The sequence below is a fragment of the Lepisosteus platostomus genome, chromosome 5 (assembly GCF_059453375.1).
Source record: "Lepisosteus platostomus isolate fLepPlt1 chromosome 5, fLepPlt1.hap1, whole genome shotgun sequence".
Lineage (NCBI taxonomy): Eukaryota > Metazoa > Chordata > Actinopteri > Semionotiformes > Lepisosteidae > Lepisosteus > Lepisosteus platostomus.
Window position 1 is genome coordinate 19,789,209 of NC_142615.1, and position 67,727 is coordinate 19,856,935.

At 44.4% G+C, this 67,727-nt stretch overlaps 1 protein-coding gene, 1 long non-coding RNA gene and 6 other non-coding genes across 8 annotated transcripts; 3 read left to right on the forward strand and 5 right to left on the reverse strand.

Moving 5' to 3' along the window:
- Positions 1-4,688: 4,688 nt before the first annotated feature.
- On the forward strand, positions 4,689-4,762 carry trnat-agu (transfer RNA threonine (anticodon AGU)). The gene has a single exon. It is a non-coding gene; the product is annotated as a tRNA-Thr (tRNA).
- A 1,012-nt stretch (positions 4,763-5,774) lies between these two features.
- Positions 5,775-5,856, reverse strand: trnal-aag (transfer RNA leucine (anticodon AAG)). The gene has a single exon. It is a non-coding gene; the product is annotated as a tRNA-Leu (tRNA).
- A 2,764-nt stretch (positions 5,857-8,620) lies between these two features.
- trnal-aag (transfer RNA leucine (anticodon AAG)) lies at positions 8,621-8,702 on the reverse strand. The gene has a single exon. It is a non-coding gene; the product is annotated as a tRNA-Leu (tRNA).
- A 2,760-nt stretch (positions 8,703-11,462) lies between these two features.
- On the reverse strand, positions 11,463-11,544 carry trnal-aag (transfer RNA leucine (anticodon AAG)). The gene has a single exon. It is a non-coding gene; the product is annotated as a tRNA-Leu (tRNA).
- A 1,679-nt stretch (positions 11,545-13,223) lies between these two features.
- On the forward strand, positions 13,224-13,297 carry trnat-agu (transfer RNA threonine (anticodon AGU)). The gene has a single exon. It is a non-coding gene; the product is annotated as a tRNA-Thr (tRNA).
- A 962-nt stretch (positions 13,298-14,259) lies between these two features.
- trnal-aag (transfer RNA leucine (anticodon AAG)) lies at positions 14,260-14,341 on the reverse strand. Its single transcript has one exon. It is a non-coding gene; the product is annotated as a tRNA-Leu (tRNA).
- A 30,795-nt stretch (positions 14,342-45,136) lies between these two features.
- LOC148664587 (carbonic anhydrase 4-like) lies at positions 45,137-48,060 on the forward strand. The gene is made up of 5 exons (XM_088631550.1): positions 45,137-46,186; positions 46,380-46,469; positions 46,934-47,006; positions 47,098-47,261; positions 47,729-48,060. Exons 1-5 carry the CDS (start codon positions 46,181-46,183, stop codon positions 47,912-47,914), a joined length of 519 nt encoding a protein of 172 aa, XP_088487676.1. The 5' UTR covers positions 45,137-46,180; the 3' UTR covers positions 47,915-48,060.
- Positions 48,061-57,331: 9,271 nt separating this feature from the next.
- LOC148664588 (uncharacterized) lies at positions 57,332-59,436 on the reverse strand. The gene is made up of 3 exons (XR_015936516.1): positions 59,337-59,436; positions 57,767-57,784; positions 57,332-57,488 (listed from the first exon to the last, which is right to left on the reverse strand). It is a non-coding gene; the product is annotated as an uncharacterized LOC148664588 (long non-coding RNA).
- Positions 59,437-67,727: the final 8,291 nt, after the last annotated feature.

Below are 67,727 nucleotides of genomic sequence, written 5' to 3' on the forward strand. Positions count from 1 at the left end.
CTCTGTAGGGCTGTTTCGCCTGCCTGTTCATGCGAGCTGTCTTGTAGCCTACTGGTCTAGGTGCGTGACTACCAACTGGCAGGTTGTGTGTTCAAATCCAGCTGGTGCTGGACTCCTCATTTTTATTTATTTATTTTTTAATCGCGTAACATAAACATATTACCGTATGCAAACTGTACTGTATACAGTATGTATATGTATATTTAATGTCTTAACTGTGCCCGTTTAAGTATTGAATATTCATATCTAATTTTACCACTGAAGGGAAATCTTAGTAGCTGAGCATAAAAAGAATAGGAGCATACTGCAACGCGTGTGAAGGCCATAAACTATATTAATTTTGGAACATAAACATACAGTATATGGCTGGTCTCGGTATTTTAAAGAAAAAAATACACACCAGTATTCCATTTCTCCCTAAACATTGTAAGCTTCGAAGTCTTTAACTAACGTGATACCGTAGTCAACAAGCATACTTTTAGAATTTTATTAAAAGGTAATATAATATGGAATCGAGTATCTCAAGAAATTAATAACGATATAATTAAATTCATGTTGCAAAAGAACTGCAACGGACATAAAAACTTCCTTGCTTTTAACAGAGCGTTCTATAATTTCTAACTACGAAAATGCCAGGTGAAAGGATTTATAAACATATTTTGTTAAAGCAAGTCAGTTTTTTCCGCAACACATAAAAGACATTTTTCCAAGAAAGTTTAGCCTTTGTCACTAATGAAACCACTAAATAAAGACATAAATATAGAAATCTTAAGATTTGTTTTATTTAATGTTGGTAGCAGGATGAACTGTCAGAGTGTATGTTTTGTTGCAGAGTTGCTGCAAGATGTTAACAGTGAAAAAGGTATTTAGAAATGAGTTATTTCAAGATGAAAAAGAAAACATACACGAAACATGGTTTCATTATGACCAGAATCGGTCTTGAGATATTTTTAACTTGATTTACAGTATTTGAAAGGTATGTCTTAACACCGATACTACAGTGCTTAAGTACTGCTCACGTATATGTTTCTAGGTTTATATTATGCATTTCATACGGTCAAATTACTTTTGAGCAACTAATAAGAAGCGCGAAACGGTATGTGTTTTAGTTTCGTTTTGTGCTGGAACCCGTGGATTGATTAGAGATATCAAGTACATACAAGTCATTTTTTAAATGTTGTATTTCGTCTTGAAAAAATGTTACGTGTACATCATCTATCAACAATTACACAGGTTCTGTTTCCATATTGCGGATTTTGGTTACGTAATATTATTTTCTAGATTTCACGTTGTGAATATATGATTTGGGCAAACAGAGCCGCAAAGAAGTTAATTATTGGTTGTTGTTTTTTTTTTGCAGTTTTATCTAGAACAAGCGATGCTTAAACCTTTGTCTGATTCTTGTGAAACTATCCACACGACAGTTACAGTACCTAGGAGTTGACTTCAGTGATGTCACTGATGGGATGTTTCTAAAAATCCATCCTCTGTAAAACGTCTTCTCTAGTTGTCCTGCATATGTATTCGCTAATGAAGCTGTGTGTTCTGAGCCTGGATCTCTACATTTCTGTATGAACCAGCTTAGAGGGCTAAAGACAGCTTGTGTTTAAATTGAGTGTAAGGCAATTTATGCTTCTAAAGTCATGGTCAGCATTTATTTTTGTACTGTGCTGTAAACTTGTTCTGTGCCAAGTCACATTATTTTATAGCGTTTTTATAGCGTTATCAAATCCAGTGGCGCTGTGTGTTAGTTTCCTGACTCCCATGTCACATGGTCTGTGATTGAAACCTGTAAAACCGGTTTAATTCGTCACAGCCAGCACTCTTCAGGTGTGAGGGTCTTCTGCTCAGAATGAAACGCTAAAATGTTTGTGTATATTCTAATGGTAGTGGGGGCAGGGTGTGTGGGAACAGGTTTGGTTGAAATTGCATTGGAGATCTATGTTCTTCACACCTGAAACATTTTCTCTGAAAGCATTTTCTTCGCAGTTTAACCGATCTTGTTACAGTATGTTACAGTTTACTATTATTAACCATATAAATTTTAAGTGCTTAATGTAAAATCTTGTAAAAATATATTTTCATTGTTCCAATATACATTAAGTCTGACTATCATATAATAAGTTAAATACAAAACTAAAGAAAAAATAGGGTTAAATATAATTCAAAATATTTTGCTAACAATGTTAACTGTTTATGAATAATAAAATGTATTAACTAAGGAGTAGGATGGCACAGTTGTTAGTATGTTTTTTGTTTTGTTTTTTTTTCATAAATACAACAGTAGTACCTGATGTCTCAGTAGCTTTCAAAATTAAATTATGCATGCAAACCTGTGAACTAGAAAGATAACTAAGATATCCATCCATTATATTCCATAATATCCATAAAATATATCGTGCTGAAATATGTGTGACACAGTGGTGGCTTGACACGGTGAGGTGCCCTGGCAGCTGTATGATGCAGTGGTGGTTGGGTATGTAGAGGTGTTGTGCGAGGCATGCTTTTTGCACGCATGAAGTAAATCCCATGATCGCTTTTGAACTTGGACAAAGTACTTCCAAAGGAGCGCTATGCGCAAAGATTTAACAAGCTCAACCCCCGCCGACGATTTGGTGTGAAGAAGCAGAACATTCAAGTTTCACAGACAGAAGCAGCACGCCAGCACAGCCAACATTAAAACGGAGGGCTAACTACGATTTGCATTGACACAAAAGTGATCTGGGCAGACGTCGTTCCCTGCATAACGCAAAAAGTGGCAAAGCGCTTTTGGGTTGAGAGGACGCAAGAAGGTTTTTGTTTTGTGCCTTGATGTCAAGCTGAGAAAGTATCTTTAAACACTTTGCTTAGTTTCTCGAGAGACTGCCAAAAAGCAGTTCCCTCCCTTTCGTCTGAAGCCAGCTGAAAGGGGGTCTCAACAGAAGCACCTGACAGCACTGGGATTTGAACCCACACCCCCGAAGAGACTGGAGCCTTAATCCAGCGCCTTAGACCGCTCAGCCACGCTACCCGCTATGCGCTGTCTCTTTGTCTCATTACTTGGCCGGAGGAAGCCGGGTGGGTTTTGCTCTTGTCGCCCGACTTAGTGGCGTTATGACCGTGGAACCGACTGCACCTGCTTTTTCTGAGATGCTTCCCCTCTCATGGCGAGATCTCGACTTCTTTAACACCTCTGGATAAAGATCTTCTGTGGAGCAGGTTTCAGACCTCTGCGTACAGCACCCTTGATGTCATTTTATTTTTACAGCAGCCGCATCCGGAAAGTTGTGTCTTTTACGTTTTATTTGAACAACAAAACTACATACAATACAAACAAGAGCACATATAACGTATCAAGAAAATCGTCAGGGGCACATGCTATAATACAATTACACTTTATGAAAAACGATTACACAAGGTAAATAAAGATAAGGTCCGCACAGCTTGTTCTTACATTTCGAAAGAGTCCGTAAATACCCCTTGACGTCTATTTTGAACTGTTCAAACGTAGGACTCTTCCCAGACCATTTCACTTTATACCACATTCCTAAACGAGGATGCTTCTCCTGTTTTAGAACTATTTTGGGCGGTATGGCTTATACAGCACACCCACAGTATTCTAATGGTGGACTGCAGATCTGTGCTATAGTTCAGTCGAATTCAAAGGATCCAGCAATCGTACTGGATTTGACTGGGATTCTGAAATGTCTCTTGCAAAAGTATTCGGGTTTGCTTGAACCTTTGATACAAAAAGTGATCTGATCTGAAACTACCCAGCTTACAATCTCTGAGGTAGTTGTCACTAAACTTGGACGTGATGTGGCACACATGTGCCGTGTGCCTTTACTTTTGTAAAAAACTGGTATCGGGAAAAGTTTCTTAATATTTCTTTTGATTAGCATGCAAGAAAATGTGATCATTACCTATGGAATTTCCCGCCAGCGTGGAGCTTGAATTCACAACCTTGAGACTCAGTGTTCAAGAGTCACAGAAGAGGTCAGCCTGGTCTTCAGTTTGCCAATGATAAGCTCCGGCAGTGCTCCTCTGTAAAGCAGATTGTTCGGATCGGTTATGTGGGACGGCACTTCGATACTAAGATCGTTTGCAGCACACGCATGGTTTCCCCCTTCACGCAAAAAACATAGACGAAGGAAGCTCTATTGTCTTGGGCTGCTGACTCCCGGATTTAAAGCGCTCTGGGTGCCAGCTTAGTCTCTAACAAGCACACTATAAAGACAGGAATTACACTTTGCGCACGTCACGCATGGAATGGCGAGGCTACTTGATCCAATATTATCTAGTCTCACCTCATATGGTGCCGATTCCTGGTTTTCATTTAAGAATGAGCACTGCAAACACCGTAAACAGTGCAAAACGTGTGATGAAAGAAGTCTTTTCCCCCCTTTGTCTAAAGCAGAACACAGCGGAGTCATGCCGAGGGTTGTGAGATCAAGATTTCAGTGGAGCACTGTCGTCTACGTCTTTAGCTACATGAGTTGGACATCCTCTTGTACACGGAAAGCAGATTGAGATCCTCTGACATGAAAAGTGCCAGATAAAAGCCATTTCTCATCCTTTCTCTTAGTGGTGGAGCTATCGCATGTAAATGAGGAAACTTGCAAGGCGAGCAGGCTCGGTGCACACCGAATGCAGATGTCTCAGAGCAGTTGAGACGTGTCCATGTGGCTGTCAAAGGACAGCACTTTGCCGGCGCCGTGGCTTAGTTGGCTAAAGCGCCTGTCTAGTAAACAGGAGATCCTGGGTCCGATTCCCAGCGGTGCCTTTCTTCCTGTCTTACTGTACAGAATTTATCCTTACGGGCAAATCCCATGCCTTTTAATTCAGGTGAATGCAAGTGTTCGTTTTCTTTCTGGAACAACTTGTTTTGAAAGAAATCTATACAGCTTGAGAAAGATGAAACACAAATCTTGCTTATCAGTGAAGAAGAGGTGCTCCCAGCAGGCCAGCTAATACCAGCAAGTTTTTTTTCACCCTGACCCAGAGAATGGAGAAAAGCGAGGCGCCTGTGGCTCTGCAGTGTAATCAGTTCGGGAGTGCGGCGGTTAGCTGAAAGAGTGGTAAATGGAGCTCGCCCCAGCCCGTCCTTATTCTTTTAAAGAGGATAAAAAATTAACTTCGCCGCCACTACTACCAGCTTTAAAAGACTGCCATGGGCACGGAAAAAAACACACCACAGATGACTTTTCTGGAACCGAAGCAGAGATTCCTTTACGAACCAACTGATAAAGCTCAGCCAGTGAATACTGTTAACAGAATGTGAAAGCACGATCAACTTTGTAACTGCAACCACAGGAAAAACAGCAAGAAGCAGGCTCCATTCCCCATTTAAATCTGTCGTGCGAGGCATGCTTTTTGGCACGCATGAAGTAAATCCCACGATCGCTTTTGAACTTGGACAAAGTACTTCCAAAGGAGCGCTATGCGCAAAGATTTAACAAGCTCAACCCCCGCCGATGATTTGGTGTGAAGAAGCAGAACATTCAAGTTTCACAGACAGAAGCAGCACGCCAGCACAGCCAACATTAAAACGGAGGGCACACTACGATTTGCATTGACACAAAAGTGATCTAGGCAGACGTCGTTCCCTGCATAACGCAAAAAGTGGCAAAGCGCTTTTGGGTTGAGAGGACGCAAGAAGGTTTTTGTTTTGTGCCTTGATGTCAAGCTGAGAAAGTATCTTTAAACACTTTGCTTAGTTTCTCGAGAGACTGCCAAAAAGCAGTTCCCTCCCTTTCGTCTGAAGCCAGCTGAAAGGGGGTCTCAACAGAAGCACCTGGCAGTGGTGGGATTCGAACCCACGCCCCCGAAGAGACTGGAGCCTTAATCCAGCGCCTTAGACCGCTCGGCCACGCTACCCGCTGTGCGTTGTCTCTTTGTCTCATTACTTGCCCGGAGGAAGCCGGGTGGGTTTTGCTGTTGTCGCCCGACTTAGTGGCGTTATGACCGTGGAACCGACTGCACCTGCTTTTTCTGAGATGCTTCCCCTCTCATGGCGAGATCTCGACTTCTTTAACACCTCTGGATAAAGATCTTCTGTGGAGCAGGTTTCAGACCTCTGCGTACAGCACCCTTGATGTCATTTTATTTTTACAGCAGCCGCATCCGGAAAGTTGTGTCTTTTACGTTTTATTTGAACAACAAAACTACATACAATACAAACAAGAGCACATATAACGTATCAAGAAAATTGTCAGGGGCACATGCTATAATACAATTACACTTTATGAAAAACGATTACACAAGGTAAATAAAGATAAGGTCCGCACAGCTTGTTCTTACATTTCGAAAGAGTCCGTAAATACCCCTTGACGTCTATTTTGAACTGTTCAAACGTAGGACTCTTCCCAGACCATTTCACTTTATACCACATTCCTAAACGAGGTTGCTTCTCCTGTTTTAGAACTATTTTGGGCGGTATGTCTTATACAGCACACCCACAGTATTCTAATGGTGGACTGCAGATCTGTGCTATAGTTCAGTCGAATTCAAAGGATCCAGCAATCGTACTGGATTTGACTGGGATTCTGAAATGTCTCTTGCAAAAGTATTCGGGATTGCTTGAACCTTTGATACAAAAAGTGATCTGATCTGAAACTACCCAGCTTACAATCTCTGAGGTAGTTGTCACTAAACTCGGACGTGATGTGGCATACATGTGCCGTGTGCCTTTACTTTTGTAAAAAACTGGTATCGGGAAAAGTTTCTTAATATTTCTTTTGATTAGCATGCAAGAAAATGTGATCATTACCTATGGAATTTCCCGCCAGCGTGGACCTTGAATTCACAACCTTGAGACTCAGTGTTCAAGAGTCACAGAAGAGGTCAGCCTGGTCTTCAGTTTGCCAACGATAAGCTCCGGCAGTGCTCCTCTGTAAAGCAGATTGTTCGGATCGGTTATGTGGGACGGCACTTCGATACTAAGATCGTTTGCAGCACACGCATGGTTTCCCCCTTCACGCAAAAAACATAGACGAAGGAAGCTCTATTGTCTTGGGCTGCTGACTCCCGGATTTAAAGCGCTCTGGGTGCCAGCTAAGTCTCTAACAAGCACACTATAAAGACAGGAATTACACTTTGCGCACGTCACGCATGGAATGGCGAGGCTACTTGATCCAATATTATCTAGTCTCACCTCATATGGTGCCGATTCCTGGTTTTCATTTAAGAAAGAGCACTGCAAACACCGTAAACAGTGCAAAACGTGTGATGAAAGAAGTCTTTTCCCCCCTTTGTCTAAAGCAGAACACAGCAGAGTCATGCCGAGGGTTGTGAGATCAAGATTTCAGTGGAGCACTGTCGTCTACGTCTTTAGCTACATGAGTTGGACATCCTCTTGTACACGGAAAGCAGATTGAGATCCTCTGACATGAAAAGTGCCAGATAAAAGCCATTTCTCATCCTTTCTCTTAGTGGTGGAGCTATCGCATGTAAATGAGGAAACTTGCAAGGCGAGCAGGCTCGGTGCACACCGAATGCAGATGTCTCAGAGCAGTTGAGACATGTCCATGTGGCTGTCAAAGGACAGCACTTTGCCGGTGCCGTGGCTTAGTTGGCTAAAGCGCTTGTCTAGTAAACAGGAGATCCTGGGTCCGATTCCCAGCGGTGCCTTTCTTCCTGTCTTACTGTACAGAATTTATCCTTACGGGCAAATCCCATGCCTTTTAATTCAGGTGAATGCAAGTGTTCGTTTCCTTTCTGGAACAACTTGTTTTGAAAGAAATCTATACAGCTTGAGAAAGATGAAACACAAATCTTGCTTATCAGTGAAGAAGAGGTGCTCCCAGCAGGCCAGCTAATACCAGCAAGTTTTTTTTCACCCTGACCCAGAGAATGGAGAAAAGCGAGGCGCCTGTGGCTCTGCAGTGTAATCAGTTCGGGAGTTCGGCGGTTAGCTGAAAGAGTGGTAAATGGAGCTCGCCCCAGCCCGTCCTTATTCTTTTAAAGAGGATAAAAAATTAACTTCGCCGCCACTACTACCAGCTTTAAAAGACTGCCATGGGCACGGAAAAAAACACACCACAGATGACTTTTCTGGAAACGAAGCAGAGATTCCTTTACGAACCAACTGATAAAGCTCAGCCAGTGAATACTGTTAACAGAATGTGAAAGCACGATCAACTTTGTAACTGCAACCACAGGAAAAACAGCAAGAAGCAGGCTCCATTCCCCATTTAAATCTGTCGTGCGAGGCATGCTTTTTGGCACGCATGAAGTAAATCCCACTATCGCTTTTGAACTTGGACAAAGTACTTCCAAAGGAGCGCTGTGCGCAAAGATTTAACAAGCTCAACCCCCGCCGATGATTTGGTGTGAAGAAGCAGAACATTCAAGTTTCACAGACAGAAGCAGCACGCCAGCACAGCCAACATTAAAACGGAGGGCACACTACGATTTGCATTGACTCAAAAGTGATCTGGTCAGACGTCGTTCCCTGCATAACGCAAAAAGTGGCAAAGCGCTTTTGGGTTGAGAGGACGCAAGAAGGTTTTTGTTTTTTGCCTTGATGTCAAGCTGAGAAAGTATCTTTAAACACTTTGCTTAGTTTCTCGAGAGACTGCCAAAAAGCAGTTCCCTCCCTTTCGTCTGAAGCCAGCTGAAAGGGGGTCTCAACAGAAGCACCTGGCAGTGGTGGGATTCGAACCCACGCCCCCGAAGAGACTGGAGCCTTAATCCAGCGCCTTAGACCGCTCGGCCACGCTACCCGCTGTGTGTTGTTTCTTTGTCTCATTACTTGCCCGGAGGAAGCCGGGTGGGTTTTGCTCTTGTCGCCCGACTTAGTGGCGTTATGACCGTGGAACCGACTGCACCTGCTTTTTCTGAGATGCTTCCCCTCTCATGGCGAGATCTCGACTTCTTTAACACCTCTGGATAAAGATCTTCTGTGGAGCAGGTTTCAGACCTCTGTGTACAGCACCCTTGATGTCATTTTATTTTTACAGCAGCCGCAACCGGAAAGTTGTGTCTTTTACGTTTTATTTGAACAACAAAACTACATACAATACAAACAAGAGCACATATAACGTATCAAGAAAATCGTCAGGGGCACATGCTATAATACAATTACACTTTATGAAAAACGATTACACAAGGTAAATAAAGATAAGAACAGCTTGTTCTTACATTTCGAAAGAGTCCGTAAATACCACTTGACGTCTATTTTGAACTGTTCAAACGTAGGACTCTTCCCAGACCATTTCACTTTATACCACAATTCTAAACGAGGATGCTTCTCCTGTTTTAGAACTATTTTGGGCGGTATGGCTTATACAGCACACCCACAGTATTCTAATGGTGGACTGCAGATCTGTGCTATAGTTCAGTCGAATTCAAAGGATCCAGCAATCGTACTGGATTTGACTGGGATTCTGAAATGTCTCTTGCAAAAGTATTTGGGTTTGCTTGAACCTTTGATACAAAAAGTGATCTGATCTGAAACTACCCAGCTTACAATCTCTGAGGTAGTTGTCACTAAACTCGGACGTGATGTGGCACACATGTGCCGTGTGCCTTTACTTTTGTAAAAAACTGGTATCGGGAAAAGTTTCTTAATATTTCTTTTGATTAGCATGCAAGAAAATGTGATCATTACCTATGGAATTTCCCGCCAGCGTGGAGCTTGAATTCACAACCTTGAGACTCAGTGTTCAAGAGTCACAGAAGAGGTCAGCCTGGTCTTCAGTTTGCCAACGATAAGCTCCGGCAGTGCTCCTCTGTAAAGCAGATTGTTCGGATCGGTTATGTGGGACGGCACTTCGATACTAAGATCGTTTGCAGCACACGCATGGTTTCCCCCTTCACGCAAAAAACATAGACGAAGGAAGCTCTATTGTCTTGGGCTGCTGACTCCCGGATTTAAAGCGCTCTGGGTGCCAGCTTAGTCTCTAACAAGCACACTATAAAGACAGGAATAACACTTTGCGCACGTCACGCATGGAATGGCGAGGCTACTTGATCCAATATTATCTAGTCTCACCTCATATGGTGCCGATTCCTGGTTTTCATTTAAGAAAGAGCACTGCAAACACCGTAAACAGTGCAAAACGTGTGATGAAAGAAGTCTTTTCCCCCCTTTGTCTAAAGCAGAACACAGCGGAGTCATGCCGAGGGTTGTGAGATCAAGATTTCAGTGGAGCACTGTCGTCTACGTCTTTAGCTACATGAGTTGGACATCCTCTTGTACACGGAAAGCAGATTGAGATCCTCTGACATGAAAAGTGCCAGATAAAAGCCATTTCTCATCCTTTCTCTTAGTGGTGGAGCTATCGCATGTAAATGAGGAAACTTGCAAGGCGAGCAGGCTCGGTGCACACCGAATGCAGATGTCTCAGAGCAGTTGAGACGTGTCTATGTGGCTGTCAAAGAACAGCACTTTGCCGGCGCCGTGGCTTAGTTGGCTAAAAGCGCCTGTCTAGTAAACAGAAGAGCCTGGGTCCGATTCCCAGCGGTGCCTTTCTTCCTGTCTTACTGTACAGAATTTATCCTTACGGGCAAATCCCATGCCTTTTAATTCAGGTGAATGCAAGTGTTCGTTTCCTTTCTGGAACAACTTGTTTTGAAAGAAATCTATACAGCTTGAGAAAGATGAAACACAAATCTTGCTTATCAGTGAAGAAGAGGTGCTCCCAGCAGGCCAGCTAATACCAGCAAGTTTTTTTTCACCCTGACCCAGAGAATGGAGAAAAGCAAGGCGCCTGTGGCTCTGCAGTGTAATCAGTTCGGGAGTTCGGCGGTTAGCTGAAAGAGTGGTAAATGGAGCTCGCCCCAGCCCGTCCTTATTCTTTTAAAGAGGATAAAAAATTAACTTCGCCGCCACTACTACCAGCTTTAAAAGACTGCCATGGGCACGGAAAAAAACACACCACAGATGACTTTTCTGGAACCGAAGCAGAGATTCCTTTACGAACCAACTGATAAAGCTCAGCCAGTGAATACTGTTAACAGAATGTGAAAGCACGATCAACTTTGTAACTGCAACCACAGGAAAAACAGCAAGAAGCAGGCTCCATTCCCCATTTAAATCTGTCGTGCGAGGCATGCTTTTTGGCACGCATGAAGTAAATCCCACGATCGCTTTTGAACTTGGACAAAGTACTTCCAAAGGAGCGCTATGCGCAAAGATTTAACAAGCTCATCCCCCGCCGATGATTTGGTGTGAAGAAGCAGAACATTCAAGTTTCACAGACAAAAGCAGCACGCCAGCACAGCCAACATTAAAACGGAGGGCACACTACGATTCGCATTGACACAAAAGTGATCTGGGCAGACGTCGTTCCCTGCATAACGCAAAAAGTGGCAAAGCGCTTTTGGGTTGAGAGGACGCAAGAAGGTTTTTGTTTTGTGCCTTGATGTCAAGCTGAGAAAGTATCTTTAAACACTTTGCTTAGTTTCTCGAGAGACTGCCAAAAAGCAGTTCCCTCCCTTTCGTCTAAAGCCAGCTGAAAGGGGGTCTCGACAGAAGCACCTGGCAGCGGTGGGATTCGAACCCACGCCCCCGAAGAGACTGGAGCCTTAATCCAGCGCCTTAGACCGCTCGGCCACGCTACCCGCTGTGTGTTGTTTCTTTGTCTCATTACTTGCCCGGAGGAAGCCGGGTGGGTTTTGCTCTTGTCGCCCGACTTAGTGGCGTTATGACCGTGGAACCGACTGCACCTGCTTTTTCTGAGATGCTTCCCCTCTCATGGCGAGATCTCGACTTCTTTAACACCTCTGGATAAAGATCTTCTGTGGAGCAGGTTTCAGACCTCTGCGTACAGCACCCTTGATGTCATTTTATTTTTACAGCAGCCGCATCCGGAAAGTTGTGTCTTTTACGTTTTATTTGAACAACAAAACTACATACAATACAAACAAGAGCACATATAACGTATCAAGAAAATCGTCAGTTGCACATGCTATAATACAATTACACTTTATGAAAAACGATTACACAAAGGTAAATAAAGATAAGGTCCGCACAGCTTGTTCTTACATTTCGAAAGAGTCCGTAAATACCCCTTGACGTCTATTTTGAACTGTTCAAACGTAGGACTCTTCCCAGACCATTTCACTTTATACCACATTCCTAAACGAGGTTGCTTCTCCTGTTTTAGAACTATTTTGGGCGGTATGTCTTATACAGCACACCCACAGTATTCTAATGGTGGACTGCAGATCTGTGCTATAGTTCAGTCGAATTCAAAGGATCCAGCAATCGTACTGGATTTGACTGGGATTCTGAAATGTCTCTTGCAAAAGTATTCGGGATTGCTTGAACCTTTGATACAAAAAGTGATCTGATCTGAAACTACCCAGCTTACAATCTCTGAGGTAGTTGTCACTAAACTCGGACGTGATGTGGCATACATGTGCCGTGTGCCTTTACTTTTGTAAAAAACTGGTATCGGGAAAAGTTTCTTAATATTTCTTTTGATTAGCATGCAAGAAAATGTGATCATTACCTATGGAATTTCCCGCCAGCGTGGACCTTGAATTCACAACCTTGAGACTCAGTGTTCAAGAGTCACAGAAGAGGTCAGCCTGGTCTTCAGTTTGCCAACGATAAGCTCCGGCAGTGCTCCTCTGTAAAGCAGATTGTTCGGATCGGTTATGTGGGACGGCACTTCGATACTAAGATCGTTTGCAGCACACGCATGGTTTCCCCCTTCACGCAAAAAACATAGACGAAGGAAGCTCTATTGTCTTGGGCTGCTGACTCCCGGATTTAAAGCGCTCTGGGTGCCAGCTAAGTCTCTAACAAGCACACTATAAAGACAGGAATTACACTTTGCGCACGTCACGCATGGAATGGCGAGGCTACTTGATCCAATATTATCTAGTCTCACCTCATATGGTGCCGATTCCTGGTTTTCATTTAAGAAAGAGCACTGCAAACACCGTAAACAGTGCAAAACGTGTGATGAAAGAAGTCTTTTCCCCCCTTTGTCTAAAGCAGAACACAGAGGAGTCATGCCGAGGGTTGTGAGATCAAGATTTCAGTGGAGCACTGTCGTCTACGTCTTTAGCTACATGAGTTGGACATCCTCTTGTACACGGAAAGCAGATTGAGATCCTCTGACATGAAAAGTGCCAGATAAAAGCCATTTCTCATCCTTTCTCTTAGTGGTGGAGCTATCGCATGTAAATGAGGAAACTTGCAAGGGGAGCAGGCTCGGTGCACACCGAATGCAGATGTCTCAGAGCAGTTGAGACGTGTCCATGTGGCTGTCAAAGGACAGCACGTTGCCGGCGCCGTGGCTTAGTTGGCTAAAGCGCCTGTCTAGTAAACAGGAGATCCTGGGTCCGATTCCCAGCGGTGCCTTTCTTCCTGTCTTACTGTACAGAATTTATCCTTACGGGCAAATCCCATGCCTTTTAATTCAGGTGAATGCAAGTGTTCGTTTCCTTTCTGGAACAACTTGTTTTGAAAGAAATCTATACAGCTTGAGAAAGATGAAAAACAAATCTTGCTTATCAGTGAAGAAGAGGTGCTCCCAGCAGGCCAGCTAATACCAGCAAGTTTTTTTTCACCCTGACCCAGAGAATGGAGAAAAGCGAGGCGCCTGTGGCTCTGCAGTGTAATCAGTTCGGGAGTTCGGCGGTTAGCTGAAAGAGTGGTAAATGGAGCTCGCCCCAGCCCGTCCTTATTCTTTTAAAGAGGATAAAAAATTAACTTCGCCGCCACTACTACCAGCTTTAAAAGACTGCCATGGGCACGGAAAAAAACACACCACAGATGACTTTTCTGGAACCGAAGCAGAGATTCCTTTACGAACCAACTGATAAAGCTCAGCCAGTGAATACTGTTAACAGAATGTGAAAGCACGATCAACTTTGTAACTGCAACCACAGGAAAAACAGCAAGAAGCAGGCTCCATTCCCCATTTAAATCTGTCGTGCGAGGCATGCTTTTTGGCACGCATGAAGTAAATCCCACGATCGCTTTTGAACTTGGACAAAGTACTTCCAAAGGAGCGCTATGCGCAAAGATTTAACAAGCTCAACCCCCGCAGCACGCCAGCACAGCCAACATTAAAACGGAGGGCACACTACGATTTGCATTGACACAAAAGTGATCTGGGCAGACGTCGTTCCCTGCATAACGCAAAAAGTGACAAAGCGCTTTTGGGTTGAGAGGACGCAAGAAGGTTTTTGTTTTGTGCCTTGATGTCAAGCTGAGAAAGTATCTTTAAACACTTTGCTTAGTTTCTCGAGAGACTGCCAAAAAGCAGTTCCCTCCCTTTCGTCTGAAGCCAGCTGAAAGGGGGTCTCGACAGAAGCACCTGGCAGCGGTGGGATTCGAACCCACGCCCCCAAAGAGACTGGAGCCTTAATCCAGCGCCTTAGACCGCTCGGCCACGCTACCCGCTGTGTGTTGTTTCTTTGTCTCATTACTTGCCCGGAGGAAGCCGGGTGGGTTTTGCTCTTGTCGCCCGACTTAGTGGCGTTATGACCGTGGAACCGACTGCACCTGCTTTTTCTGAGATGCTTCCCCTCTCATGGCGAGATCTCGACTTCTTTAACACCTCTGGATAAAGATCTTCTGTGGAGCAGGTTTCAGACCTCTGCGTACAGCACCCTTGATGTCATTTTATTTTTACAGCAGCCGCATCCGGAAAGTTGTGTCTTTTACGTTTTATTTGAACAACAAAACTACATACAATACAAACAAGAGCACATGTAACGTATCAAGAAAATCGTCAGTTGCACATGCTATAATACAATTACACTTTATAAAAAACGATTACACAAAGGTATTCGGGTTTGCTTGAACCTTTGATAAAAAAAGTGATCTGATCTGAAACTACCCAGCTTACAATCTCTGAGGTAGTTGTCACTAAACTCGGACGTGATGTGCCACACATGTACCGTGTGCCTTTACTTTTGTAAAAAACTGGTATCGGGAAAATTAAAGTCGAAACCCAAAACAGTAACATATTTAAGAGTAAATGCCTCCTAATAGCTAGCAAACGCTCCTAGTTAGTAAAGTTGTTTGTGTCCCTGCCTGTCATGCGGGAAACCGGGGTTTGATTACCGACGGGGAGACAGCTAGTTTTTTTATGATCAGATTCCAGTCTTTAATGCTGTGTGTGAGAGTTTATGTAACTTTCATTTTCTCACATTTTCTGACGACTATTCCGAAGGAGCGCCCTGTCAACTCCTAATACTTTTCAAAAATCTGCCTGCATGTTTGATTAGTTTTGTTTTACTTAGAAAAAGTTCAATATCGATCATAACTAAAGAAAATTATGATCAGAAACAAAAACAAAATGTTGAAGATGCAACTCGATCTTGAATCAGAGATGGGTGACATGGGCTTCTGTTCTGATATTGTTGTACGAGAAACAGGAGGAATCTCTTCTCTCCTATGGAGCATGAGCTGAATCAGGAATGAGACATGTCATATATCAACGCATGACCTACATCGTAAAACTAAAACTAAAATAAAAACTAACATTAAGTTATCAGAGACATCCATTTATATACAAACAAGAGACAGACAAAGCAATAATTCTACATGAACTTGTCCTGCACTGATCAGACTAATTGAAATGGTCTGATTCAGAGCCTGTGCAGCTTGTGCTAATACAACAACGCCAGTATTGAACCCTCAGCACCATACTGACTACTGAGCACAAGTTCAGCTGCTCTCCAGCTTTGTTACGCATGTTTTTTTATTGCAAATTGAGCTGATCTCCAGACAGTACAGTGTTAGTCAGCAGCCTCTACTAGTAATACATCGCCCCTGTCCAAAATCTCTAGGTAAAAAAAAACACATTTTATACATTTGTCTGTTTAAAGATATAATCTCTTTAAAAAAGACAAAGGGTTTGTGTGTCAATTGTTTCGAATTAATTTTTAACGCAAAGAAAAGTAGTTTTCTTCCAAGAAATCACACATTTGTCGCAACCTCCATACTATACTTCTCTCTTGTAGTATTAAAGCATTTTGATTTAAACTGAACAATATATTAAATGTTTCATCTATACACTTACGATTAACATAGGCAGCCTTGAACGGATTGCGGAAATCAAATATACAGATGGATTCAGAGTGTGCTTTCCAACTTTTGTGTAACATTTTCCTTTGATAGGGCGGAGTTGTTTTTAAAATCTGGATTAAATAAAAAGGAGTGACGTCAGTGTAAAACAGCTTTCCTTCATGGGGAACAACAGTTGTGTTCCATATTTCTAATTATTTTGGTTTCAAGATAGCAATTTAGTATGAAACATAAAAGCCAGCTGGATAAATCTGTTACACGTCATTTACAATGGTCTTTCAACTAATAGCCCGTGCAGGGATCAAACCCCAACTGTTGTTGTGAGTTGCATAAGGCTCTGCAACATGCAGATGAGAAACTAACCTCCGCTTCTTCATTATATACACAGTGAGCTATATTTGCGAGCCTACTGCCCCCTGCGGGCTCTGTATTTGATTGCGGTACAAGACCGGCCGTGGAGGTAAAGTGAGACGGGTGTGTACATTAAAAGGCTCATAGCGTCCCTGGGAAGGCTCAAACCACCACCCTTTTTGTTAACAACCGAGCCACAAAGACTCATGTACAGCTTAACACTCCTCGGTCTCAGTGAAAGTGATACACTGGAGTGAAAGTGAAAGTGATAAATTTCTGGAGAATCATTTGTCAGTTTCCCTACGGGACTAATAAAGTATTATCTATCTCTCTTAAAGGAAAATCGCCAACAGTGGCCAATATCTATTGGAGTTTTTTTCATTCTATACTGCAATTTCTGAAGGGTACAGGCTTGGGGAATTGGACCTTATGGTGAAGGCTGCGGGCTCAGCAGCAGCAGAACCTGATCAGTATCGGTTGACTCCGATATACTTTGACAACTTAACTTCTGGATTTAGAGACATTTACCTTAGTGTCGGTATACTAAGATGTTTTGGTATCGAGGAAGGAGGGACAAAGCAAATTGGCAGAATGTGTGCTACTTTGTTGACTACAAGTCCTCACATGCCAGAGGGTCAATATTAAAAAAAAACGTAACAGTATAATCTCTTGTACTTCAAAATTTAATAGTGTCTGTTACATTGTGTCTCACACCTCAGTCTCAGAATTGTGAGACGAGTTTGTAATCAGGAGGGAGGGCAATAGCAATTCAGCAGAAATTGCATTCACCTTTTCCCAATGCATTCTCACATGCCATTTTCTCACATGCCATGCTCAGAGGGTCATATTTTTAAAATGGTATCATAAAATGTCCTGAAGTTCAGGATTTTGACAGTCTGTTATATTGTGTCTCACACCTTGATGTCAGAAATATGAGACGATTTTAAAATCAGGAGGGAGGGCCCTGGAAATATAGCAAACATTGCATTAACCATTTGACAATGTATTCTCTCATGCCATGTTCAGAGGGCTGTATTTAAAAAACGGTACAGTACAATGTCCTGAAGTTCAGGATTTTGATAGTCTTTTCCATTGTCTCTCACACATCTGTGTCAGAATTTTTAGACATTTTTATAACCAGGAGGTAGGTTCGATCACCCTCTGCTCATCCTCAGTTAACCATATAGTCTCATATACCATGTTCTAAATGTCCCATTTAAAACTGCTATATTAAAATTTCTTGTAAAATGCAAGAGTTTGAGTCTTTTTATGATCAGAAGGCAAGGTCGTGGAAAATATGCAGAAAGTGCCAGTGAATTTACGTTTTGCCTTTGTCTTATTTACTCGTGGTATAACATGCCAGTTTGTTTTATTGTGAGTTGTGTTTCTGAAATGTGTTTCATACAAAAATGCAATTTGGACAGTCTCTACTTACATATTCCCCTTTACTGAGGAAATATACAGTAATACATCCGGATAAGTATTTTTAAAAATGACTGTAGAGAGCCATCTACAGGCGAAAGACGACATAACATCACAGCAGCAGCATTTAATATGGAACGAAAAACGCAAAGCAGCAACTGGCGAATAAGAAGCCAACTTCAGCCTCGTTAATGCAATAGCATTAGGTGAGGTGGAAAAATATTTCTTGCTCTGAATCTTAACATTTTTATAGGAGGTGTTCTAGGACTTCTTGCCTCAGAAAAAAAAAAACTGCCAGATATTTCTACTCCATCAATAGCAGCAGTGTTATCAGTACTGAGCCCTAAATGTAGGTCCTATCATCATATAAAAAGTCGAAAGTATCGACTGCATTCAACTGATAAAATGTATCTTCTATGAGAGTTATATCTTATCCAAAATACATCGGAAACAAATTTGCACGTTTTTTGGGGGGGATCCTGAAGACTGAGACTCAAAACTTTTTTTTTCCTTCTTTCCAGGAGGAAGGATTATTCAGATGCAAACATTGTCCCAAAATCAATGTACTCTCCATTGATATTCAAATCCTCAAAATCTTCATCTGAACGTCGATATTGAAATATGATATCGTAAAAATTGTGGTTTTCTTTTTAAAGCAAATTTTATGCTTTAAATTAAATTTTATTTATTATGAAAGTGCCGGAAATTTTTCAGTACTTTAGAGGGTTCTGCCATTTTAGATGTTGTACTGTGCCTGTCTGATTTATCAAACGTGTCATTTAAATCTCCCGTCATTTCTATATCAGTCTGAAGGCCTTGCAGTAAAGATTGCAATTCATCCAAAAATGCCAAGTTTCCCACTGGTGATACATACAAGGAAATGAATGTATATTTTCCCCCCAAATCAACAAATTTAAAATCAAATACCTCCCTCATCTGCAGGTGGAGAGAATAATGTCAGAATAAATACAGGTTTAAAAGTCAGGACCATTGATAGTCCTATTTTAAAATGACACTAAAATGCTCACAATATATTAAAAAGCTCTGTAAAATGCAAAAATAATAAAAAATATTAAAACAAGGTAAAAAGAAATAATACACAGTTATAAAGCTTAGGAATTATCAATGTGAAGTTACAATGGGTTGATTGTGTTTCATGTGATTTAAAAAATAAAATGTTTGCAAAAAATCCACTTACAATATGCTAAAAATGGCAAGAATACTTAACCTTTTACTACCAGTGACATATTTAGCCAATGTCTGCCTGGAATTTCCTCCCCCTTAAACATTTGTTATATCTCTGCAGCAGAACATAGCAGGAGCCTGGTTCAGGTCTTAAATTGAAGCTAACCCCCATAGCTTTGAGTTTGAATAGTCAAATGTCTTGTATTTCTTAATGTGTCCACTCAGCAGACAAACATATGAAAAAAAAAAAAAAGCTGGCGAACATTTTTTTTTTGGTCTTCAGATGTCAGATTTTTCAACTATATGCATGTCAAGGGCCTGGGAATGATTTGAAAACCTTGTTCTAGGTGGCTACTAGCTTGGATAAAATTTGGGACAAATTGATCAATTAGAAAAAATTTTACATCATGTTTTGTGAAGACTGGACCTGGAATGAAATTTCACGCCTATAATAAAAAATCATAAAAATATTGAAAATAATAAGAATAAAAACCATTGCAATTGCTATAAAAACCTTAAGACACTGCTAGAGAGCCTTTATCTGCTGTTATGCAATGAAAAAAAACCTCAGAGTTGCCTTCTGGTGTGAAAAAAAGGAGCACTGATAAGAAACTGATAAAAAACTGATTGATTATCCCTTCTGAGTCAATGATTGACAGCTAAAAATGCAGCCTGAAGCTTCTAGAGGAAGTCTCACCCCCTAAGGGCTCTGAATGGCTGAAAATACAAAGAATGACAGCGATTTTTACCAATCAAATCGCCTTATTTCTGGCGCTCGTTCTTCAAACATTTACTACGTAATCAGTAACGTTTACTAGTCTCTAGCTCTTGAGATAAACTAGTCTGGGTTATTTTGGATATATATCATGCTCCAGAATAAGGTAAAAACATGGGATATATATATATTTGCTGGTTTTTGCTTTTGCGGTTTTGTTGGTAAAAATGTATGATATTGACATGCTGTGCTTGCCGGGTTGCCATGTGTTTTGGGATTCTGCTAGTTCATTAATTTATTGGTTTATTGCATAATAGTGTCATGTCTGTGGAAACAAACTTTATGGTTTTGTTGTGGTGATATTGGAGAATACGTGCATGTGAGAAAATTTGTGGAGCAGTTTCAAACAAACGTTTATCTCGCGTTTATCTTAAAAATAAAAAGTGTCATCTGGGGAGACAGGAGTGGTCCTCGGTGACCGCGATCCGGACTACATTAACAGGTGTGTAATTTAAAAAAAATAAAACAAGTTAAAAATAAATAAAAATAAATAAATAAAATAAATATAAGACTAAATGGGTTTAACATTCAGCAATGTAATTGGTCAGATGCTTACGATAAGTGATGCTGGTGTTTCGTGTGATTTAGCTAATTCAAAAAAAATTTCATTTTAAAAATGGCAAGAGTTCGTATGAAAAAAAAGTTCGTAAGTATCTTTGTTACAACAGCCGCGCCAGAACTATTCAGATACTGTACATCAGAAAAGTACCTGAACTTGACTGGTTTATATTCAGTTATGTGCATTGGGAACGAAAGGGAGACTTAGATGGATTTTATTAGGGTTTTAGGAATCAGAAAATGTATTTTTACACGTTTATGCCTACGAACAGAAATAACTTCCTGCTTTCAGCGCTTTTTTGGTTTCTGCTTGTAATCTCGAACAGAGAAACCCAGTACTGACTCACAGAAACCCCGGAGTTTCTGTGTTTCTGGGATTTAAGAGGGATGTACAGTATGCAGCGGTGTTACGAGTCTGGAAGGAGGAGACGTGCATTCCGCACGGGGAGCGTAGAGCAATGAGCCGCACCTGCTGCGCGCTGAGTCCTGTCCTGTATAACCGCTGAGCACGGACACACAGAGTCTCCAGCCAGTGTTGGAGATTTATGATTTCAATGTTTTTTTTCTTTTGAGCAGAAGCTGGGTTTCTTCCTCTAGTTAAAGTTATTGGAGTTGTGGTTACTATCAAGCAGTCTGTTGTATACTGTACGTGAAATAAAGATAAGAGTGCTTTCTTGATACTTCAGAAGAGTATACATAATTCACGAGCTGTATTAAAAAAATGAACTGGAAGAAAAGCAATAGGGCTGGAGTTTATAGACTGTGATGCAAATACGAGAGTAGGAGAGGAGGGGACTAGTTCAGGAGCACAACCGGCCCTCTCCTGCCCATTCTCCCACCAGGGTCTGTTGTAACCCAGTGTGAAATTCAGCTCCTTGCAGTTCAGCTTTTGATCACTCAGCTGCTTTGCCCTGGGAATATAGGGCAAATAAAGGAGATAGCAACCAGACTAGAGGGAGAGTTTTTATTCCTAAGGGATGACTTGTTTTACAACAGCAGACAACTTAAAGAAACAAAAACCTCTGTTCTGCTGCTCCAGGTTGGTTCCACTGGGAACAAGTTTGGCCAGGAGCTCATGAACAGTAATTAGGGGTTGTTTCCACAAGGGGGGCTGGAGTAAGTTAGATGTCAAGGGCAATAAAACTCATTAGTGTTACGATCCCTGCCTCCCGGCAATGGAGGAGGCAGAAATAGGCGTAGCCCCTATCCATCAGTTCACCTATCAGTTTTCCCATTCACCACCACACCCCCGTCTCATCCTACTTAAACACCTGTCCTTCCCTACCTCGTTGCTCAGTATTGGTTTTCCCTTTCGAGCTTCCTGGTTGCGCTACTTCTACTCTGTGTTCGTCTTGGCTTTCGGTTTGCGGTTTTTCCCTTTGGACTTCGGCTTTTCGGATCTCGGCTTGGATTGGTTACTTTCGCTCTGTTTGGATTACTGGCTACCCCTGGATTCTCGGATTGCTCTACGGACTATGACTTCGGATCTCGCTTCGGCTTCGGTACTCGTTCCCTTTCGGATTTCTGGCTTCCCCTGGACTCTCGGCTCGTTCCTACGATTACGGTTTGCTTTCGGATTACGACTTGGTTTTGTTCGCTCCTGCAAGTGGGTTCACTCACTGGTTCGGTCCCTATTACCGAACCCATAACAATTAGACCTAATTGACCAGTTAAAGTGTGTTGTTCTGCTTTCTGCACAGAAACCAGTGCTCTCTTCTCAATGTGTGGGTGAGTCTGTCAGTGATATAACAGCTAGGCAGGACTGCCATTGTGGTCTATTTCATCACCTGTGACCCCATCTTCCAAAGACAACAGTCCAATCTAGCATAGAGTGTCCCGGACTGCTCCGTCAGTGACAGTGAGAGGTTTATCTTGTCTCTTGTTCCGCCAGAATGTAACAAATAGTGACCCCTTAATGGAGGAAACTTTAGCTTTTGTAGGTAATTATACCACTTGACAATGTTACAGGTGTTGGGGGGGGGGGGGGAACCCCTAGTGATCCCACAGTCTCACATAGACAATGGCCAGTCTACACATACCTCCAGTCAACACAGCCCTAACCCCTGTTATGTCACCCAGGTCTACACTGTAAGACAATGATTATTTAGGAAAATTGTAAGAAATGCATTCCAAAGCAGTCAATGGAAGTATGGAATTAAAATAGTCAAGTCTTGATAAATAGAGTATATTATCTATTTATTATACCTTTACATTGTGACAAAAACAAATTTCAAGTCCATTATGAGCACACACAGCATATTAAAGATGGGTCTCTGCACTGTAAAGGAATCTGTTCACTTATAAAAACTTTAGCTAATAAACCTGAAATGTCATTTCTTTTACTGCTTGTTCTTTAAGGTACTAACTCATTGACATTATGTACATTAAAATAAGACTATTCACAAAGAAAAAGCATTTATCACAAATGTATCATGCCAAATAAACTCTAGTAATCAAGAGCAATTAAGAAAAGGAAACAAAACCATCTTTTGAGGATGCCAGATAGAAATGTAAACACACACTCAAACGTGGGGCCAATCTTACCAGAAATCAATTAACCCACCAATAATCTTGGACTGATGTCTGAAAACCAGAGCAAACAGTACAATATTGAGGTACTAAAGCTATTAGTAGAACAGATCTAGCTTCTCAATATAATACTTATGTCTGAACTTCATTGAATAGTGACACTTCAATCTTTCATATTCAATATTTTTCACAAAATCAACAGCTGAGAACAGACCGCCATGTACCTTTATCCAGTGGTTTTCAGAGCAGAGACATCCGTGTGGGCAAGAGTTCTTTCCCTGAGGTCCACTGCACGTCAGCTAGCCACGTTCTGGCTGGGTCGTGTGTACTCCTGGGAACGTCGCCTGTAATGAATATTGGAGACTTTGTACAAATTAATAATGTGAGCATATTAATATGATTTGTGTTGAGGCCAAACATAGACAATCACTGTTAAAACTTGAATTCAACCTCCAGTGTCTGATTTTGAAATGCTGATCATCACCCGTCTTCTGGCTTCTAGATGCACGTGTTAATGGATATTTCTTGTCTTCTTTTTTTTCCCCCCATATGCTCTTCTCTGTATCATTAAGTACTTCTGGGTCATTTCATGTACCTCGTGGCATCTTGGCTGGTGGTGAATGGCAGGCAGCTGCTCTAAAAATAACATGCCTATTAATATGATGTTGAAGACAAAACCAAAACAATACAACTTTGTTTTGCACTTTAAAATTTATCACAAGCTTGTCATATTTACAGTCATCAACTGATTTAGGCTGCTGTTCCTGTGAAAAATGTCCTTTGTTTAAGAAAGATTCAATTTAAAATCTTTAGGTTTTAAATATAAACCACTGGCAATATGGTAATCACTTTTACAACTTTTAAGAAGTTGCAAGATAGCTCTACAACTATGTTGTCCTTAACCTATTCAGAAACTACCACTAATATTGTAAGAAATTGTTCTCTAGACTCTAGATCTTGTGGGCTCTGTTCTCTCTTACCAAGAGACTACCCATCTAACGCTGCAGGAAACTCCAGTGCCTGGTCTCGGAATGCTGTGCTATTCAGATTCTGTCAATAAATTTCAAGAATGGTTCACCTTTTTGTTTACACTGTGGCATTTCTTTGCAGTAACAATTGAGTGGGATAGTTATCTGCCTTCTATACTCTCCTGAAAATCATGTATCTTTTTAGCAGTCCCATATCCCTTCCTTATATCCTTGCTGATGAGAATGAGAAATGCTATTTTCAAGACATTAACACGAATATAATTTTTACATTAATTCCAAGGTACAAGAAAATGAATATCTTCAAAATATGCACTTTAATATACTTACTTAGTTTCTTTTTTGGGAATGGTCAGTGAACCAACCACTCCAGAGCTTGTCCTTCACCTTGAAATGATTTCCTGGAAATTCTGTAATCACAGAGGAGCTCTTCTCCCCTCAACAATGTCCCTTTTTGTCACAGACAGAATTATGACAGGCTGTTCGTTGATTATAAATGACTTTCTTACAGCCCTTACATTGTCTTTTCTCTTTGATGGATTTATCCATCTTCCGATTTGCCTCCTTATCCAGGAGGCAGGCTCAGTGTTTTTCACGAGCATCAATGCAGTTTTTGTGCAGGTTCATCTGAAAAGAAAAGACATCTCATCTCTCCCTGTGAGCTTCAGCAGTTGTCTTTGTGATGACCTTGCCATTGTTATCACACACCACCTCTCCCTTCTGGAAACACCTGGAAGTCACAAACTTCTTCCCCTTCACAGGATCATCAGTGATGCTCAGGCCTTCCCAGATTTGATACTTTATCAACTTTTTAATTTGCATGTCATTTGGTGGCAGTCCTGTGTTGGGCTTCCAATTCTCTAGCACTTCGACACTGTTGATACATTGGCTGACCAGTCCATCTTCTTCGTCTCCTTTCACAGCTGCTGACCTGGGCATTACAGCGTAGTTTAGTGAAGTAAAGATGAAACGGCTGATAAAACACAAATAAAATGCAATTAAGGTACATTCCAGATTTTCTTAAATACTGTACATGATTGGAGCTATGCAGGTGGAGGTCTTTTGTTCGGTATTAACATGGATTTTAATTGGCTTCTATGAAAATTGGCCATGGTGTGAGTGAGTCCTGTGATGGACTGGTGTCACATTATGGGTGATACAGTACTTTGCATCCACTGCTTGACAGGATGGTTCCAGTTCTACCACAACCCTGAATTGAGTGGATGGGTATATCAATATAGCCATCAACTTGCATGTTCCCCTTCTTCACTAAATGTAAAGGAAGCCAGCTGCTGTTTTAGGTTTTGTGCTCTTTAACAGGAATTATGACCATTTTTGTGCCCACTTGTTGAGACAACACTTTCTTTGCACCCATTTCTCGAACTGTAATAGCGAGAAAATAAAAATGAATACACCAAACTGTAAAAATCCCATATATGTAATTTATTACTTTTGTTGTATGAAAGTATCCTTACTCTCATGTTCTTTACCACCCCTGGGTGCTGCAGGTGCTTCAGGTGGAGAAAGGCCTGCAGGTAATACAGTACAAGAAGCTGCTCAGACAAGGTGATGTCTTGCCCAGTCTGTGCAACACATCTCTCTTTGCAACCATCAACACCTTCCAGCAATCCTTCATACTTAGTTCTGGACTCTGCAACTGTCTATATCTGTGGGAGAAATTCGTACTCATCAACCTTTTTTTGTATTCAAATTAAAAGTACAACTGAAAGAAGTTTTAAAATGAAAATGACCTAATTTTAGTAATCTCTTGGCAACATTCTTACTGTTCTTCTTCTGAATATCCTTTGGGATACTTTGGAAGTTGATGATGAGGTTAGCCAGGCTGGGATCCTCTACTTTCACACTGATATCATTTAGGATGTAGCCCGGAAAATGGTTTATGTTCTTAATATAATTAGCAATGATTTGGTGAGACAGTCCAGTGGTCTTCATTTGGTTACAATAATTGTTGTTTTGGATAGGCCCTTTACAAAGTTTAAGGAAGATGCAGATGGATCCATAAAAACAGGAATCTGGAAACATTTTCTACCTGATAAATGTAGAGTCACTATGTTTATGGCTGAGATTTCACATGGGTGAATTTTAAGCTAAGGAGTAAAAACATGTGCTATGGAAATATCACTGCTCAATTTTAAATGCCTTTAAAAAATAAATACCTCCTGAGAGCAATCTGCCACTCCAAGATCCTTGGTAAGGTCCTGTATAAACCCAGCCAGGTGAGGAGCATCCAGGGAGTGCGTTCTGTCCAGTCCAGCCTTTGTCACCGTCTTCCTGAAAGCCTGCTGATGGCTTTTAAGAACTTCTAAGACAAACTAGAATACAAGTATAAAACAAAAGATACATTTGGAAAAAATAGAAAGTTCTCCAGAACTCACATCTTCCCCTTCCTCTTCCACTTCAGTCTCTGGCATCTCTTCCTCCTGGACAGCAGCCTCTTGCTCAGGGCATCTGGACCACTGGTATATCATTTTAACATACCCTTACATAAAGGTAAAGGTTAGAAATGAAACAGAAGAACCCTTATAAATTCTAAATATCTTACCTTGCTGATGTGTCTTCAAGATTCCACATATAACAGTCCATGGACTCCGCCAGTCTCACATTCTCACCACACATGAGCCCTATGCTCTTGCAATCCCCGACCTGCCCATTCCTCAGGTGATTCAACAAGTCCTTCCTGGCCTGGAGAAGGACCTTGCTGATCTCCTCTGCTGAGGCTCATTTCATACACACCCTCTTTTGGTGAAGAGGAAACTGGTCAAATGTCTTCAGGCAGGTCTTGCACACCAGAGGAATCCTCATGGGTCTCTTTTGAAAATAAATAACTTTTGTGTAAAGGAACAAGTCAAGACTGTTTCAGTTTCTTAACCGAGCCTTAATTTTCTCTCCAATAGCTTCACCATATTGTTTATTGTATTTTTATCAGAATTATACCTTGCTCTAAAATAATGACTTTATAAAACAACTTAACTCTTACTTGGTCTTGTTCGCAGTCTTTCCAGTAGAAGTCATTGTAGAATTTAAAAACTGCTGTGATAATTTGATCTGCCCGAGTGTCCTTCCCTAACCCAGTATTGATAGTTTGTGTACTGTAGGGTCCAAAGGTGGTGTTCTGCAATTTCCTCCCATAATGTTTCTTTGATCAGTTGGAAGCAAGTGTGAAAGCTTCCTCCCAGCTCAAGATCCTCTAGTTGTATGACAGATTTTCGTCGTAGTGCTCTTCGAGGATCTGCAGTGTGGTGTGAAGCCAATTTTTGGCATTGCTTACCAGCTTCAGATATGTGAGTTTGGGTGGCTTGGCAGGTTTTATGAGTTCCTCGGTCTTCCGTCGTAGGCTGGCGGGTGCTCGGTTCTCCCGTCCAATAAAACTGCTGTGTTTTGTAAATGGTGGACTGTTTGGATCATTTTGTAGATGATCCTGGTTCCTTGTTGGAAGGTATCCTGTCTGACATGTTTGTTGTGTAGGCAGTGTGGAGGGTGACCATACGGTTGAGTGCATTGTCAACTCTGGATTGATCCATACTTACCATTTAAATGCCTAAAGCTTCGTTGACACCGTTAGGTTTCCACTGTTAGGCAGCTTTAACTCTGTAGAATCTGTGGCTCCATAGGAAGACAATCTTGCCTTTCTGTGTGTCGCTATGTTTCTGCCTGGGTCTTCTTCAGGCATTGTTCTGGAACACTGTGTCCATGCTGGCCTGTTTTTATCCTGTTTTGTAAGGGGCAGTGTGTTGTAGTTCCTCCTAGGGGGCTAGTTTGTATCCTATGGTCTGTGTTCCTTCTGTACGTTTCTGTATGAGTAGGTGCAGTTTCAGTTGGTGAATGGGTTTCTGCTTTCCCTGGTGGGGATTATGCATGGACCATTAACATCTCAATAGGCAATCAGGGTCTTTTGTTTTCCTCCCTAATAGGACTGTGCAAGCTGTGTGAGTTTCCATAGCTGATTGGTTTCAGTTATTCTTCTGTTTGTTGCGTGTTAGTATGGTGAAGAGTTCCAGTCCCTGTAGGATCTGGCTAGTTAGGAGAGGGGAACGAAGCTCCTTCTCCCAGACTTTATCCGAGAGGGGACCATCTGGGACAAGGAGAGGACTCTCCTTCCAACGACTAAAACCCTCCCGGTTTTTCTGATGTACAGGTCTTGTGTAAAGATAGTATTAAGTCTTTTGATCCACTCCCTTTCCTTTTTCTTTCTTTTTGTCTCTGTCCAGTTGGGGTTGCTTTCCAGTCCCGTGGTTCCTGATGTACCTGTGTTGTGTCAGCTGGGTTCGGATGGAGTTACCCGTTCCCCCCACATAGGTCACCCCGCACTTTTTGCACTGGATGCTGTAGATGGCGTTATTGATGTTTTCTGAGAGTGCCCTTTGCAACTGGAAGATTTCTTTAGTTTCTTTGTTTTGGATAGTTGTTTTCTGTTATGAAATGTTTGGCTCTTGGTGTATATGATCTGTTGTGTACAGGTTTTAGCTTGCTTTGGTCTAATTAATGCTAAAGGTTTTTGTTTTTTTCTGTGTGCAGATATGATTTTGTGCTCCCTCAGTATGTTTGTGTTTTCTAATATCATGGTTTTTGGTTGGTTTTTATGCTGAGTTGAAAATATGATGTGTTGAGGGGTATTTTTCTGTCATCTGGAGTTTTTCTATTTAGAAATGTTTGTGCCACATTTTTGAGGAAACTTTGTGTGTATCTTCTCTGGCATAAAGCTTGGAAGAGTGTTTATTTGGCTTCCTCAAAGTCTTGTTGTTGTGTACAGATTTTGTGGAAGTGTAGGAGTTGTGATTTTACCAGTCCTTTGAAAGTATGTTTTGGGTGGAAGCTATCCTTGTGCAGTAAGCCGTGTGAATGTGTCTTTGAAAAATACCTTGATGTCCAGTTTGTCTGTGTTGTTGAAGGAAGAAACTTTGTATGTGGTGGTGTCTAGGAAGTCTATCAGGCTACCATGCTTGGTGTATTTGAGTTTAATGGACCTGTGGTGTGTGTTGAGGGTGTTAATGATTTCTTGTAAGGCTTGAAATGTGCTGCCTATATGTTTATTTTTTATATCTTTGCCCTGTGATGGACTGGTGTCCTTTCCAGGGTGTAGCCTGCCATGTGTCTATTTCTTGCCACATTTTAAAGTGGAGTTATAATCTTACTATTTTTACAGTTTTAAATTGACATTTACAAATGTATATTAAAGCAGCTACCCACCTGAACTAAACTATGTCAGCATGTGTAGTCTGCAAAGGAACAAGTAATAGGTTTATTCCATACTGAAAAGAGAAGAGAGAAAACTCAACGTTTCGTCTGTGAAGCCTTCAGGTGTGAGAAAGACAGGGCAGGTTACAAAGATTAAATAGCACAGAAGAACAAAAGCTGGGAGAGGGGAGGAGGCAGGAGCGGCAGAGAGGCCACTCAGGAAGTGCAAAGTGGAGAGAGGTGAAGAAAGGTATGAAGTCAAGACCTGCAAGAGAATAGAGAAGATTACATTAAAATAAGTCAGTCATTGAGAGATCCTGGCCATTTGAGGTGAAAAGAAAAACTATGGGCTTGGAGAAATCTTTAACCTTCCCAGCCCTAATATGTTCTCTGAAGCGTTCTCCTAGACTCCTTTCGGTTTCCCAAACGTAGATAGCTGGGCATTTTTTGCAAGCGATACAGTAAATGAGATACAGGATGTTGTCAGGGTTATCCGGAATTGTCCTGTGATGCCCTGAATGTCGTTAGATATGTATTTGCAAGTGATGCAGCGAGTGCTGTTGCAGGGGAAGGTGCCAAGTGCGAGGGAGCTGTGAACAAGAAGCTTATGTGGTGGTCAGCGATAAGAGATGATTGGGCGGTCGGGAAAAAAGAGTACCGATGGAGGGATCGTCCTGTAAAATGGAGTCATTGTTAATGATGGTCCTGGGGATAGAAATTGGGTTAGGGTGGTAGGAAAGCACCGAGGGAATGCGGTTGTGAGACCAGGAGTTCCGGATTGAGTTGATGAGCCGAGGGCTGTTTTTGGCCTGGGAGTAGAATAAAGTGACACCTTTCGTCAAACTTTTTGACAGGTACCACGCCCCCTTTTTCAGGCAATGGGAGGCCGCCATGGGCAGATGTCCTGCCCCCTTTTTGGCTAATGGTGCATCATTACGAGTGGATGTCCCGCCCCCTCCAGAGCCAATGGTGTGTCATTATGAGTGTTGTTGTCCCGCCTTCCACTCCCTGGGCCTCAGGGTCCAAATACCCACCATCGCATCCCCCTCAATTTATAAATAAGTGTATGAAAGCACGTATTAGCGACGAGGGTTGGAAGGTGATCAAGTCTGCCGTAGGTTTCAGCGCACTCTATTATAACCCTAAGGAATCGGGGCGTTACGGCGGTGTGTGGGGAGTCTGGTGAGGGCCGCGAGTTCCCGGGGTGTAAGCGGCACCAGCCGCAGCTAGGTGTCAGACTGGTTGACCCTGATAGCATGTCTCAAAAAACATCAAGCGCGCGCACACACACACACACACACACACACACACACACACACACACACACACACACACACACACACACACACACACTGAGTAAAGTGGGCCGCGAGATCCCGGGGTGTGGGCTGTTGCAGCCAGGGTCCGGTGACAGTGTGGTTGACCCTGACAGCAAGTCTCAAAATACAGCAAGGGCGTGTAAACACACACACACACACACACACACAAAGTCTCACGGAAAGAACTCGCAGGACAAATAACATGTGAAATGTGAACCACTTTACTTCATCAGTAGGTTTTCAAATACAGAAACATCAAAGGAAACATCCCAGTATACACTTTTGAACTTTTCACACACGTTACAGACTACTGCTTGCAATCACCAATTAAATGTTGGTGCAGAAAATCAGTTGTAGCTATCACCCCAACATTGTTCAGAAACTCAGCAGCATCTGAAAAAGCATTCATAAGGCCCTTTCCCTCGCCATTTCTATAGCCATGAACACCAAACTGGGCAACTCTGTCTAACAGATCAAATAAATTTGCCTGAGTGATCAGAGGGACGGTGTAACCACAGGTTCTATATAAAATACGTTGTATTTTGGAATACACACCGCTGAATCCGCCAGGCTTCAGATTCTAATCTGAAAACATCAGAATCACAGTAATTTCACTCATGTTCTTTACATACACATCTATCTCTTTAACAAATTCAAGGACATGAGCATTCTGTTTATTGATTTTATTTTCAAGCTTTGCAGAAAGAAGGGTGTAAAGAACTCTTTGTAAGAATTCTAACGTATATATTCGGAATTCTTCTTTCTTCGGACGATGGCTCACCCGTCTCTAAAACACAGCCATGGTTTTACATAGATCTTTTTTTCTCTTGTGTAAAAATAAGTATAATGTTTCTTTTGCAATGCACCAAAAGTCACGTCTAGTATTTTTCCATCTACCTTTTCAAGTAAGGAGCGTACACACTCATATGGCGATCGGTTGTCAATTATGTTTCTCAGCAAGTGTTTTATACTCCGCTCAGTATGATTTGTAATGGTATAGGCACCCAGGCCCCTGGCGATGTACAGAACAGCCGATAAAATTTGGGCTAAACTGAGAGACTTATAAATTTCTAACGCAGCAAACGACACATCTTCGTACCCATCCGCGCACCCGTCAACCAGGCATGTGTGACCCCGTTGACCTGGATGATTAATCAAACAGGCCTCGCATTCATCAATCAGAACCCCCTTTAAACAATGGCTGAAGATGCAACATTCAACCGACTTTACAATCTGATCCATAGCATCAGGCTCATTAGAGCCATCATTAGCTAAACTAAGTTGAACATCATCATTATTAACATTTTGGCGAATACATATGCACAGACACGAAACATTCAAGCTCGATGGTAGTTAGAAGATTGATGCGTCGACCTCTTCGTTATTCTATTAAAGGAAAAAAGAAAAGGAAGGCTTAACAAAATAAATAGGCATGCTTTTTACCTAAACTATTTACCATTTTAATGCCTCTTTTGTGTTAGAGTTTTTCGTTTCCTCCAAACTCGCCGCGGTTTAATATTGACTATTTGTAGCGACTCTTTATCATCAGTCGTTGACGGTTCACCAACACCAGATTCCCCGTACGTGCTCACATGACAGCCACTGTCACACACCACTGAGTGCGGGGTCAGCTTTTGCTAAAAAGAAGACGAAGTGTTGAAAATGATATACGCTAAGCGCAGATTGAAACAACAATTCCATTATCAGAAAAAATATTTTAGCAACTTACCTCTTCAGTTTGCATAGCAGAGGAATCCGATGATTCACTACTCAAAGAAGCCATCTTCGCAGCAGTCAATATCGGGGCCTGACAGCTAAGGTGTCACACTTCAAAACCGGCAAGTCGGCTCATTTAAGCATAAACTCCAAATCCGTAACCATGCCTACATAGCTCAAGACAGTTTTCAAATGGTTGTGATGTTTTAGAATGCCCCACCATATCCCCCTGCCCCAAAATCACACGTGTTTTATCGAGAGCGAAAAGTAATCACGTTGAATTAAAATACGTAAGCTTATTTTTAATGAGAAAGTCAAGAACAGCTCCTCGGACAGCGCGAAACAGGCCATCCAGCAGATCCGTCAAGCACGTCCTCAAATCCTTCAATCCATCACAACTGAAAAAAAAGAGGTGCAGCAGCCCCTCCGTCCACTTCCTGCACACAGGGGAGAGGGAGTCCTCCTCAGCATGGAAGCGCTGCAGTACCATCTTGGTGAAAACGCAGTTGTGACGGATGAAGTCCAGCTGCTTGCATCTCTAGGGCAGGAAAGGCAGCCTCAGACATGCCCAGATCCATGTCGGCTCGAGGTGGCGGAAGATCTTACCACAGAACTCCTCAGAGATTGGCACACTGAACCATTTCGCCACCATCAGCCTGTAGAACATGCTGGTGGTGCACTCCAGGAGGTCCACCCCACGGTCCCCCCACTTCACCCTCAGCTCCAGCCAGGCTGGGCCTGCTGCCCCGTCTTGTGGACGGAGCTTCTCCAGCCAACTGTCCGGGAGACCGAGTTTGAGCTCCTCGTAATCCTGATGGATCTTACTGACAGGCAGCTTGTTGTCGACCTCTCGGACAGCGTCGACAATAGCCTGGGTGGGCAGAAAACTGTCCTTTACTTCATAAAGAAGATCCTTGACCTTGGATATGCCAGCCTCGTAGAGCCGCCTGTTCCATCGAGACCCCAGCAGGGGGTTGAGGAACAGAGGCTGCTCCAGAAGCTGGGCCCGGGTCTCCGGCGTGTAGGAGACATGCTGGGACATGAACTCCCCCCACGCCAGCAGGACCTCCCTGTAAAAGGGGGGCAGATGTTTTACCAGCCCCGGAGTCAGCCTCATCAGGAGGGTCTCCTGCCCCAAGCCCCCACAAGTCATCGAGGTACCGTACCATTAAAAATCTTCCAAATGCCGACATTATCCAGGTCAAGGAATTTCTTCACTACTTTCAGCTTTTCAGCTTCAGGCCTACATCACACAGCTTCAGCCCACCCCTGGAGATTTCCCCAATGAGGGTGTCATGAGCAACCCGTGGAGGCTTCCCCTCCCACACGAATCCCACCACAAGTTGCCTAATCTCGTTCTCTACCCATTCAGGAAGAGGCATCACAGACACTGGGTACCACAAGAGGCACAGGCACAGTGTGTTAACGAGCAGGACCCTTCCCTTTAGGGTCAGGGACCTGTGTCTCCACTGATTTAGCCTGGCCCTCATCTTAATGAGCTTCTCCTTCCACAGGAGAAGCCCAGTGGCCTGCTCATCAGCGCTAATGTAGACGCCAAGGACCTTCAGGTGACCCGTCTCCACCCTGAAAGGGTTGCCGAGGAGCGGTGCAAGGTCTGCCCTCCCCAATGGCATGACCTCAGACTTCTCCAAGTTTACCTTGCCGCCCGAGGCAGCGCAGGAGGCCTGCACCACCTCCAAAATGGCCGAGATCTCCGCCACCTCTGCCAACGTCAGTGTGGTGTCGTCAGCATATTGGTATATCAACGAGGTGGCGGTGCCCCCAGGCAAGGTGACACCGCACACCCCCTCCTTACTGGGGATCGCCAGACCCAGGGGCTCAGCCACTAAGGAGTAGAGCAGAGCTGACAGAGGGCAGCCCTGCTGCACTGACCTGGTCACTGGAAAGAAGCTTGTGAGGGAACCGTTCACCTTGACACAGCTCATGATCCCCTTGTACACGAGCCTCACCCAGGAGATGAAGGCCTCGCCGAAGCCGAAGCTCTTCAAGACCTCAAACAGGAAGGAATGCTCCACACTGTCGAAGGCCATCTCCTGGTCCAGTTTCAGGACGTATCCGCCCTTCGGCTGCTCCCGCATAAGGTCCACGACATCTCTGATGGAGCACACCGTGTCCGCGATGTCTCTCCCCTTGACGCAGTAGGTCTGCGAAGGCGACAGGATCCTGGGCAGAACCTTCCTGAGCCTGAGGGAGAGAACACGAGTTAGGATCTTATAGTCCGAGTTCAACAGGCTGATCGGGTGAAAGTTTTTCAAAAGGGAGGGATCCCCCTGCTTTTTGTAGACGAGAGATCACCCCCCTTCTCATAGATGGGGTCAGAGCGCCGGTCCTGGCAATCTCCTGGAACACCTCCAGAAGGAGGGGCCCCAGGGACTGCTGAAAGTGTCTGTAGAGCTCGGAGGAGAGCCCGTGCCACCCTGGGCTCTTGTTAGGAGACGAGCCCCGAAGTGCCTCAAGCACTTCCTCCAAGTTCAGCGCACTGTCACAGAGCTCACGATCGCTCTGTGACAGGCAGGTACTCACCCTGGCCAGCATAGCCTGGGTCTGCTGCTCATCCACTCATTCGGACCGGAACAAGGCGCTATAAAAAGAAAACACCTCATTCCTAACAGCCTCAGGGGCAGAGAGCCGCACACCGTCCTCTCCCACCAGCTCCTTGATGAAGGAGCTGCGCTGCCTCTCCTCCTCCAGGACGAAGAAGAACCTCGAGCTCTTCTCGCCCTCGGCCAGATACTGGGCTCTGCTGCGCACCCTGGCTCCTCTCCACTTCTCCTCCTCCAGGGCTTGCAGCTCACCCCTCAGCTCCAGCAAGAGCTCGCAGCCCCCGCCGTGATCTGCCAGGAGCCCGAGCTCTGAGGTGATCCGAGCCCGAAGCTCTCTCTCCCGCCTGGCCTTCTCCCGCCCCCGGGACAGGCCATACGAGATACTGAACTCTTTGATGGCGTACTTGAGATTATCCCACCAGACCAGCTTTTCTGACCTTATTAAAGCAGCAGAGGCCGGGGCCCCGGTCCTCCTGTGCCCCTGCTAGAGAGAAGTGAAGCACAGCATGGTCGCTCAGGGTCGTGAACACATAGTGCATCCGGCTCAGGCACGGGAAGAGACTCATGTGCCCCTGCAACAGGTCGATCCGGCTCTGTCTCAAGACACCTTCGACGACCTGCCGCCGAGAAAAGTCCTTCCGTGCACCATAAGCCTGACGCCACGCATCCACGAACCAGTGAGCTTCCGCACTGCGCTCCAGGAAGCTGCGAGCAGCGCTGCTCTTAAAGGTCATCCCAACCGCGACATCGAGCGCACTCAGTGCACAGTTAATATCTCCGAAGACCAGCCCTGGCTGCTGAAAGCAGCTCGCCTCCAGCTGCTTGAAGAAGGCGAGCCGCTCAGCTTCCCCATTGTGGGCGTAGATGTTGCTCAGAAGCACGGACTGTCCAGGAAACCCAAGACAGACCTGCAGGAGCCGGCCGTCCGTGTCGCGGTGCAGGAGCCTTACGCTCTCGTACACTCCCCTCCTCACCAGCACAGCCACCCCCCTCCTGCACAGGCTGGAGGCGTTGCTGTAAAACAGCTCCCAGTCCCACTGTGCTCGCACCTTCCGGACACACTCCTCGTCCCAGAAGGTCTCCTGGAGCCAGACAACATCCGTCCGCCCCAGCAGAGCTAACACTGCCCCCAGCTTTGCTCAGTCCCTCAGCCCGTTGGCGTTTAAAGAGGCGAAAGTTGCCATCACGCATATGGCCATAAGAGTGAAATTAATTCTCCGGCCCGCGCGACAGTTCCCCCGCCCTTTCTGCCACATTCTCATTGCCAACACTTGCCGCTTCCTCCCCACCTCCTGTCTCCGCCACCGCAGAGACATCAGGGATGACAACTCTTGAACTGGGATTGAGGTTGGGCTGAGGCCTGACGTGGTGCCACTGGATCCCAGCCTTCGAGGGCCCAGGCGGTTGTACCCCGGCTTGCCCACTCCCCTCCCCCTCCTCCCTGTCCTCCCTCTCCACCCCATCCATCTCCACCACCTCCCCTTCCCCCTCCATCTTCATGCCCTGTAATACCCCTCCTCCGTCCCTGCCCCATCCATCTCCAGACACCCATCCTCCATTCCTACTTCCACCACTTCCCCTACCTCTCCTCCCACGACCATATCCAACTCCCCTTCCTCAGTCTCTGCCAACGGTGCCTGACTGAGTATTGAAGAGGCTCCCTCACCTGGCAGGCCGGTGTCTTGTGGCCGCTGCAGGGCAACCGGGCGCTTCCCCTCAGGCTCCTCTGGGTCCTCGGGCATCTTTTCATCTGGGCCTATGTCCACCTTGCCAGGGTCTTTTCGCCGTTGCCGCTGCCGCTTGGTCACACGCCTCGCAGCAGCGCCTTTGCTGACCCCAGCAGGCTTCTCATCCCCTGGCCCAGAAGAGGGCCCTGCTGGCTCACCGGTAAGCTGGGGAACCGCTGACGGTGATGGTGGAGGTGGTGGTGGTGGTGCCGTCGCCTCCTCCCTCTGCCTCTCTCCCTGCACAGGCTGGGGTGTCATAAGCCCACTGGTACGCTGAGGGGCCGCCTCTGGTGGTGGTGGTGCCCGTAGGATCTCAGCTGCACCACGCTGCACCACCGCCTGTTGTGGAGCAACCTCCCTCCGCTTTTCTTGCGGCACAGAGTGGGACGCAGCAGGATTGTTAGGGCAACGGAGCGCCCCTGCTGGTGGAGATGCTGGCTGGTCCCCGGCTCCTTTCTGCTGAGTACTAGATAAGATATATAAGATCATTTATTGGCCATGAGCCACACATACAGGGAGAGAAGCTGGGGGTCAGAGCGCAGGGTCAGCCATTTACACGGCGCCCCTGGAGCAGTTGGGGTTAAGGGCCTTGCTCAGGGGCCCAACGGAGTAGGATTCCTCTGCCGGCTGTGCGATTCCAACCGGGAACCTTCCAGACATAGGCGCAGATCCTGAGCCACAGAGCCAGCGCTCTGCCTGATGCCCAGTGGGGCCAGATGGGCTAAATGGCTCCCTGGTGTCTGCAAGCTGTCTGATTGTCTTACTCTCGTGATTGAGGCCAGTCTGGTGTCTCCCTCACTGACCAGCTGGCCCAGTTTCTTATTCAGTTATAAAGTGTTTCCTGTGGGGCTGTAGCAGAGTGGAAGTACAGGAGTATTGCAGTATTGGAGAGCAGGAGTATGGGAGTATTGAAGTATAGAGTGTGGGAGAACAGAAGCATGAGATTATATGAACATGGGATTATAGGAGTATGGGAATACTGTAGTCTAGGATTCAAAGAGAATAGGAATGTTAGAGTACAGGAGCAAAGATGTCTGGGACAATGATGAGGTTAATTAGAGTAAAAAATAAGCCCACAGGAGCTCAGCAGGTGTGAGCCTGGTCAGTACCTGGATGGGAGACCTCCTGGGAAAAACTTAGGTTGCTGCTGGAAGAGGTGTTAGTGGGACGAGCAGGGGGCGCTCACCCTGAGGTCTATGTGGGTCCTAATGCCCCAGTACAGTGACGGGGACACTATACTGTAAACAGGCGCCGTCCTTCGGATGAGACATAAAAGGATGAGAGGTCCTGACTCTCTGTGGTCATTAAAAATCCCAGGCTGTTTCTTGAAAAGAGTAGGGGTGTTACCCCGCCATCCTGGCCAAATTTCCCATTGGCTCTTACCAGTCATGGCCTCCTAACAATCCCCCTCTATGAATGGGCTTCATTACTCTGCTCTCCTCCCCACTGATAGCTGATGTGTTGAGAGTGTACTGGCGCACTATGGTTGCTGTCGTATCATCCAGGTGGGGCTGCACACTGGTGGTGGAGGAGAGTCCCCATTACCTGTAAAGCACTTTGAGTGTCCAGAAAAACCCTATATAAATGCAAGCAATTATTAATTATTATTAATTCTAAAGAATTATAGGAGTATAGAAGTAATGGAGTAATTGGAGGACAGGAATATGGGAGTATAGGTGTAGGGGAGTGTGGAAGTACACAATTATAGGAGTTTGGGAATATAGGAGTACTGGAGAATGAGAGTATGAGAGTTTGGGATTAAAGCAGTATGGGAGTCTGATAGTATGGGAATTCAGGAGTATGAGAGTATAGGCACACTCCCATGTGCCTATACTCTCATATTCCTTTCATATTGTAGGAATATGAGAGTATTGGAGTCTGAGAGTATCAGAGTATGGCATTTCCAGAGTATAGGAGTATACTCAACAGCTTTCTTCTCGGCCTCCCCATGATCACAGCCTGGGTCACTTCACACTGTGAAGGTATCGAATTTAAAATTGATACATTTCTCTTTAATTAGAAAAATCCCAACAGAGGCTGGAAGCGAAAGCACAGTAAATATCTTTGGAGCAGCGATCAGACATGGTCGACGTGCGCTGGAGAAGCACAGACCTTTGTACAGTTTCTGCTGCTTATTGCTATTGTTAACATTTACAAGTTCATCGCTGATTCAATGATGATCAAATCAATCCTCTAACCGAACATCTAGTTGAAGGTGGAGTGCGGGGTTTGTGAACAACTCGTACAACTCAGGCGTGATCAAGAAGAATTCCCCTCTCCAGCCCTCTGGTGTGGCCTCACTGCCCGCTGGGGGAGTGAGTTCGTTAGTGACTGGGCTCGTTTCCGTCCTTAAACCTGAAACCACACGTCTGGTCATCTTGCACAAGCCGCTCTGCAGCAGCCCCTTCTCTTCATAAATCAGAAATGGGAAGACTGGGGGTGGTGGTGGTGCTGAATGTCTTCCTCACAGAGCTGGGGTTGTGGACTCAGGTTCTGGGGTGCTGTGTGTGTGGAGGTCTTCTTGTGTTTGCTTGAGTTATCTCCTGGAGTTCCACTTTCCTCCAGCAGCCCAGAGATATCCCGGGAGACTAAGTGACTTAGCAAAGCTGAGCAAACTAGCCCCCTGTTCTCGTGTCTATGTCTGTGTGCTGCCCCGTGATGGACTGGACTCTCCTCGAGGCTGGACCCTGCCCTGAGCCCACTGCCTGATGGGAAAGGCTCTGCCCTCCCGCAACCCTGAAGCAGATGCCGAGGTTAGAGAGTAGATGGATGGATAATTCCCATTATTTCTGGAATCCTGACACTAAAGACACTCTCCCCAAATTTGCTGATGTACTTGTAGAGTAGGGAGATTGATTTCCATTATCTTTTGGGCAGCCAATTCATACAAGAAGGGAGATCATTAGTATTGTCAGTATGAAAGGTATCATCAGTGTTAGTATCAGTAGTATCAGTTTCAGCATTATTTTCTCTATTAGTGTTAATATCAGTATTAGTATCATCATTAGTACTAATTTCAGTATCATTATTAATATCAGTATTTGTGTCAAGATTAGCATTAGTATTGTCATCCATCTATGTTTCTATAGTGTTACCAGCTGTAGATTCTTGCATCTATAATGAAATCCTATACCAACACCTTTACCCTTAATGAGCATCAATATTATTTATTGGTGTTTCAGTATTATCATTGGGATTGTTAGTATCAACAGCAGTAGCGATATTTAAAAGAAGTGCATCCTGACTCATGATTTCACAAATTTAAGATTTTGTTATTCTTGGAAGTTGCAAGAGGTTTGCACAAGCTGTGCTGAAGAAACCAAGCCGTTATTAACCCCGAATCATGTGGTGTTTCGCAAGGGTGCGAGCCTGCTAACGGCCCGCGGTTGAGAAAGAAGATCTCAGCCCTGATTCAGCAGGATTCCTCTCCACCTGCTTCTCGCTGTGTTTCCTACAGCTGTTGATTCACAGAGACTGAATTCCTGGACGGGCAGCTAGAGCTGAAGACTACAAGCCAGGACTACAAATACCAGGAAGCTGTGTGACACCAGAGGGCCAACTGACAGTTTCACGGGGTGCCTTTGTTTGGAGATTGGAATTTGGGATACATTGAAGGAAGTAAGTTGAAAGGGAAGGGACTTTTGGGGGCTTAAAAAGAATTCTGTAGGTGAGGTTTTGTAGTTCAAGGGTCAGAGAATAATATGTTCTTTAAGAAAGTAATGAGGTTCAAGTTAATTGTTTGAACATGGAATAAAACCGCAGTTACTTACTTTACATCTAGTGTGTAAGAACTTTACTGTAGTGACAAGAGGTCATTAAAACCAGAAACTCTCTTGAACGTCTGCATTGCTTGGATACTCTTCCACTTTGAGGACTTTTGGGAGTTCCAGCAGTGAACCAGAAATGACTAAAGTTTCAGAAAACTTCTGGGAGCTGCAGTGTCTTTAAACCAGAAAGGATTAAAGACAGTTTGAGTCTCAGATGGTCGTTCATGAAACAACAGGAACACAGAGGAGCATCTTCCCTGTTAATCTCTGCATTCACACCTTCTCCAGGGGCTTTCATACTCCCAGTAAAGCCTCAGTCTGTCTCATGTGTCAGCACAGACACCGTTCTGAGGGGTGAGAGAATTTCAAACCTGACATGACTTGACCTAGGTTTACTTCTGATCTGGGCTGATTAATTGTCTTTTCAGAATTCCTGAAAGAGGAGGTTCACCTAATCAGAAATAGCCACTGTGCCACATGTGGAAGCGTTCTATAGTTCTGAAGCACATGCCATGGTCACTCATACCCTTTCATGATAATACCACAGGGGGAGCCCTCTGGGCACAGTTTGAACTGCTCTTCCCCAATGTTTCCTCTGCTGTCCTCTGGCTTGTGTCTTACTGTTTATTATGAAGAATTCAGCTGTGTTGATCAGTGTGGGACACTCCCTTCAGACTAAAGAGACTCAGTTCCTCCAGCCTGTCAGTGTGGGACCATCCCTTCACACTAAAGATGCTCAGTTCCTTCAGCCTGTTAGTGTGGGACACTCCCTTTAGACTAAAGAGACTCTGTTCCTTCAGCCTGTCAGTGTGGGACACTCCCTTCAGACTGAAGAGACTCAGTTCCTCCAGCCTCTCAGTGTGGGACACTTCCTTCAGACTAAGAAAACTCAGTTCCTTCAGCCTGTCAGTGTGGGACACTCCCTTCAGACTAAAGAGACTCAGTTCCTACAGCCTGTCAGTGTGGGACACTCCCTTCAGACTTAAGAGACTCAGTTCCTTCAGCTTGTCAGTATGGTATACATCTCTGGAATTATTCCAGTGCAGCAGCATCTTTTGTTTTGTAACATGCTGACCACAACAGTACACTATACTCTAAAACAGGACTTTGTCCTTGTTCTACAGCTGGGGAGGATTGTCAACTCAAGGCTCACAATTTTATTCATCCTTCCGTTGTCGCACCACTTCTTCCAGCTCAGGGTCGTGAGGGAGCAGGAGTCTATTCCAGCAAGCAATGGGCCCAGGGCAAGGTACGCCCTTGACAGGACGCCAGTCCATCACAAGGCACACACACACGCTGACACCAGGGCCAATATTCCCAGAGGCCAATATCCTACCAGTGTGTCTTTGAACTGTGGGAGGAAACCCATATGAACATGGGGAGACCATGCAAACTCCACACACACAGCACCCCAGGAGCTAAACCCCAGGACCTCAGTGCTACAAGGCGCACATGCTCACCCCTGCTCAGTGCCTGAGGTCTAGCTGCTCTTTCGTCTGTTCAATTCCAGCTTTGTCCTGCTGTCTCCCCCCCAGGGTGATTGGAAATCAGATTCGGGGAATCTGCAGAGCAATCAGGTGCACCTGAGTTATCTGGAAATTCTGGGAGCGCTTATCAGGGTCGAATCACACAAGCGCCAGTGCAGCAGCTCATCAAGATGAGAACAACACACAGCTGCAGAGATGGAATCAGAAAAGACAGGAGACCGATCCCTGATAAACCTTGGGACAGGAGGATCTTCTGGTGGGAGTGTGGAACAAGCTGCCCAGCCATGCTACTGAAGCTGGGCGGCACTTTCAGATCAGTTATGTAAAATCAAGCGGGCGAGAGGGGCTGAACAGCTCTGTGTGTGATTGGCTGTCTGCAGGGTTTAAGAGCAGCACAGCCCACAGATGGGCTCACACCGAGAGCTGAGTGAGTGGGCACATCGACACCACAGTGACTCCCAGAGTAAGTGTGTCTCCTTTGATCTGCTGTCTCATCTACCACACTCTCACTGGGCTTTACTGCACTCTACTGTGCTTTTACCACAATCTCACTGGGCTGTACTGCACTGTACTGTGTTTCTACCCTGATTTCACTGGGCTTTACTGCACTGTACTGTGTTTTTACAACAATCTCACTGGGCTTTTCTGCACTGTACTGTATTTTTACCACAATCTCACAGGGCTTTACTGCACTGTAGTGTATTTTTTCCTTGATCTCACTGGGCTTTACTACACTGTACTGTGTTTTTACCTCGATCTCACTGGGATGTACTCCACTGTTCTGTGTTTTACCACAAACATACTGGGGTGTATTGCACTGGACTTTGTTTTTACCACAATCTCACTGAACTTTACCTGTAATGGACTGTTTTACCACAATCTCACTGGACTTTACCTGTAATCAACTCTTTTACAATCTCACTGGGTTTTACTGCACTGTACTGTGCTTTCACCACACAATAACAAAGTATATCTTACTACAGTACTTGACAGAAAGTCTCAGTGCTGTGTGTGGCTGTGTAGGTTGCTGTATTGCCCTGATTGGACTGGGGTTCGTCTGTGTTCAGTGACCAGCTGTGTGTTAAAGACGCAGGTGTGCTCAGGGATACAGACTCATCTCTGTCTGGTTTTCTCTAACAGATGGATGTGTTTCTCCTCCTGCTGTGTCTGGGGCTGCTGTCCTCAGTGAGAGCCAGTGAGTATTATTCTCACTCCTCCTGCTCCTTAGATCCTGAGCTGGAAATGAAGCTCTGCTGTGGTTCAGAGTGATATACATTTCTATTGACTATTCAATCAGCAATCTAATTAGACACAATCTCAGAGCAGTTTCAGTTTAATTTATTTGCCACAGGCGCAAGCGCAATGAGATGCTTATTTGCATGTAGGCTCCAATACAAAGACATTGAGGAAACATCACCTTCAACACACAACAACAGCAGCAGCAACAACGAAGCTGAATAACACACAGATAAAAGGCAGCAGAAGCAGTGTGCAGTTGTAGAGTCACTGTAGAATTAGACAAGCTGACATCCTGAGGGAAGAAGCTGTCTCTGAGTCTGGAGATCTGTGTCTTTGTGCTCCTATAATGCTTACCAGAGGGTAATGGACTGGGCCAAACTGATCAACCTTGTGACACATTCCAGTCAGACATCGAGCTGCTGCCAAACCACACTGTGATCCCACAGGTGATACCACACTCTCAACAGAGCACCTGCAGACTGGAGTAAGAATACCTGAAGACAGAGAGATCACAGAGAATCTCTCAGTAATACACAACAGGACAGGAGACACGGTGAGAGAGAGGAGATCACTGAGAATCCCTCAGTGATAAACACACACAACAGGACAGGAGACACAATAAGAGAGGAGATCACAGAGAATCTCTCAGTGATAAACACACACAACAGGACAGGAGACACAGTGAGAGAGAGGAGATCACAGAGAATCCCTCAGTAATAAACACATATAGTACAACAGGACAGGAGACACAGTGAGAGAGAGGAGATCACAGAGAATCCCTCAGTGATAAACACACACAACAGGACAGGAGACACAGCGAGAGAGAAGAGATCACAGAGAATATCTCAGTGATAAACACACACAACAGGACAGGAGACACAGTGAGAGAGGCGATCACTGCAAACCTCAGTAACAGGATGGGAGGTGTAATTCTGAGTGTCGTAAGAAAGCAGGAAACCAGTTGTCCTGAGAATTTGCCTCTTGTAACACTCTGTCTTTCAGAGTCTCATCAGTGTGACTGGTGCTACCATCGCGGGCAGTGTGGTAAGACACCGGAGTGAATCATCTAATCAATAAAATCCTGATCAGTGATTGATTAAGGAATGCTCTGATTAATGACCCTGAATGATGATTGGTTAAGGAATGGCCTGACTGAGGTCCAGTCTCTTGTCTACACAACCGATCAGTGTACACAGGCACTGTGTCTCTGTTACAGGCCCTTCTGCCTGGGTATCCAGGCCTTTTGGTCACTGCAATGGGCAACGTCAGTCTCCTGTGGACATCAGGACCTCCGGAGTGACCACTGACCCCAATCTGACTGAGCTGACCTTCACTGGGTACAGAGAGAAGAACATCATGAGAGAGCTGACCAACAACGGACACACAGGTAACACTGACACATACATTGACTGACTGAGACAGCGAGAGACTGATCAAGACAGTGAGAGACTGACCGAGACACTGACTGACTGAGACAGACGTGGACTGACTGAGACAGTGACTGACTGAGACACTGACTGACTGAGACAGGGACTGACTGACTGAGACAGTGACTGACAGAGACAGTGAGAGACTGACCAAGACAGAGACCGACTGAGACAGTGAGAGACTGACCGAGACAGAGACTGACCGAAACAGTGACTGACTGAGACAGTGAGAGACTGACCGAGACAGAGACTGACCGAAACAGTAACTGACCGAGACAGAGACTGACTGACTGAGACAGTGACTGACCGAGACAGTGAGAGACTGACCAAGACAGAGACTGACCGAGACAGAGACTGACTGAGACAGTGACTGAGCGAGACAGTGACTGAGCGAGACCTTGACTGACCGAGACACTGACCGAGAGACTGACCGAGACAGTGTGTGACTGGGACAGAGACTGACTGAGACAGAGACTGACTGACTGAGACAGTGACTGACTGAGACAGTGTGTGACTGGGACAGAGACTGACTGAGACAGAGACTGACCGAGAAAGTAAGAGACTGACCGAGACAGAGACTGACTGAGACAGAGACTGACTGAGACAGAGACTGGCTGAGACAGCGAGAGACTGACCGAGACAGAGACTGACTGAGACAGTGTGTGACTGAGACAGAGACTGGCTGAGACAGAGACTGACTGAGACAGTGTGTGACTGAGACAGAGACTGACTGAGACAGAGACTGACCGAGACAGTAAGATACTGACCGAGACAGAGACTGACTGAGACAGTGTGTGACTGAGACAGAGACTGGCTGAGACAGAGACTGACTGACCGAGACAGAGACTGACTTAGACAGAGACTGACTACGACAGTGAATGCCTGAGACAGTGACTGACTGAAACAGAGACTGACTGACTGAGACAGTGACTGACCGAGACAGTTAGAGACTGACCGAAACAATGTGTGACTGGGACAAAGACTGACTGAGACAGAGACTGGCTGAGACAGTAAGAGACTGACCGAGACAGAGACTGACTGAGACAGTGACTGACTGAGACAGAGACTGACTGAGACACTGACTGACTGAGACAGTGTGTGACTAGGACAGTGACATAAGCAGTGAGTGACTGGGAGAGTGATGGGAGCAATGTGTGACTGGGACAGTGACAGGAGCAGTGTGTGACTGGGACAGTGACGGGAGCAGTGTGTGACTGGGACAGTGACGGGAGCAGTGTGTGACTGGGACAGTGACGAGAGCAGTGTGACAGGGACAGTGATGGGAGCAGTGTATGACTGGGACATTGACAGGAGTAGTGAGTGACTGGGACAGTGACGGGAGCAGTGAGTGACTGGGACAGTTAGAGGATCAGTGTGTGATTAGGACAATGACAGGAGCAGGGTGTGACTGGAACAGTGACAGGAGCAGTGTGTGACTGGGACAGTGATGGGAGCAGTGTGTTACTGGGACAGTGACAGGAGCAGTGTGTGACTGGGATAGTGACGGGATCAGTGAGTGATTGGGACAGTGACAGAAGCAGTGAGTGACTGTTTCAGTGACGGGAGCAGTGTGTGACTGGGACAGTTAGAGGAGCAGTGTGTTACTGGGACAGTGACGGGATCAGTGAGTGATTGGGACAGTGGCAGGAGCAGTAAGTGACTGGGACAGTGGCAGGAGCAGGGTGTGACTGGGTGACGGGAGCAATGTGTGACTGGGACAGTGACTGGGACAGTGATGGGAGCAGTGTGTGACTGGCACAGTGACGGGAGCAGTGATGGGAGACACCCTGGCTCTCTCTGGCTGTGTGTCTCAGTGCAGGTGACCCTAGGCCAGGGGCGGGGGTCAGTGGCGGGGGGCTCTCTGGCTGGTACTCCGCTGTCCAGTTCCACTTCCACTGGGGAAACTCCGCAGACTTCCCCGGCTCCGAGCACCTGCTGGACGGACAGCGCTTCCCCATGGAGGTGAGGGGACAGTGCAGGGCTGTGTGACTGTGTCCAGGGCTGTGTGACTGTGTCCAGGGTTGTGCGACTGTGTCCAGGGCTGTGTTACTGTTTCCAGGCTTGTGTCACTGTTTCCAGGGCTGTGTGACAGTGTTTTCAATGCTGTGTCACAGTGTTGTGTAACTGCTGTGTTGTGTTACTGTTGTGTTATCAGCTGCACATCGTCCATGTGAAGAAGGGGAAGAGTTTGCCTGCAGCTCTGGCTGATCCTGAGGGCATTGCTGTCTTGGGCTTCTTCATAGAGGTCAGTACTGAGAGAGAGAGAGAGACAGGACACTGAGAGAGAGACAGGACACAGAGAGAGAGAGACAGGACACACACACACAGAGACAGGACACACAGAGAGAGAGACAGGACACAGAAAGAAGGAGAACACATTGACAGAGAGACACAGAAAGACAGAACAAAGTGAGAGAGGACAGAGAGAGGACAGGCATGATAACAGAGAAGTGATATGTGATAGTGAACGTCTGAAATGACATGGGGTTCATCTGTGGAGCCAGCAAAGCTGTCTGGTTGAGCCCCAGTGTCCAGCAGAGGGCAGTGTTCCTGCAGGAAGATGAGTGTGCAGGCTCTCAGCTCCTGCGGTTCCCTGGGGTCACTGTGTGTGTCCAGTGGCGCTGTCCAGTCCAGAGACCAGCTGATCTCAGACATGTGGAGATGAAGACCACAGACTGGGACACAGACAGCCTCTCTTTGGGTTGCTAGGCGACAGAGGCAGGTGGCACTCCTGAGGGCTGGAAGACACTGACGTCACTCCTGAAGGAGGTCGCTGGGACAGGTGAGGTGACAGGAGAGGAGTGTCCAGCCAGTGAGGGTCCATCAGCGAGCGCTCTCGGTTAAGGATGCGTCTCTCTCTCGTTCCCCAATAGGCTACACTAAGACTCTGGCTCTGTCCCTCTCCCTGGACGAGCTGCTGAGGGGGGTGGACCGCTCCAAGTTCTTTCGCTACAGGGGGTCCTTGACCACCCCTGACTGTAATGAGGCTGTGGTATGGACCGTGTTCCAGGAGCCTGTGAGGGTCAGCAGAGATCTGGTGAGAGACAGGCGGACGTGTGTGTGCGTCTTAAACATGTTTGTATTGAGCTGTTAGTGTCCAGTCAGTGTGTCTGTATTAACCCCTCTCTCTCAGTGCAGTGTTAATGTACTGGAGTGTCCAGTCAGTGTGTCTGTATTAACCCCTCTCTCTCTCGGTGCAGTGTTAATGTACCAGAGTGTCCAGTCAGTGTGTCTGTGTTAACCCCTCTCTCTCTCAGTGCAGTGTTAATGGACTGTAGTGTCCAGTCAGTGTGTCTGTATGAACCCCCCTCTCTCTCTCAGTGCAGTGTTCATGTACTGGAGTGTCCAGTCAGTGTGTCTGTATGAACCCCTCTCTCTCAGTGCAGTTTTAATGTACTGGAGTGTCCAGTCAGTGTGTCTGTATTAATCCCTCTCTCTCAGTGCAGTGCTAATGTACTGGAGTGTCCAGTCAGTGTGTCTGTATTAACCCCTCTCTCTCTCCAGATTGACCAGTTCACTACAGTCCTGCACTTGGCTGATGTTTATCGCCCTGTCTTGCCTCTGAATGGCCGCAGTATCTTCTCCTCCCCTGCTGTCGGGCTGGCCCTGGGTGCGAGCTCCAGGGATGGCAGCAGCCCTGACCAGCTCCTCACTGGAGCTGAAGAGGAGCTGAACGTTCTGTCTGGCTAAGGGAACAGGGGGCCCTTGTTGAGAAAGTCATTGTTTTCACTCTACATCTGCATTTGAGACATCTTTCCTCTCTCTCTTCCTGAGTCAGGACCACTCATTGCTCTCTCCTTTGGGTGCAGCTGCATGGCTCCTACTCATAAACATAACATCCCGCAGTAAGTTACAGGGGCTGTGAAGACAAGGATTGTATGATGTCAATTCTGGAAAATGTGATGTAATATTGGAAGCACATGAAATCATATCAGGACTTTGTGATGTCATGGTGGCACTGCTCTGTCTGTATCACATCCTGCTCATTCTGTGTTTTAATAATTATTACTGCTTGAGAATCTGTTTGAAATATTTAATAAATGCTGGGCAGTCCTGCCTGAGGAGAGACGCCAGCACCTTCTCTCTGCATCGAACCCAAGCTCACACTCACCCTCCCCTGTCCTGCGACAGGACTTCAACACATTAGCACGCGAGTCACTGCCTCAAGCTGAAGTTACAGTTCAGCTACCTGCTTGTGCAGAGACCCGACAATCCCCGTTTAGAGGCTGCCAGGACCCCCAGATCTCTCCCCAGCACTGGCCCTGTCTCATTCTCACCTACTGATGACAACCTCACCTGTCACGCAGATGAAATTTCCACCTCCTCGGTGTCACTTTCCAGCTATTACCGGGTTCATCCTGGTGCCTCTGACAGGGAGTCTTCCTCGTGACTTCATCCACAGCCTTTAGATTCAGGGCTTTCATCTGGAGCACAAGAGCGGAAACTAGCTGGAAGTGCATCTAAAACTGAGAACAGGAGCACATCCTTACACAGAGGGTGGTGGGAGTGTGTAGCAAGCAGCCCGGCCATGTTCTTGAAGCTGATATACAGACTTCTTTTCAGAAAGAACTGGATGTGGGTCGACATTTCTTCATACTTCTTCATTGCTTTTTACAAGTCCACGTTTCTGTCAATGAAGACCTAGCAAGCCGCTGCCACCAAACAGATGTAAAACCCTGGGCTGGGTTTAGGGTTTTGGGCTTTCATATGAAGAAAAACAGAGCTTTCACTGGCCGATTATCACACTTGATTGGGAACTGAAATAAAGAAAAAAGAAAATAGTAACAGACACAGCGCGTCCACACCGTACTTCCCCCTGAGACAGAGATAAAAAAAACTGCTCTCACACTAACAAAACCATCATAGGAAAAATAAACCCAATAAGAAATAAAATACACAATACAGAATATGCTGATGTGACCCTGTCTAAGGATTAGACTGGCTGTAGCTGCTCACAGACACAGTGCTGGCTACAAACTACAACTCCCAAAAACACCCTGAGCCACTTCCTGTCTGCATCACAGTCCCTATTCCTCCTGGCTGTGGTGACATCAGTGGGTCCCTTCCCGTTCTGGCAGCTTCACAACCTCCGGTGTGCGCAGGAGAGACTCATACAGGATTTCATTTTTAAAAGTTTATTTTCTTAAAATTAGAAAAAAAACATGGGAGGGTTTCCAGAGATATTTACAAGTCAGGAGTACAGCAGGCTGGTAGCAAGTTATCTCGCCCTCTCTGGTACATGTTATTTTTCCCTGTTTAATTTTTTTTATTTAGTATAAACACGACACAACATCATCATTTCTAAAATTACTATTATATTTATGACATCATCTCAGAGGACAGAGAGCTGGAAGAGAGTCAGCCTGTGTTCATAAGTCAGTGATGGGGTTAATCTCCACACTGACAGCAGGCAGCAGCTCAAGGTCCTTAACTGAATCAACAGTCCAGAAGTCAGGATAGATCTTCTCCCCCTGAGTTAAGACCATGTCAGTGAAAGTGTAGAGATGAGCTCTGGACTCCACTGTGTAAAAGGAGACCTTCCTCTCCTCAATATCCACACACACCCCCAGCTTCCTGGGCCACAGACGGCTGGGGAGATCAGTCTCAGGGTCAGTGAGAGCACAGAAACCAGGGTAAGACTCCAGACACCAGTAACCCTGCTGGGGAGAGAAGCTGAAATCTCCTTTCCTCTCTGCAGACTCTCTGGTCACTCCTGTTCTCCACCACTCATTCACCTCCACCTCCCAGTAGTGTCTCCCTGAGGTGAAGGCCTCCCTGCTCACGACACATTTAATGTAATCAAATCTGTGAGGATTGTCAGAGAGACAGGCTGAGCCCACAGTGAGCTGTATCAGGGTCCAGAGTCACAGCAGCTGGGGAATAAAACAGCAAACATCACAACAGGCTTCTGCCGATTACAGTCCAATTCAACTCCATTAGACTGTGAAATGTCTTTGTCCCCAAACACACTGAGAGAGAAACACAAGTCAATTACTAATGACTTCTCTTCCCTTCCAGAGAAACAACATCTTCTGTCATTGTTTCACTGAGTATTACACATGGAAGTGATCCCCAATGTCCTCTAAATACAAACATTAAACATAGTTTTCACAGCGATGAAACTTTATTTTTTTAAACGACATTATTAATGAACACAGGACCAACCAGACTGCAAGAGAAACTACAGCTCGACCACTCGCTTTCATACACTTCAAAACCCACCACAACGACCTGTATACTGTAAGAAACTGGACAGCCTGTCTGTTAAACCGGTTTATTTCAAATCTCAGTTCAGCAGGTCGTTCATCTTCTCTAAGACCATTTTCCTGATGATGCAAAATAAAAAAGTGCAGAATTCAAAGACTGCATAATGCCCGTTTGTTACAGAAAAAAAATATAAGAAAGCTTTCACACTTTGAAAATGTGAGGAAATATCTGACTTAATACTCTCCTGATACTAAATACTTAACTATGAACTCTCAATACTTAATAAATACTACCCTTCTTTCGTCTGCAGGTCAATCTGTAACGAACAGTTCTTTCCGGACCCTATGCGGACGACATAGTCTGACGGAGTGGGGAAACGTCATGCAGGAATACGGGGCAGAAGACAGGGGGGCGTGTCCACAGTGCGCTGGTGCACGGGGGAGGTGTGGCCGAGGCGAACAATCCGAGAGAGTAGTCCTTAGGGAATATCCAAAACACACGAGTTAGTCCAAAACCAGAAGATCCATCAGAACTCGGAATTAAAACCACGAAGGCCGGGTCGGAACCGGCGGACGGGGAACGGGAACGGGAACGGAGGTTAAAACCTTAACGGGACCAGGCGCTTCCAGGTCCCGGACTGGCACGATATGGAAATCAGATGCAGAGCCCGGATGAGCGTCAGCGCCTGGCTTTTAAGGTGGGCTGGGAATGGGAAACAGGTGCACAGAATAAAGTCTTGAGTGAAAGGGCTGGAGCACCCTTAAGGAGGGGGAACTAATATCGTGACACAATCTAGTGAAGATCAAAGAGATTCTTTTCAGTTCTTATTGTTTTATTCCTGGAGAATATAAAGGCTGTAAAAAAAGCCTATCCAGTACAAATAGTAGAAATATATTGGACATAGCCTGGAAAAATAGGTATCTACATGTGCTACATTTTGAAAAATCACTTTCGAAGATTTTTTTTTTTTGGGGGGGTGGATATTTCTTCCTAGTGTGTGTACTGAGTAATATATATATATAAATCTGATGTTTTAGACTTGATGTCCAGGTGGTTCCTTGAATTCAGACCACGAACTAGGCCTGTACTCTCTATCCCGTCCAAGATATTGCAAGATGTTCAGGACACAAACACTCCAGGTGGAAATGACCTTTGAGGGGCTGGAGGTTAAAGAGGTTCAGCTCTGAAAACTGGAATATTAACACAGACAGAGGAAAGAGGGAAACAGAAGAAGAAAAGGTGATTTTATAATGTTTCTTCCTGCTGACCCATCAGCCTGGTTGACATGTGAAGAGAAGCAGCCATTTCCCAGACAAGAGAGAGGCCTACGGGCTCCAGAGGAGCCCCTGTACCAGAGTCCCACTGCTGCCTCTCACAGTTTACATACTGACCATCTCACACTAAAGAGACCTTCTGGACTCAAGAACACAATAACCCCAGACACTAGGGCTTAAAACAGCATCTCTACCATCAAGAAGAGACAGACCTACCTGCAGCACTGCACAGCCACTGCCATTCAGAAACACAGCGATAAAGAGACACTGTTAATCACAGACACACACTGGAACACAGAGATACAGATACTGTTAATCACAGACACACACTGGAACACAGAGATACGGACACTGTTAATCACAGTCACACACTGGAACACAGAGATACAGACACTGTTAATCACAGTCACACACTGGATCACAGAGACACAGACACTGTTAATCACAGACACACACTGGAACACAGAGATACAGACACTGTTAATCACAGTCACACACTGGATCACAGAGACACAGACACTGTTAATCACAGACACACACTGGGCTCCATATTGAAACAAAGATGTCACTACAGTTTTCATTATAAATCTCATAGTACAAAAAGTAAGGGGTCAGGGGTAATGAAATTCACTGGAGACCAGTAATGCTTTCTTGAACTGGTTTCTTTCAAGAGACTAAACGTTAAAATTACAAGACAACTTCAGACATACAGCATCAGTATTAAAAAAAATCTGGAGCTCAGCTTCATTCACACTGAAACCGGTGTGAAACCTCCTCTTTATTGCTTATGTTCTAAGAATTGAAAAAATACATTAGTAATATAGAAATATTTAAGAATGGACTTCTGTGATGTGTTATTTTTCTAATTTATTGTTAGTGTTGCCCAGGCTTTTCTGATCCAACAGAATTGCCCTTTTGGGAGCTCTCTGCCCCCCAGTTTAAATACCGCTCTGTCCTCCACACACACTCTTCCCAAGCACACTGACAGGGAGAGAACTTGAGCCCAGCAGGAGCTGTGATTTTACACACAGTGGACTTACGCAGGTCAGGGATGGGGCTGCCTTCACCTGTACAGAAGAAAGGAGATGGTCAGTACTGAGCTGTAGTGTCTGTGTCCAGCACAGACAATACTGAGGTTATACCCCAGACAGGTGAACGTGGCAAAGGTAATGTAAAGATATAGTTTATAGTGTGACAGTGCGTGGGTTATCAGGCTGTGCTGCTCGCTGGCTTTATGTCTAATATCTCTGAAGGAGATCAAGCACCAGCGTGAAAACTGCTCACAACCAGCTGCCCACTGAGACCCAGCAGTGTCGGCCTGTCCAGTACCTGGAGGGGAGACTCTTGGGAGAGCTGAGGCTGCTGCTGGAAGAGGTGTTAGTGGGGCCAGTAGGGGGCGCTCACCCTGAATGCTCCAGTACAGTGACGGGGACACATATCCTTATTATGTAGGATCACGAGGTCAGCAGTGAAATAGTGTTCTTACCGTCAGTTGTGTAAATATTGTAATAATGGATTTTGTCATCTCCACTATGTTTATTAAAATGCTCCACTGTGTAGGATTCATGATTTGTACCCATGACATGTAGTCTGCTACAGGCTGTGAACTTTTCATAGTAAAAAGGTTTTGATTTAGGTTGTGTGATTTTATAGCTCAGTCAGTCCAGCACAGACATGACTCTACTGGCTGAATGACAACATGATCACTGTGAAAGGAGATGAGGTTTTCCAAAGGAATATGATGTGAACCTGCAGGGAATCTCACTTTACACTGATTCTCATTCTCCTTAAGCTTTTATCAGTGCATTTCTCACCAGGAATCAATACTCTTTAATATTGGTGCTCAATAGCAGTACTGTGTCTGAATCTTCAACAGGAAACAGACCTACCTGCAGCACTGTACAGCCACTGCCATTTTGAAACAGAGATGCGGACACTGTTAATCCCAGTCACCCACTGGACCACAGAGATACAGACACTGTGAATCACAGTCACACACTGGTAAGAAAATGTCAGTACAGTCAGTGCTGTCAGTCAGCAGAGTTTCACACATTGTACATACAGCATCTGCAGAAAGAGAGTAAGTCTTTATTGTATTAAAGACCTTTATTGCTTCTTACCTGTTATTATACCAGAGTTTATACTACAGTCTGCAGTCAGTTCATTTCAGGATCCCCAGTCTCCACTGCAGTGTGGATCAGAGTGTCAGTGAGTGTGAGCAGCAGTGGCTGTAAGACTGGAGTCTCACTCAATAAGACTGAGCAGCATAATGCAATAAGACACACAGACACATCACAGGACACCCTGGAGTCTGGTGCTTGAGCCACTGAGAGAGATAAGAAATAAATACAGTCTGCAGTCTCCAGTACTGAGGGATATTTCATATTTAAATAACCATCCATTAATACTGAATTCTGTTCACTGTTCAGTCAGATGAGTGAAAGTGTGGGCTGCTCTCACACAGACTAAGGGTCCGGTACCAAGAGTGACCAGTATCACTGACTGAGATACAGAGATGTCCTTCTCACTGGTCACACTGCCTGATCTCTGGACATCAGCTGGACAGTGAGAGATGACCAGTCACACACCATGGTGAGCACATCTCCACACCAGGCCTGATCCAGGAAGACTGACAGAGACAGTATCAGTCTGACACAGACAGGGGCCCAGCTGGCTGAACACAAGCAGTCAGAGCAGTTGTATTGTTCCAGCACTACAGACACTGTGTGTGACAGCAAGACACAGGCAGGACCCCCACAGTGTCAAGATACAGACTGTTCACTCAGGACAGGGGGCTGATGGGCTGTTGTCAGTCTTTGTCTTTTCAGACAAGAGTGAAGAAAATGTGTCTTTGACACATTAGAAGAGAGCAAAGAGTACTGATATTCATACAAGCAGCATTTCTTACTTTATAGTTTGTGCTGCCAGTTAGTTTCTTTCACCCATGCAAATGGTCTAAAACTAAAGTTTTCATTAAAATATTAACTTTGAAAATGTGCATTGGGACCAAACAGAGTCAAAACTGAGTAAGATCTCCTTATTTACATTGTGGTACAGGAATGTCTCTATTTCTCTGTAGCTTCTATTGCTTTTTTAAATCTTCACAACTGATCAAACACCTGTGTGTATTTGTTACGACCCCAAGTGTCTAGGGGAAAAGGGGTGTAACATTTACGATAATTCTTTTGAAAGCAGGGGGGGGTTTGGTGAGGGACTAGGAAGCGTGATAAGGGTAAGAAACTAGAGTGGTGCCAAAGAAAAAAACAAAAAACAAAATAGAGCTGGCTAGGACAGTGAGGGAAAGCTAATCTGACTACAAAAGAAAACCCGAAACACACGGTCTTCGGCGTCTTCAACACCCTAGCTAACCTGCACTGACTACCCAAAACCATACAAGACAAACGGCACTCACCCGTACTAAACTAGTGTATTAATACAAAATCAACTAAGTGTGTAAGTGTACCCAACAACCTAAACTAACCTTATATACAAAAGTTCACACAAAAACACAAGTGAACCAGGAATACTAATAAGGGAAAACAAGAGTAATCAACAGAAGCAGGGTACAAAAGAACACAAAAGTTGAACATGTACCACTGGGGCAAGGTAATGACAAAACAAGGATGAACACACAAACAAACGAAAGTACAAAGAAACTAACAACAAACCAACAAAACAACAAAGCCAAAGCTATATGAAAATACACACACATACAAAGCAAAACAAACCAACAAACGAAGCCGAAGCAATAACCAGAAGCGAAGCGAAGCGAAGCGAAGCGAAGCGATAACCAAAACCAAACGGGACGGAAGTCAAACGAAAGGCCTCTTTTCCTGAAAGTCTCCATGTTATATAGTGAATAAAATGTGTTCTGATTGGCTGAGAGTTAATTAATGATGACGTCATACTGAAAATGTGGTGTGATGGTGGGCCAATGGGGAAGGGAGAACAATCAGCCCTGCTGCAGCCCAGCTGACCACAGTGTTTACAGACATCTTTAACTCCTCCCTGTCACAGTCCATGGTCCCCACCTGCTTTAAAAAAACCACTATTGTTCCAACCCCCAAAAAGACAAAAGTGACATGCCTGAATGATTACCGCCCAGTAGCATTAACATCTGTGGTGATGAAATGCCTGGTGAAGCTGGTGTTGTCACACATCAACTCCTCCATCACAGAGTCCCTGGACCCCCTGCAGTTCGCCTACCAGAACAACAGATCAGTGGATGATGCTGTCTCCCTGGCTCTGCATACAGCCTTGGAACACCTGGACACTAAGAACTCGTATGTGAGAGTGCTGTTTGTGGACTACAGTTCAGCATTTAATTCCATCATACCCTGTCAACTGGTGACAAAGCTCAGGGGATTAGGTCTGTGCAACTCTGTCTGCAACTGGCTGCTGGACTTTCTTATCGAGAGACCACAGGTGGTGCGGATAGGCAATAAAACATCAACACCACTCACCCTGAGCACTGGAACCCCACAAGGCTGCTGTCTGAGTCCAAGGTTGTACTCCCTATTTACTCACGACTGCACAGCAAGACACAGCAATAACCGCATCATCAAGTTTGCCGATGACACCACTATAATAGGACTGATCAGTGATGATGACGAGTCCACTTACAGGGATGAAGTTGTACAGCTGCTTAGGTGGTGTCATAGCAATAACCTGGACTTGAACATAAAGAAAACGAAAGAGCTAATAGTGGACTTTCGGAGACACAGGCCACACACTCACAGCCCACTCAGTATTGATGGAACGGAAGTGGAAACAGTCACCAGCTTTAGGTTTTTGGGAATTCACATCTCTAAAGATCTAACCTGGACTGTGAACACTGACTCTATCATGAAGAAGGCTCAGCAGCGCCTTTATTTCTTGAGGTGCCTCAAGCGATGGGGGATGCCAACACATGTGTTGGTGAACTTCTACCGCTGCACTATCGAGAGCGTCCTCACCAACGGGATCACCGTGTGGTATGGCAACACCTCTTCGCGAGAAAGAAAGGCACTGCAGAGAATGGTCAATATGGCCCAGAAGATCATCGGCTGCGGTCTCACCGAGATTAAACAGGTCTATGAGGACCGCTGCCGTGGTAGAATTCTGGCCATCACAGAGGACAGTCACCACCCAGGGCATGAGCTCTTCACCCCACTGCCCTCAGGCAAGAGATATAAGAGCATACGGACACTTACCACTAGATTCTTCAATAGCTTCTATCCACAAGCAGTGAGACTGGCGAACACATTTAGCCATCCCCCTTGGACCACACCTACACCATCACCATCTACCTTATTGTAATTTATTAATTGTACGTCTCCAGTCATTGTTTACACGTCTGTATTGTTTACATTCAAACTGTCTGCATGTTTACTTGCACATTGTCTATTGTTTGTTTGTACATTGTCTTGATGCACTGTTTGCACTTTGTTTTGTTTTTTACACTTGTTTTATAATCGAGAGACTTTCTGTAAGTAAGAATTCCATTGTACCAGTACCGGTTACATATGGCAATAAAGTTCAAGTTCAAGTTCAAGTTCAAGTTCAAGGGTCAGCAGTGTGGACATAACAGAAAAAACACACACACTGGGACGTAACAGTATTACTGACGGATAATACACTAGAAGGATACACTTCAGTGCAATATAGTTCATTACAGTAGAGTACAGTAAACTGCAGAACAACAGTGCACTCAAATATAATTCATTAGTGTTTGTATTGGTGGATCTGTGATCTCAGAGACACAGAAGATCACTTAGACAGTTCTGTGAGGATGACAGGGATGGCTGGAAATAATAAGACATGATTTAGACCATCAGAGCTCCGGTGTCTGATGACACTCAACATGGTTTAAGTTTTCAATTTCAAATTGGCAGTTAATAGCTCCTTCCATAAATAAACTGTCAATTATAAGAAAAGTGTTAATAAACAAGTTGTTCTACGTGGACCTTTTATCATAATAACAGACAATTCAGTTAGAAAACTGGTGCAGGATCATTTACAGAGGAGCTCCTGCTGAAATCACTACAGGACACAGCACAGAGAGTCTGACTGATTTACTCACCATTGAGTTTCTCCTGCCCTGTAAAGAAACAGACAGGACAGTGAGTGACACAGCATCAGGGCTGCAGAAGCTGAAAAAATACATCAGCCATGTTTTCTATTACAAATATTCTATATTTCACTGCACAAAATAACATAAGAGAGAGAATCCTTGCAGGTCGTTCTGCTCCTCTAGCCATACGTTTGACAGTAATTGATCCACAGATCTTATTCAACCCTTTCTGCTGTGAACTTCCAAAGAACTGACCCCTCTTATCCCTGTTCTCTCTGATAGCTGAGAAGGTCTGTCTCTCTCCAGGTCATCTGTGATTTCTGTGATAGATTAGCAGGTCTGACACTCTCTACCATTCATCTGTGGTTTCCCCTTTAAAGGTCCCCACCCCCTCCTGTCACGTGATCAAGTTTGACCAATGAACACAGAGCTCATGAATACACTGTTCCAGACTGAGGGAAAGTCACTGCCGTCAGGGGCTGAAATAGACAGGAAGGGTTAGGGGGTCTTTGAATGGGCTTGACTATGGTGACAAAGATAGATACTCCGGAATCAGAGGACTGCACTACTCTGAAGTGAATCCTTAAACTACTGCAGCTGTGTGTGGTTGTCAAATCTTATTCTAATATTGAAATGTAAAAATGTATATACCTGTCTGTGCCTTTCTGCATTAATCATACTGTACAGTAGCGATAAACAATCTAATGAAATACAATGATTACACACAACTCTGCACAAATATTGTATTGTACAATATTGTGTAACACAAAAAGAAATATTTTTATTTCATATAGTACACAGAAATATTAGAAATTGTGTATAAATAATAATTAGAGAAAAGTTAATTTCATTTTACTTTTGCTTATTAAAAATATACTATACACAGAGGCTTTAAGAACATATTGTACTGTAATTTATATCAATTGTAACAATCCTGAGCCCTGAACACCTGACCTTCATCATCCAGCTTGCCCTCTCCTCTCTCTATAAACAGAGTCCAGTTTCCTTTCTCTGTCTCTCTGGCCATCACTCTCTCCCTCTACCTTCTTCCTTCCTGTCCTCTCTGAGTGACCAGCACGCCTGTGTCCCAAACAAGGACAAGAAGCCAGTTCACTGCACTCCCAGTCTCTTGCCTCTCTCGTCCTCCTGTGCAGAGGGAAACTACAGAGAATCGCTACAACATTTTTTTTTTCAAGACATGTGATCATTAGGCTAAGGAGAAAGAACAGATTAAATGAATCTTCTTTCACAAGTGTCACCTGTTGATCTGTTTTGAGCAACGAAGGGCTGATTGTGGCTCACTGGTATAATGCAGTGAGTTTATCTCAGGGTTTGATGTGTATTATAGATGTTTGTATTATAGATAGCTGCATCAGTAGCTCTGCTGGGGTGTAGTTCTCTATAAAGACTAGAACATGCTCTGGCTCTTGAGCTAAATGTTTTAGTTTTTTAGTTCCCACTGGCAGTCAGTTGTTATCAAAAGGAATGTCCTGATCTGCTCATATACAGAGGAATTTTAAATCCTTCCTGACACAGACATTCAAACACACACACGTGTCTATATATAATGAGCACATACTGTCCATTATTCTCCACTGGATCACCAGAAGTACTGATGCTGCTACAGTAACAGCTGCTGTTAGGAAGAGAGCCACCATCCATCCAGAGGAGCAGGGAAATTGTCTCCTGGAAAACAGGACAGGAGTATTATCCCACAGGCACTGACACACAACTAGTAGGGCTTGTTACTGACAGTGTGAAGTAAGATTTATGTTCTATTTCTAATATAATGTACACATACTGTAGAATTCATGTTTAGCTGTGCACTGATTCAACCCTAAATAGACCCCATGCAATACCATACTCTTCTGGGAAATATTGTTTTAGAATCACTCACTTTTTTGTGTTTCTACTGCCCAGAGTAGAATTGTACATTTTGTATGGGTATGAGTGATAATCCATTGCTCCTCTATTCATACTGTCATGCTGGTGTGATTCTCTTTATTTGTATGGATGTGGTATCACTCTGCACTGTGAAGTATTATTCTGTTAGGGTCCATGTGTATCAGGTCTCAAGCCTCTGTAGACATGTCAATCAGGAAGCCTGTGTCATTATGTCTTGTAAAAGAATTTAAAGCCTACAAACAGCATCAAACAATATCACAATCTGATGAACTAATGCATATACATTTTTTTAGATAGATACTTTATGGATCCCATGAGGGAAATTGCAGTGCAACAGCAGCTTAACACAGACAACACAGCCACAGTGTAACGAATGATACAATAAAAATAGTACAATACATACAGATGCAGCCATTCAAAGTGCGCGGCACAGACACGTACCGGAGGTTATTGGCTACGGCCTCGCGCATTGTGACGCGCGATGACGCAAAATACCGCGGTACGTGATTGGTTGACGGACAGGGCACTCGTGGTGCGTTGGTAGGTTGTAGAAAGATTTAAATGTCTTTACTGTGCCCGTTTTAGTATTGAATATTTATATGGCTGGTCTCATTACTTTAATGAAAAAATACACACCAGTATTCCATTTCTCCCTAAACATTTTAAGCATCGAAGTCTTTAACTAACGTGATACCGGAGTCAACAAGCATACTTTTAGAATTTGATTAAAAGGGAATATAATATAGAATCACGTATCTAAAGAAATTAATAACAATATAATTATATTCATGTATCGCAACACAAGCCGGAATCCAGCCGGAGCCATGACTTTATTTTTTAACAAACATTTCTTTGAAAAAATAAAACGTTTCCCTGGGTCAGATAAATAAAAAAAACTTCACTTGCAAACAAATTTATATTTCTAAATATCACAACATGATTGAATTAAGTTATTTTAATAACAATGAATAGTCACCTATGCGTTACAATATAAACATTTATATTGATTTAAATCTCGTTTTGAATTAAATCGCAAACGCTTAGATTTCCCCGTTTAGATTTATTTTTCTTGGGATCTTGGGATCAAACGTGGAAAGATTAGATTGTAATCGTTTTTATTTTTTAAATACATTTTATAAAAGTGTAATCTATACTAAAAAGCTGTACACCACCTGCTATAAAGATACATATTGTAATACTTTCGGGCTCAGACAGGACGGACACAAGAACTCAGAATTGCGAAGTTAAAGCCTTGATTTTATATATCACCTTTAAAAGTGGCATCTCAAAGCAATACAGATTACAAAGTAAATACCCAACACTGATTGTACCCATCTGTCATGCTAATAAAGCACCTTGAATTGAATTTAATTGAGAGAGAGAGGGAGGGGAGGGCGAGCGAGAGAGCATAGTCAGGACAGACAGGCAAATAAGATACACTCCACAGACATTCACAACAGTGACATATCACAAAACATTTGTACATATTGTTAAATTATTACTTGTTTTTCAGGAAGTTAAAAAAAACAGTTGAATTACTTATCCAGTCTCTCAAAAAAAAAATATTTTTCAAGCAATGCAACTAATGTCGGGCAACGTGTTTTTTTTAATCCAACATTGACAGGCACATCTTAAATCTTGTCAGTCAGCTCTATTTTCTCTATTTGAATTGTGGCGATTCAAACAACCTGGGATAACAAGTGGTCCCAAAGTCACCGAGCTCACAGAGCTTTAACAACAGATGACAATTTCCTTAGTCCTTCCTTAGTCTTCCTGAAATTGTCAGATTATGAGTGAATAAAAGCATTTTATTAAAAACACGTTTGTGTTTGTTTGGGAGCTATATTATGTATTTTTCATATGTAAGATATAATGATGTGTTCCTGATTACACATTGCACGACTTTAAAAGCTAGAAAAACAGGTTTCGATTCACATTATCTGGCGAGCCTTGTTTTGTCAAAGGAAAATTCTATTCTACTCTGAGAATGTAGGGGGAGGAAGAATGCCCCTGGTCTTTTCACTTACTCCAGTACACCAATGCATTAGCATGTTAAAGCGATTTCATTGAGGAGCCTAGCTTTCTTAACTAGTAAGTACTGTACTTACTGGGTTTTGAAGGGGGGGGGGTGTCTTTCACTGGAAATCTCGCCCCCTTCTACTTTGAAAATACCTGTGAAACCGGTTTAATTCATCACAGCCAGCACTCCCGCAAAGAGGGGGGTTGTACTTGCAGTGCATCGGTATAGATGGGAAAGCCAGAGCTGAGTCAAGTCTAGCCATGTCTGAGTCTAGTCTCACAGAGCTTCAACAGCAGATGACAACTTGTGAGTTTGATTAAGAATGAATAAAAGTATTTCATTAATAACGCGTTTGCGTTTGTCTGGGTGCTGACAAAGTAAAAAACAATTACTTTTTGACAATGAAAAACTGTGTGTGTGTCTCTCTCTCTGCTGGCGTTTGTAATCGTTTTTATTTTTAAATACATTTTAGCAAAGTAATGTACCATAAAAGTATTGTGAGACATATTTGGGTTAACATGTTCAGTGTTCAGTGTGTGGTAATTTGTTTGGTGCGAGTGAAGTTTTATTTAAAATCTGACCCAGGAAAAAGGGAGGTGTGGATGGCTGAGGAAAGAATGCAGGCTCGCGCTGTGTCAGTTATTCTTTTTGTCTTTTTGAGCCAGTGAAAGCTCTGTTGTCCTTCACATGAATGCCTGAATCATTGTACCGAACCCAGGATTATACAGTATATTTTCTTTAAAATACCAATAACAGCAACAATAACAGTTTACATAATATGTTGATGTTCCAAAATTAATATAGTTTATGACCTTTATGACCTTCGTTATGCTCTTCGTTAATGTCTAAGCCGGAACACATTATTATATCTCAGTATTGTTGTTATTGTTTTTATCCTGTAAAGCGCTTTGAGGAGCCACCTTTAAAGGCGCCATATACAATAAAGTTCATTATTATTACTATTGTTAATTTGCTGGACAGAGAGGTGAACATTATTACGCAGAAGACAAAGATAGCGATTTACGTTGCATTGTGCATTGTGCTGCTATAATACAGTTTTAAATAATTAAAAGTCTAAACAGTATCAGCTTTATTTATGTGTTTTAAATAAAGGCGATTTAAACGTGATTTAAATCAATATAAATGTTTATATTGCAACGCATAGGTGACTATTCATTGTTATTAAAATGACTTAAATTCGATCATGTTGTGATATTTAGAAATATAAATTTGTTTGGTGCGAGTGAAGTTTTATTTAATCTCTGACCCAGGAAATGTTTTATTTTTTCAAAGAAAAGTTTGTTAAAAAAAAAGTCATGGCTTCGAACATGCCATGTGATATAGGAGTCAAGAACCTAACCCACAGCACCACCATCAAGGTTGCATGAGGAGTGTTGAAAAAGCCCTACAAACATTATCAACAGACATCGTACAGCGTGTACTATTCATGTGTTACGGTACATGAATATAATTATATCGTTATTAATTTCTTTAGATACACGATTCCATATAATATTCCGTTTTAATCAAATTCTAAAAGTATGCTTGTTGACTCCGGTATCACGTTAGCTAAAGACTTCGATGCTTAAAATGTAAAAGTACCGAGACCAACCATATACTGTATGTTTTTGTTCCAAAATTAAGATCGTTTATGGCTTTCACACACGTTACAGTATGCTCCTATTCTTTTTATGCTCAGCTACTATTTCTTGCAAGATTTCCCTTCAGTGGTAAAATTCCATCTAAATATTCAATACTAAAACGGGCACAGTAAAGACATTTAAATCTTTCTACGACCAACCAACGCACCACGAGTGCCCCTGTCGGTCAACCAATCACGTACCGCGGTATTTTGCGTCATGATGCGCGAGGCCGTAGCCAATTACCCGCGGTATGTGTCTGTGCCGCGTACTTTGAGTGACTGCATCTGTATACGTATAGCCGTATTTTCGCCGTGATATATACGTATATTCAATGAATCACTGCCCACTGGGTGTGCGGACCTTTTCTTATTTACCTTGTGCAATCGTTTTTCATAAAATGTAATTGTATTATAGCATGAACCCCTGGCGATTTTCTTGATACATTATATGTGCTCTTGTTTGTATTGTATGTATTTTTGTTGTTCAAATGAAAAGTAAGAAGCATAATTTTCCGGATGCAACTGCTGTAAAAAAAATGAGATCAAGGGTGCTGTACGCAGAGGTCTGAAGCCTGCTCCACAGGAAAACTTTATCCAGAAACTTTATGTTAAAGAAGTCAAGATCTCGCCATGAGAGGGGAAGCATCTCAGAAAAAGAAGTGCAGTCGGTTCCACAGTCATAACGCCACTAAGTTGGATGACAAGAGCAAGAGCCACCCGGCTTCCTCCAGGCAAGTAATGAGACAAAGAGACAAGGCACAGCGGGTAGTGTGGCTGAGCAGTCTAAGGTGCTGGCTTAAGGCTCCAGGTTCTTTGGGGGCATGGGTTCAACATTTGTCTTTCATCTTTCGCAAGCCGTATAGATTTCTTTAAAAACAAGTTGTTGCAGAAAGGAAACCAACACTTGCATTTACGTAAATTAAAAGGCATGGGATTTGACTATAACGATAAACTCTGTACAGTAAGACATGAAGAAAGGCACCGCTGGGAATCGGACGCAGGATCTCCTGTTTACTAGCCAGCTAAGCCAATTAAGCTAAATCTGTTCCACAGATGTACAATGTGCCTTTCCTCTTGTCGTATTCAAGAGTACTGACTGCGTGAGCTCCTCACTATGTGTCCTGTACTCTACTGTGATTTCATTTAGATCATCTACGTGGAGTACAGTGATACGATCGCCTTGAATATTTTCACTTTGAGTAAGTCATTGAAGAAAACAGAAGATGTCAGAGTGGCCTCATCAACAATCCACTCAGGCAGAACTCCTCTGTAAAGTGCTGTTTGTTCACATCGATTGGCTTTTTTTTGCCTTCATTCATGTAGTACAGGCAGACGCCCCTATTCTGCCGTGACCCAGATTCGAACCGAGGTTGTTGCGACCACAATGCAAAGTACTGACCACTATACAATCATGGCAAGTTACCAAAACACACGCTGGGGGAGGAAAAGGCTGTGCTCTCTCGTGTGACAGGAGTCACCTGCTCCTGCTTTCCGAAAGATCAGCACCATGTACGAAAGAGACGCATTAAAACCACTCAAACATGTGCAAAACTTGCGAGAAGAGGGGGCTCTTGTTTCCACCTGAAGACTTCTCGCATGTGAGACGAACTGATCATTGCTGCAGCTCGGAAACCTGCAGGAGGTGGGAGGGGTACTCTCGTAGACAGTGCTGATCTGAAACCCCAGAGATTGGATGAGTATTCAACTTCAATGCATTACAGCTCGAGAATTCAATTGTTATCCCAACCAGCTGATATCAATTTAATTCCTAAGAGTTATGTTCTTGTTTTGAGTATCTAATGTAGAAGTTGGAACCAAGTTCAATTACGAAACGGTCTAAATGAATGATATACTGAACATATGTCCTCTTGATATATGTGTAACACTTTGTAACTGACTGAATATATACCTTTTGTATTCTGATAACCCTCTCGATAAGATCTGTTAGTTTTACATGCATATTCTATGTATTAATAAATGTATCCTCGTGTATTAGTACCTGTCTGTGTGCGTTGTTTGAGTTATATCGCATGGTTGGATCCTAAAGCCATCAAAAGAATCATTTTGTGATTTACCGCTACAATTAATAATTGTCCCAGTAAATGCCCAAACCCTACAGAACTGGTGCCTTCAGAGAGCACACTACAACTGCATCCAGGATGGCCCAGAAAGTGAATCTTAGAAGCATGAAAAACGCATTTCTCGAGCTTGGCGTAGAGCTGGTTGTCGATGAGTCTGGACAAGAACTCCTGGATGTGATGGACATGTTCCTGAGGGTTGGCGGAAAAAATTAGGATGTCGTCCAAGTATACCAAAACAAACTTTCCAATAATGTCCCTAAAGGTCATTCATGAAGGACTGGAAGACTGCCGGGGCATTAGTGAGTCCAAAAGGCATAACCGGATATTCATAGTGGTCATAAAGGCCGTCTTCCACTCATCCCCTTCACAGATCCTGATTAAATTATAAGCCCCTTGTAGATCTAGTTTTGAGAAGATGGACGCTCCACGTACGGACTCCAGAGCGGCCGGGATTAAAGGCAAGGGGTAGTGATCTTTGACTGTAATGGAGTTCAGCCCTCTGTAGTCAATACAGGGCCTCAAGAAGCCGTCCTTCTTCCCTATGAAGAAAAACCCTGCACAGGCTGGGGACGAGGAGGGATGAAACCGGAATCCAGGGTCTCCATGATATAGTCTTGCAGGACTTCATTCTCTGCCTGTGAGGGGGTAGATCCGTCCTTTGGGTGGGAGGGTTCCCGGAAGCAAATCTATTGCACAGTCGCAGGTGCAGTGAGGGGGGAGCGATAGAGCTTTCTGTTTGTCAAAGGCTTGTTTCAGATGTGCATATTGGGGGGGGGGGTGGGGGGGTAATAGACTGCTCTTCCAAGGGGATTACTGCAGCAGCAACGTTGAGCGGTGGGTTACAACAGTTGTCACGACAGGCCTGGCTCCAGGCAATGATCTCATTCTTGGCCCAGGAGATGTGGGGATCATGCTTCTTGAGCCAGGGAAAGCCCTGGATCACAGGGTAAGCAGAGGAATCCAGGAGAAGGAGTGAAATGTTCTCCACGTGAGTGGCACCAACAGTAAGGGATAGAAAAAATAGCCTGCCAGGTAATGTGTCCAGGAGAAATCGGTGACTCATCCAAAGTTTGAATGCAGACAGGGGGTGAAACAGGAGCAAGAGGAATATCCGACTTCTTAGCAAAAGAGGCATCCACAAAGTTCCAGGCTGCCCCTGAATCCACCAAAACCGAAAGGGGAAGGGCCGTGTCCATCCATGAAATCTCAGCTGGGAATAAAGGCCCCGAAGAGGATTGTGAAAAAACAGCACTACTGACTCTAAGAGTAGGCAGTGGGAGAGCTCGAGATGGATGTGGGAGTCTCGAAGGACAAGTAGGCGAGCAGGTGACCCAACGCAGAGCAGTACAGACACAGCCCCTCCTGACGGTGCCTTTCCTTTTCCTCCAAGGACAGGGGTGCATGTAGCAGGGTGGGTGCCAAAAGGGGAGGATCCATGGGGTGCACAGGTCTGCTTCCTGGGTGTCTCTCTGCTCTCTGAAGCCGAATGCGGGTGTCCAATTCAACCACCTGAGTGATAGGTGGGTAGAGGCCTGAGCATCAGGTGGTCCTTTAAATCCTCCGAGAGACCCTTAGAGAAGAGGCAAACCAAAGCTTCAGGGTTCCAGGCAGACTCTGTGGCGAGGGCTTGGAATTCAGCCACATAATCTTGCAGTGGTCTGTCGTCCTGGCGAAGAGAGGAAAGCCGAAGGCAAGTCAAATCCGGGTTGCTTTGAGAAAAACGTGCCTGGAGACGGTCAGCAAAAAGCTGAAAGTCAGAGAACAGCTGATCTCCCCTAGCAAGCAATACTGCTGCCCAATCCAATGCTTTGCCTGTGAGCAAGGAAAGGGCGAATCCAATCTGCTCCCGAAGAGTAGAAAAATGCTCATGCTGCAGCTGAAAAGCCAGGGAGCACTGAGCAATAAAGCCCATGCAGCCTGCAAGGCTGCCATCATACTTCTCCTGGAGGACAAATGGTAAGGTTGAGGGAGTGGTGGACGGGGCCGCGGGGGTCGGAGCAGGTGCTTGTGCAAAATGCGTTACAGGAATCGGTGCAGGAGCCGGCGAAACAGGGGAAGAAAAAAGCCAGGTGACCTGGTTAGTGAGCTGTTGGAGTGAAGATTGCAGCTGGGTGATAGTTTGGGAATGCTGCGGGAGAAGGGAACGAAGAGTCTGTGCGTCCGCGTGATCCATAATAAGGCTCGGTATTCTATAATGCTGCTCTGAAGAGGTGAAACGGATCCAATGCAGATGCCAGAGTCGTAGGGAGGTAATTAGGCGAACAAACCGAAACTAGGAGCTGAATCGTAGTCAGAAGGTGTAAGGTAGGTCGAAATCCGGTA

Coding starts and splice junctions, on each gene's coding strand:
- LOC148664587 (XM_088631550.1), top strand. Junction 46,470..46,933: donor TCTTGGGCTTCTTCATAGAG/GTCAGTACTGAG, acceptor TTGGGTTGCTAG/GCGACAGAGGCAGGTGGCAC. Junction 47,262..47,728: donor TGAGGGTCAGCAGAGATCTG/GTGAGAGACAGG, acceptor CTCTCTCTCCAG/ATTGACCAGTTCACTACAGT.